Source organism: Nicotiana sylvestris, chromosome 11 (assembly GCF_000393655.2).
Source record: "Nicotiana sylvestris chromosome 11, ASM39365v2, whole genome shotgun sequence".
NCBI lineage: Eukaryota > Viridiplantae > Streptophyta > Magnoliopsida > Solanales > Solanaceae > Nicotiana > Nicotiana sylvestris.
The window spans coordinates 119,039,196-119,111,284 of record NC_091067.1 but is presented as its reverse complement, the minus strand read 5'-3'; the positions used below and the strand labels follow the sequence as shown (position 1 = coordinate 119,111,284).

The 72,089-nt window shown below is 38.8% G+C and overlaps 3 protein-coding genes across 3 annotated transcripts; 2 read left to right on the top strand and 1 right to left on the bottom strand.

Annotated features, from left to right (window-relative positions):
• The first annotated feature begins 38,003 nt into the window (after window positions 1-38,003).
• LOC104235797 (F-box protein At2g27310) lies at window positions 38,004-39,271 on the top strand. Its single transcript, XM_009789620.2, has one exon. It carries the CDS (start codon window positions 38,069-38,071, stop codon window positions 39,125-39,127), a length of 1,059 nt encoding a protein of 352 aa, XP_009787922.1. The 5' UTR covers window positions 38,004-38,068; the 3' UTR covers window positions 39,128-39,271.
• Window positions 39,272-40,886: 1,615 nt separating this feature from the next.
• LOC138881564 (uncharacterized) lies at window positions 40,887-52,693 on the top strand. Its single transcript, XM_070161798.1, has 5 exons — window positions 40,887-40,984; window positions 43,492-43,513; window positions 43,612-43,796; window positions 45,291-45,582; window positions 52,616-52,693. The coding sequence occupies exons 1-5, from the start codon at window positions 40,887-40,889 to the stop codon at window positions 52,691-52,693; spliced, it is 675 nt and encodes a 224-aa protein (XP_070017899.1).
• Window positions 52,694-62,720: 10,027 nt separating this feature from the next.
• On the bottom strand, window positions 62,721-63,206 carry LOC104235799 (uncharacterized). The gene has a single exon (XM_009789623.2). It carries the CDS (start codon window positions 63,204-63,206, stop codon window positions 62,721-62,723), a length of 486 nt encoding a protein of 161 aa, XP_009787925.2.
• Between the last annotated feature and the right edge of the window lie 8,883 nt (window positions 63,207-72,089).

Below are 72,089 nucleotides of genomic sequence, written 5' to 3'. Positions count from 1 at the left end.
GGTTCATTATTTCGCAGTTAGACAGTGTGTTTGGATCTGGGCATGAAGTCCGCAAGCATGTCATATTATTTAAAGCCACATTATTAGAGCTGAAAGAAAAAAGAGAAAAAAGAACAAAATAAGAAAGAATAAAGAAGGATGGACGATGAAATATGATTTCAGTTCTTTGAATTTGAAGATAACAGGGTTTACATTGGAAATTAAAAGACAAGAAACTAAAGAAAAATATTCGAGTTACACCTTGACATAACTCGCGATGCAGAAAAAGTGGCAGAACAAGTCTACCGGGGCTCCCGCCTGATTGGGAATGGCGTAGCCTTCCAATTCTGCAGCCTGGCATTGGGTCCCATATACAGCACCTCAGCGGTGCTTGAGCCCTCCCCTGGCTGGACCATGTGGGTTTCATATAGTATCTTCCTCATTGCCCCACAGATCTCTTCAATCTCTTCGGCAGTAAATGCCTCATCTTCTTCTTTCTTCTGGTATTTTGGCTTGACAAATGTTCTGTACAGATACGGAACCGGCTGAGGCAAGACCCAACCATCATTCTTTCTATCATCTACCCATCTTATATCAGCTGGAGTGGGTCAGAAGCCTACCCCAAAGAACTTTTCACTGGTGGGCAGGGTGATAAGTTCAACTATTCCTTGCAATGATTTCCCAAGTCCCTTCCCCAGTTTGAAGCCATGTCGGATCATTTCTTTGGCCACCATGATTGATGCATTAGAAAGGAAGGGTTGGGGGCAAGGGTTTCCTTCTTTGTACTGGTCTGCAACCACAATTTCAAAACCCTGATAAACTATGTGCTCACTCCCCTCTCTTGCTTCAAGACATGGGACTGATGGGTCCCGATAAATTTATTGCTCATATTCTCTGTGGACCATGATCTCTTGATCCTCATGCTCGAACTTCACCATCTGATGAAGAGTAGAGGGTACAGCCCCGCTGCATGAATCCATGGCCTCCCCAAAAGAAAGTTGTAGGATGTGTCCATGTCTAGAACCTGGAAGGTTACTTCAAAGTCTACTGGGCCGATGGTCAGAATTAGATCGATCTCTCCAATTGTGTCCCTTTTGATGCCATCGAAGGCACGTACGCAGACATTGTTGGGTGGGATTATTTCAGTCCCGATTTCCATGCGTTGTAGAGTTGAAAGTGGGCAAATGTCTACTCCAGATCCTCCGTCCAACATAACCCTTTTCATGTAGTGCCCTTTGTATTTGACTGTTAGGTGCAGGGCTTTGTTATGTGTGGCCCCTTCTGAGGGCAAATCATTTTTGCTGAAAGTGATCTGGTTGATAGCGAAAAATCTTTCTGCCATTCTCTCCAACTACTCTACAGAAGTGTCAACAGGCACATATGTTTCGTTAAGGGTCTTGATCAATACCTTCTGATGTTCGGCGGAGTTCATCAACAAAGCCAACAAGGAAACTTGTTCGGGAAATTTTCGAAGCTGGTCAATCACCTCATAATCTACCATTTTCATGTTTTGAAAGAAAGCCTCCGCTTCGTCGGCACTCATGGGCTTCTTAAGTGGGAAACACTTTCTAGTAGCGTTGTTCACCTCTTCCAAATTGGAATACTTTTCAACAGGGTTATTTTCTTGAACTTCTCCTGGGATTTCTTTGCCCTTATAGGTCACCACCGTTTTGTTGTAGTTCCAGGGCACAACAGTAGGATCTTTCATGGGCTTCTGTGGCGCGCGTCCAATAACCACGGGCTCATTCAGCCTCGATGGCTTAATTGGCCCCCGCATCACATAAGCCCCCTTGGGCACATACATCTGGGTTGTTTTGTTCAGCTCGAATCTCCTGGGAGGACTCAATGTCATCTGCCTTTCTTTACGGCCTTAAGGGACGTAGAGAACAACATCTTTGGGAGGCGTTGCCCCGATCTCAACTTCAATTTTCTTCTCTGACTTTAGAGGGGTGGTTTCTTTCTTTTTCTCCCTTTTATCTTGCTTCGGGGCAGCTTTTGGTTTCTTTTCTTCGTCAGCAATGGCAATAATGGCCTTCAATGCTGGGTCAAATTCCTTATTGTAAGCACGTGATTTTTTGCTTCACGGACAATTGCTCCAAAAGAAAATAAAAATAATGACAAATGACTTCACTGTACAATTTTTCGAATTTTCCGTGACATGTGTTGTTAGTCATTTGTGGGTCTGTCCATTTCGCATTTAATCATTATCAAACAAAATACAAAAAATATGTGTCATTAAAAGAAAATGCAAAAATATATATGTGCACCGTCCGTTCTAGGTTGTGATTAACTTACTTAAACATTTTAATTTGGTGTGATAATTATGTTGAAATGCTACATTGTTGTTTTAATTTCATTTGTTTTATTATTATTTTGTTATTTTTTTTTAAAAAAAATTAGAAAACAAAAAGAAAAGAGTTGAAAATCGGTTTGGGCCCAAAATGAAACAAAAAAAAAAGGGCCCAAACCAAGCACTCAAGTCCAGTCCAAATCAGGCCTGCCCAGGCTCATCCCCAAACGACGCCGTATAAAGGCGTTTGATCTGAGCCGTCCATCCAGGCCAATCCAACGGCCCAGGACCCCCTTCAGCAACCCGTTTCCAAACCCGACCCAGCTACCGGTTTAGCCCAACCCATCACTTAAACCAAACGACCCCGTTTTAATATCAAACGACCTCGTCTCACCCCTCACCATCAGATCCAAGCCGTTGAGATCATCTGATCTAACGGCTCAGATCCAATCCCCTACTCCGTATATAAGCTTTCCCTCACACCCCACGCCCCCTATCCGAACCCCACCCTTCACTCATCTCCTTCCCCAAGCCCTGAAACCCCCAAACCCTAGCAGCCGCCCTAGTTTCCCTTTCACCAGAACCCGGCGGCATGAACGCCGGTGACCACCCCCTTCACACCCTTGAAACATCCAACCACCATGAACACGAATCTACTAACCCTATACCTCGAATCACCTTCCATCGTCTCGAATCTGGATTTGAAGATTTGAGACGAAACTCGATCTATACCAAACTACCCCAGATTCCCACTAGACAGTCCCCAGACCTCCCGCGTGACCAAACCAAGCTTGGTTTGGTCCGAATCTACCCACAACTCCTAAAAACCCAAATCTGAGAATCTGAACCTTAGAACACAAGAGCCTGAGGAATCCGACCTGCTTCATAGAGGGTTTGAGGTCTAATAGACCTTAACCAAGGTGTTCTCGGTTGAGAACACCCTGGTTAGAGTTTGTTTGGCCTCAAATGGTCAAATCTAATTCGGAATGGGGTCGGCTTGCTTTGAACATTTTTTTTTTGTAAGTTTTACTTTTCTGTTTTTGTTTTATTTGAATGTGATTAGGTCTGTTAGCATGTTCTGTTGTGTTTGTTCGGTATTTTCTGATGCTTTTCTTAATTTCTTCCGTCCTTGTAAAGACCTTTTATTTGGTCGATTGTTTTCTGTGTATGTTTTGAACGTATTCTGTGATATACATGTTCGATTAGGATAGTCGTCGCATAAATAATTCATATAGGTTCCCAATAATTGCACAAAAGTTGTCCGAAGCCCTTTGGGTCCATGTACGTATTGTTTATATGAACGACTGATTGTTACCTGTTGTAATTAGTATAGTCGACTTGATAAATGTCGTCGATTAACTTCCTACGACTGAATGTTCAAATATGCTAATGCGTACAACCTCACATGACTGAACGAACCTGTATTGTGAATTGAATGTTGGACATTATCTGTGAATGCTAGTTTGTAACTGCATTGTAAACAATTAAAAGAATCAGGCTAGGGCAATTCTGAAATTGAACTTTCAGAAGTTCAAAATGCCCTGATGCTACGATGGGTTTAGGGCAGTAATAATCAGGGTTTAACAGGGGTAGTCTGGGGTTTGAAAAGAACAAATGATTAGTTTAAATGAGCTGACAAGTAGGGTACTAATTTGGGATTAAACTAATACCAATGGGGAACAAGACACAAGAGTATGGGGTTTAAAATGAATACTAAAATGAGCCCATAACTCTTGATTAAAGAATAAGCCAGGCGTGGGGAACAAATGGCTGGCATCAAAAGATGCTTAGGCATGGGTTTAAAGGGTATGGGCAGTCTGCAAATTGGCAGAATCCAGGCAGCTTGACTGCACTGGTTGTTTGGCTTATAAATAGGCCATTTCAGAACTTAAAAGGGGTTGGAAATTTTAGTCTTGAGAGAGGTCTTGTGAGTTGAAGAAACTGAAAAAATATAAGGAAATTTCCAGAAACACTATAACCAAACACTGTCTAAAAACTACAGAAGAATTCATATTGGTCAAGCTGTCTTGGCCAAGTTCTGTTGTTTGCCCTGATTGAGCTGCTTGTGATTGTTGAACTGCTGGTGTTGCTGCATTGAATACTCTGTTATTTCTGTTGGTTCATTACTCTGGTTCTGGGATTGCTTGTTTGGGGCTCGACCATCTGTTGGTTCTCTTGTTCTGGAAACTGTTGCTGTTTGTCTGTGGACTGTGGAGAACATTTGTGGTTGTTGGTTTGCTGCTGTGTTGTTGCTGTTTGGTTGTTGTTGCTGTTGCTTGTTGCATACTACTCAACTGATTACTCTCCTTCTTCCTTTCCTTTCCTTACCAGGTACACGATTAATACCACCAATGTAATTTGAAAGTTTGAGCATGAATGCAAAAGAGAAGACCTGCAGATTGTTTTTATATATACATGGACTGTTGTATTAAATGTCATGTAGTATATAATAGTTACATTTTCGTTTGGACAATAGAAGTAGCCTACATGCTTAGTATATCAATGTAGGTTAGTGAATGCTAGTTCATATATGTATGCTGTTAGATGAAAATATTCCCATTGCAATAAGTTGTATCTTAGACTTAGTTTGATGGTGTAGTATATTCTCTAATGTAGGCCAAGTATGAAAACTATCCACTATTAGTTAAGTTCTTTCCCTTCTGTTGAATTGTCGCATATAAATTGATAAACTCATTTTTAGAACAAAGAACCAGTTCAGGGCCTCAACCTCATGAAGGTCGAACCCAGATCGAAACAGACCAAGCAGGCCCGTATCGGATAAACAGTGGCCCAAGTCTGGCCCATCTCGCATGAGCTAGGTTTGGGCCCATAATGTTCGATTAGTTGTCCATGGGCGTAATCACGTTTTTTATTATTCTGTAAAAGCATTTTGAATCCTGTTATAAATAAGCCTGCAAGCATGTAATTAACTAGGACTATCTACCGTTTTCAATTGATAGAGACGAACACGACAAGAAACGTAGTTGCTATAGGATATCCTTTTAAAATAAGAACGAGATGAGCCTCGATGAAAATAAACAAAACACGCAGATGCGGGGCCCTTGTTAAATGTAAATTATTGAAGCATTTAGTTTCCAGGACGGGTTGTTTAGCAAATCTCACAACCCTCCTAAAATAACAACACGTTAGTCTCTTTAGGACACGCTTTAATAAACCTTACCTTCCTAAACTTGGGTGCACATTTATGTGACCCAAATCCAAATCTCGACGGATTCGAAATGTATTTCTAATCACGGGTACATTGATTGTGACGTGGTTCGAGATGCATGTCCATGACGTTGCAAATTCATGTTAAAAAATAAGAATGAGATGAGCCTCGACAAACAAAAAAAATGCACAAGCTGCGGGGCCCTCTAAATGTACATACTAAAATATTTAGAATTCGAGACAGGCCGTTTAGCGAATTTTACGGCCTTCCCCCAAAATAACAAGACGCTAGTCGCTTTAGGTGCGCCTTTAATAATTTATTTTCCTTAACGCGGGTGCACATTTATGTGACCCAAATTCAAATCTCAACCAAGTCGAGATATGTCAATAACCACGGGTGCATTGATGTAACGTGGTTCGAGATATATTTTCACGACGTTGCAATTCTCGTAAAAAATAATAATAAAAGCGGTAAGAGTTTAAAACTTGCACATAGGTTTAACATGTATAAAATCAGATAGTCAAGCCAAATATAACAGTTGAGCGACCGTGCTAGAACCACGGAACTCGGGAATGCCTAACACCTTCTCCCGGGTTAACAGAATTCCTTATCCGGATTTCTGGTACGCAGACTGTAATATAGAGTCATTCTTTTCCTCGATTCGGGATTAAAATTGGTGACTTGGGACACCCTAAATCTCCCAAGTGGCGACTCTGAAATAAATAAACCAATCCCATTTCGATTGTCCTTTAATTGGAAAAAACTCCCCTACCCCCTCGCTGGGCGGAAAAAAGAGGTGTGACAGCTCTGGCGACTCTGCTGGGGATCTTGCTCAGAACCACTGGTTCAGGGTTAAGAATTCGAGCTTAGAATAATTGTTATTATTTGGCTTTATTTATTATCTGATTATTACATGTTTTGAGCCTAATGTGCTAAATGCTGCTTTTACCGCTTTGATATTATTTGAACTGTATATAAACTGTGCCGAAACCTTTCTCTTCTTACCTCCGGGGATGTGCTTACTGGTTGAGACTCCCTATTCTGTTAGTGTCATACCCTAAATAAAAGAGGCTCGGAAAGTTTCTAAGCCGGCTGGCCTTTTGGTTCCCGGAAAGGAGCTCCTTCCTCAGCTCGAGTTGTCCGCTCGGGTACACTGTCTAGAACACCGACCCAGGTTTTTGAACCTAGTATAACAAAGCCACATGCCGGATCCCTAGTAGGAACGTTTATTTGCATCATGTTGCATTTGACTTAGGGGACTCAACACAGGGGTTGGGTCCGTCTAGGACTAGCGACCCGATATGAAAAGGCCATCCTGATGCATCCTATTTGTTTTCCGTGCATTTATTTGTCTCGTGCACGCATGCTGACTGGTGTTTTGAATAGTACGAATGTTGTGAAATTGGAAAAAAGGGAAATAGCGGTTAAGGATTTGATTTTTTATCTTTGAAAAAAAAAACCAATACCCAAATACTGTCAAAACTCTGCCAAAATTTTAAAAAAAAAAACGTCTTATTAGTTTGTTTTATTAAAGGTAAAGGAAAAAAAAAAAGAATCATTGTTCTGTTTTTTTCGGAAAATATAGAAATATATAGTTTGTCTTGTTATAAAAATAAAAATCAAAAAGAGTCTTATTTCTAAAATGGGTTTTATAATAATAATAATAATAAAAAAAAGAGTCTTTCATTATTTGTCACAAATATATACATGCATATATTATCCAAAAGTTTTTATTTCCAAAAATGAATATATACCTTTATCTATTGCAAGAACATTTGTCTTGCCAAAAGTTTTTAGAATCCCAATTTTCAAAACAAATAATCCAAAAATATTTTCCATTATCGACTTTTTTTTTAGAAAGTTTTCAGTTGTTTCTAAAATAAGAAAAATGAAAAATATAATAAAAAAAAAAAGGGAAAAGAAAAAAAAACATGTCAAAGATTTCTAATTTTGTCTTAAATAAGTCTAGTGATGTAACTTTCCCCTTTTACAAAAATAGCAAAAACGAATATGTCAAATTTTAAAGAGTCATAAACAAGTCCGGGTGATGCCGCTTATGTCAAAAATAGCCAAATGTTCCCGAAAGGAACTCCGGAAGGCTGCCTTGGTACAAACGGCCACCTCGTTTTTTTCTCACACAACCTTAAAAATCTTCGTTCATGAAGTGCTGAGAGGTCGTGTTCAGAAATCCTTTCGAGAAAAATTGCATATATTTTTGTTGTTATCAGAATAAGTTTCGCTTGTTAAAATCTTATTAATAAATGTGCAGAATGAGCACGACTCCAAATGAACCCTTTTCAATCATGAATAAAATCCCCCTCCAATTGCGGCTCTGGTGGAATGATTTAGGCAAAGAAGGGCATGACGAAATCAAGAAGTATCTGAAAGGCCTCACGAGTTTGTTGGATATCAGGCCACGAGGAGATATCATAAGGGCACTAGTCCCCCACTGGGATCCTGCGCACAATGTCTTCCATTTCTCGGACTTTGAACTTACCCCAACTTTAGAAGAAATAGCAGGGTATATCGGCAGCGCTGAGACTCCTTTGAGGCACAAATATCTGATTGCTCCAAGAGCTGTAGCAATACACCGGTTTCTGGACTCCTTAAAGATAGTCAGGAACAATTCATAACCCTGACTTGGCGAAAGGTTTTTGCAGCATGAGTTTCATATATCAAAGATATGGTCACATAGGAGGATTCGACAAGCCAGAAAACCAGTTATGCAGCAAAAGTAATCGTCAAAAGTGGGAAGAACATAGACGGATTGCTTTCATGATAACTTTCTTAGGGCTCTTAGTGTTCCCAAGAAAAGACGGGAATATTGACATAAAGATAGCAGGGGTCGTCAGTACGCTGCTCACACAGAGAGATAGTACGTTGGCGCCCATGATAGTATCTGATATGTTCCGGGCTCTCACGTCTTGCAAAGCCGGAGGAAGTTTTTTCGAAGGTTGCAATTTGTTGTTGCAAATGTGGATGACCGAACACCTGTGTCACCGAGCCCAGTTTCTGAACCATGGATCCGCTGAAAGGACCTGCATAGAGGAGTTCTATACCAGAGTGAATGAGACCTACCTACCTGAAGGAGTCACAACATGGACCTCATATTTCCGTACCCTCGACGCCAGTCAAATACAGTGGGCGCTAGGATGGTTACCAATCGACGAAGTCATATACATGCCAGCAGCCAGGCCCCATTTTCTCTTAATGGGACTTAAGAACATTCAACCATATGCGTCGCATCAGGTTTTAAGGCAACTTGGGAGGTGTCAGATAGTGCCGAAAGACGAGGATTTAAGCACCCAGGTGATTGAGATCAGTCCCAACGGCCAATTTCCTGAAGCGAGGGTTCGCCAAATTTGGAGCCAGTGTCAATACTTAGAAGCAAATACTTGTGTAATGAATCAGGCAAAAGGGGAGGTTTCGCCCGGGTATCAGGCCTGGTACAAAGGGGAGCCATCATCTGGAAGGCTGACCAAAAGACCTCACCTGCAAGAGTTTGCCAGATCTTCGCAAGAGCAGTGGGGCTGGTTGGCCAAAGAGCGGGAATATCTTGCCGAAACAGGCAAACTCAAACAGCAAGTTCAAGACATGAAGTTTGAATATCAATTACAGTCCGCCGCCCACAAAGGAGAGAAGAACAGATTAACCAAAGAATGTAAAGTCCTCAAAGCTCAGATCTGGAAGATGGGAAAGGAGGCCGACAACCAGCCAAGGAGTCGGGCGGATAAAAGACTAATAGCAGGGTTAAAGGATCAGGTTGCGGAATGCCAGGAAGATTTGGAAAGATCCGAGGCTAGCACAGCAAGACTGCGGACCAAGTGGGCAAAAGGTACAATGGCCCGGAGGAAGCGCCTACAGCAAGTCATGAGGGATTGTGAACTGAGCGTCAAAGCGGTAAAGGAAACGAATTCCGCTCTACAAGAGCGGATCTTCAAGCAAACACAAGATGCCCAAGCCGACAGAAGACGCTATTACCATGCAATGACCAGGATGGAAAGGCAAATGGAGATGTTCCAGGATCAGCTCGCCACCAATGCACAAACGCTAGGATTAAAGAGCCGACAGATAAGGCAGTTGTTCGCAGAAAGGGACGACATTTGAGGAAGGATCGACGAAATTGGGCATTACATCTACATGAAATGCCTGGCATGCGAGAAAATGCCTCGGAAGACCCTTCTTGCTTCCATCATGGGAGGCGTCCACCGGATCATGAATGAATTAAAAAGCTTGCAGAAAGACCTCACACCTAGAGCCGCGAAAAGGCCGAATGATGCCTCGTGGATCCCTAAGTTGGAAAATTAATCCGTGGTCGAAATCCTGTCACTTGGCTTTGTTGCATTCCCATATGTTGTTTTCTATTTTTCCTTTAATCAAATAGGGTCAAAGAACCATGGAGTCTGTATTGTTGCTATTCTTTGTTTGAAGTAATTTGTAATAGCAAATTTTTGAGAATGAATTCAATGATTTCACAAGAATTTTGTATGTCTTTACTTTGAGGCAGAACTACGCCTGGTCTGATTCGCGCGGGGACGTGATACGTAGGCAATCCCCATAAGATTCGACCGCTTTAATAAATAAAGAAAAGAAAAACAAAAATAACAATAAAAGGACAAATGAGCAAGCCGGGATGACGCATGTTGTTCGAAGCAAAGCATGTAGAAACGGTTAACTGCCTAGGAGCATTGCATCCTCTATGTGTTATGATCAAATCTGTTAAACTCTAACGCTAACAAAGTTTGTTGTTGTCTGAATCCAGACAAGTTAGTTGTTAAAGAACTCTGGCAACACACTCCTATCAAACCAGATCCAAAGGACCGATAGCAACAAGCATGACTACTTCAGAGAATAGTAATGAGGAAGAGAGGCCGATGAGCCAGTTGCTAAAAGAAGCGATGGAAAAGATTGAAAGGATGGGACTAGAGATGAATGCAATGCAGCTAGCCATAGCCAAAACACAAAAGAGCCCTGAAACACTGGGACACATGCCGGAATACCCTCACTCCGGCCCTTCCACAAGCCGCCCAAATCCCCTTTATCATCAAGAAAGAATCCCTCATGATTCCCAAGCTCCACCACCCCATCAACCTCTCCCAACACCCAATATTCCCATTTTTGTGGGACCAACATCAGCCCCTTTGCAAAGAACAACCAGTGAGCCATTGTTTCAGGCTCACGATACACAATACTATCCCCCCGAGCCTACGTTTCATGCCCCCGAACCACATGCTTACAATCCACATTTGGAAGTGTCGGCAGAGATTGAGAAGCCGGCTAAGGCCCCTGAACAGGATGAAGTATTGAGAAAGTTCAAAAGCCTGGAACAGTCCTTCAGGAACTTACACGGGCTGGGCAATCAAGTCAGCGTAGCATACAAAGATCTGTGCCCTTTCCCAGACGTCCAACTCCCGGCTGGGTTCAAGATGCCTAAGTTTGATTTATATGAAGGGCACGGTGATCCCATGGCACATTTGCGGGGATTCTGTAGCAAAATGAGAGGGGCAGGCGGCAAGGATGAGCTGCTGATAGCTTATTTCGGCCAAAGTCTGAGCGGATCTGCACTAGAATGGTATACCAGGCAGGATTCCAGCAGGTGGTACACGTGGGATGATCTGGCGCAGGCTTTTGCAGGTCATTTCCAGTACAATCTCGAGATAGTCCCTGACCGTCTCACATTATTGAGAACTGGGAAGAAACCCGGGGAAAGTTTTCGCGAGTTCGGGTTCCGCTGGAGAGAACAAGCAGCTAGAGTCGATCCTCCCATGAGAGAGGGAGAGATGGTGGACTATTTCTTGCAGACATTGGATCCAACCTACTTTGGTCACTTGGTGACAACGGTTGGAAAATCTTTCAACGAGGTGGTCAAGATAGGGGTCATGATAGAAGAGGGTCTGAGGTCTGACAAGATCTTGAACTATTCGGCACTCAAGGCCACAACCCAGGCTATTCAAAGCGGCACGGGAGGTGCGCTGAGAAGAAAGAAAGAAGAGGTTGCCACGATCGAGGCAGGCAGTTGGTCTAGGGCTGGCAGGCCGCACTACAACCAACCCAGACCTCACAGGTCAAACTACCCATACAACCCACCACAAAATTTCTATCCACCTCGAGAACCACACTGTTCCATACACCAGGCCCAAGCATACACTCAGCCTCCGGTTCGTCCACAATGGCGTGCGCCGGCTCCCCAGAACATATATGCACCACCACAAAACACCTACCCTCCACCGAGGGCGTATAGAAACCCTTCAGGGGCAGGCTTTTCGGGGAAATCCAGATGCTAGGAATGACAGGTTGCGGAAGCAGAGAACTTTCACGGAGTTGGGAGAAACCTACACCGCTTTGTTCCACAAGCTGAGGCAATTGGGTTTGGTTAGTCCTGTCCAGACTCGAGAACCAAATCCCCCACCTCAGAATTTGGATCGATCAATAAGTTGTGAATACTGCTCAGGGATGCTCGGGCATGACACCGAGAAGTGTTGGAAGTTAAGGCATGCCATACAGGATCTTATCGACACCAATAAGATCGAGGTCCAGACACCAGAAGCTCCTAACATCAACCAAAACCCACTGCCAGCGCACCACGAAACTCACATGATTGAGTTGGTGTGTGAGGGAGGAGAGTTGAGAAAACCCTCACAAACAGTGATGATGATCCAAGCCGCCCCGAAAGAAGCCTCAACCAGTGGAGGAACGAGTGTACAGTCGCAGGGAGAAGGCGTCAAGCCGGTAGTGATATTGGGAAAAAGCCCGTCCGCCATAACAAGCAAACCCGAGCCAAGCAAGTTGGTAGTATCAGGGATCCCGCCCACACAGGTAGTCGTGTTAAAAGGGGTATGTAGAGAACTGGTGACCATAAAGCCTGTAGTCCAGCTGTCGATGATCGACAGCAGGGCTGTGCCTTGGAAATATGAAAAGGCGGTGGTGATGTATAAAGGAAAACAGGTGGAAGAAGTTAGTTGTGAAGCGCAAGGGCTGACTCGATCAGGCCGATGTTTCGCTCCGGTGGAACTAAGGAAAACCAACCCAGCTGTAACCAAGAAACCTGTGTCCGAAGAAGAGGCTGAGGAGTTCCTAAGGAAGATGAAAGTACAGGACTATTCTGTGGTCGAACAACTGAGAAAAACACCGGCCCAGATCTCACTACTGTCATTACGGATCCATTCTGAGGAGCATCGGCGGGCCCTAATGAAGATATTGAACGAAGCTCATGTACCCAATGAGATTTCTGTAAACCACCTGGAAACCATTGCCAGCAAGATTTTCGAGGTGAACAGGGTAACATTCTCAGATGATGACCTGCCAATGGAAGGTACGGAGCATAATAAAGCTCTATACCTAGCTGTCAAATGTGAAGACTCGGTGGTAACTCGAGTATTGGTGGATAACGGTTCAAGTGCCAATATTTTCCCATTATCCACTCTGGACCAGTTAAAGATCGACCGCGGAAGGATCCACAAGAACAGTATCTGTGTCCGAGGGTTTGACGGAAACGGAACAGCTACTGTAGGGGATGTTGTACTTGAACTGACCGTTGGTCCGGTCCTGTTTACCATGGAATTCCAGGTGTTGGATGCCACAGTATCTTATAACCTGCTGTTGGGACGACCCTGGATTCATGCAGCCAAAGCGGTGCCCTCCACCCTACATCAGATGGTGAAGTTCGAGTGGGAAAGACAAGAGGTCGTGTTACACGGCGAGGATACAACGTGCACCATGGGCGGAACCATTGTACCTTTCATAGAGACCGCTGATGACAAAGGTCCTTGGGTCTACCAGATTTTCGATACAGGGTCGGCCAACAAAATTTCTGAAGGAGAAATCATCCCGCACCCTAGGGTAGCTGCCGCAACAGTCATGATGGTCTCAGAAATGCTGGGTAATGGATTTGTGCCAGGAAAAGGCCTGGGAGTCGAGCTTCAAGGGATTGTCCAACCTGTCTCCCTTCCTAAAAATCTGGAAACTTTCGGATTGGGGTTCAAACCAACCGCAGCAGATAGGAAGCAAGCGCGAAAAATGAAGAAGAGGGTCTGGTTTCTGCCTAAGCCGGTGCCCCGTCTCTCAAGGTCTTTTGTTAAAGCAAGTGTCAAGGGGTCACCGGTCCCAAAAATAGTTGATGTCAGTATGGTAGAAGCTGGAGAAGGTTCCAGCAGAACAGAGATACAGTTTGTGGGGCCTGAGGCCCAGACCAACAATTGGACAGTTACTCCTCTTCATGTCCGAGGGGAGTCTTGGTAGTAGGCTTTGATTTATGTTTTGTTTGTTTTGTTTTGTTCGGATTATTCCAGGGTGTAATCCAAATTTTACTTTTGTTTTGTAAAAGTGTGAACCCTTTTATCCCGCAAGTTTAATAAAGTTCTCTTCTTTTGTCCCATTTTAATTTTGTTTTGTTCTTTTTCTTTCTGAACAGTTCTCTTTTTACTGGTTCTAATGACATGGCATGCACAGCGGATCTTCGACCTAGTCTAATAAATCAATCTGAATCCGACTCAATGATGCAAGAGGTCGTTTGTGACGATGAATCTGAATGTGACGAAGGTGAAGCCTTCGAAGAGATAAACCGAGAACTGTGCCAATTTGAGGAAAAACCCAAACCCAACCTAAATGACACTGAGGCTGTGAATCTAGGAGACGCTGATAACGTCCAAGAAACCAAAATCAGCATCCACATTGAGCCGAATGTCCGGGAAGAATTGATCAAAACCCTCATGGAATTCAAAGATGTTTTTGCATGGTCATATGACGATATGCCTGGATTAAGCACCAATTTAGTGGTTCACAAATTGCCCACTGACCCGGCATACCCTCCGGTCAAGCAAAAACTAAGGAAATTTAAAACAGAAATGAGTGTAAAAATCAAAGAAGAGGTGATTAAGCAGTTGCAGGCAAAGGTCATTCGGGTCACTCGATATCCCGAGTGGTTGGCCAATGTGGTACCAGTCCCAAAGAAGGATGGAAAAATCAGGGTGTGCGTCGACTACCGCAACCTCAACAAAGCAAGTCCCAAGGACAATTTTCCGTTACCCAACATTCACATCCTGATCGATAATTGCGCTGGGCGCGAGATCGGATCCTTTGTGGATTGCTATGCGGGTTATCATCAGATCCTAATGGACGAGGAGGATGCGGAAAAGACAGCGTTTATTATGCCATGGGGAACTTACTGCTATCGGGTAATGCCGTTCGGATTGAAGAACACCGGGGCAACATATATGCGAGCAATGACTGCTGTGTTTCATGACATGATACACAAAGAAATCGAGGTGTATGTCGATGATGTGATCATCAAATCTTGGTGTCAGGAGGACCATGTAGCAGACCTAAGGAGATTTTTCCAAAGACTCCGAAGGTATGATATCAAGCTCAACCCGGCCAAATACGTATTCGGGGTTCCATCAGGAAAGCTGCTAGGATTCATCATCAGTCGACGGGGGATTGAGTTAGACCCATCCAAAATTGAATCCATCCGAGATTTTCCACCGCCAAGGAACAAAACAGAGGTAATGAGTTTGCTGGGTAGACTCAATTACATCAGCAGGTTCATCGCCCAACTCATAGCAACTTGTGAGCCCATATTTCGGTTGCTGAGAAAGGATGCTGCGGTAGGTTGGACGGCAAAGTGTCAGGAGGCCTTCGACCAAATCAAAGGGTATCTGTCTAATCCACCCGTATTGGTCCCGCCGAAGCCTGGGAAGCCCTTAATTCTTTACCTAACGGTCTTGGAAAATTCATTTGGTTGTGTATTGGGGCAACATGATGACACAGGAAGGAAGGAGCAGGCCATCTACTATCTTAGCAAGAAATTCACAGTACATGAGGTCAAGTACACTCAACTCGAGAAAACATGTTGCGCCCTAACTTGGGTAGCTCAGAAGTTGAAGCACTACCTGTCTTCATATACTACTTATCTCATATCCCGTTTGGACCCATTGAAGTATATCTTTCAGAAACCTATGCCTACGGGAAGATTAGCAAAATGGCAAATTCTGCTCACAGAGTTTGATATCATCTATGTGACGAGGACGACCATGAAAGCCCAGGCGCTGGCAGACCATTTGGCAGAGAATCCCGTTGATGAAAAATACGAGCCCTTAAGAACGTATTTTCCTGACGAAGAGGTAATGCATACAAATGAGTTGGAATTGCCTGAGGAACCGGGTTGGAAGCTTTTCTTCGATGGAGCTGCAAACGCGAAAGGGGTTGGAATAGGAGCAGTACTCATTTCTGAAACAGGACGGCATTATCCTGTTACGGCTCAACTACGCTTCTATTGCACCAACAATATGGCCGAGTATGAGGCTTGCATTCTGGGTCTGCGCTTGGCTGCTGACATGGATGTCCAAGACGTCTTGGTCTTGGGAGACTCGGACCTCTTGGTACATCAAATTCAGGGTGAATGGGAAACACGAGATCTAAAGCTCATACCATACCGACAATGCTTGCATGATCTGAGCAAGCAATTTCGATCGGTGAAGTTCAAACACATCCCGAGAGTTCACAATGAGGTTGCGGATGCCTTGGCCACCTTAGCATCAATGTTGCACCACCCTGACAAAATGTATGTTGATCCTCTGCACATCCAGGTCCATGATCAGCACGCTTATTGCAATGCCGTAGAAGAGGAACCAGATGGCGAACCCTGGTTTCATGATATCAAGGAATACCTCAGAAGGGGGATATATCCAGAACATGCCTCTGGAGACCAAAAAAGAGCCCTTCGGCGTTTGTCGAATGGTTTCTTCCTCAGTGGAGGAGTATTGTACAAAAGAACCCCGGATTTGGGATTGTTGAGATGCATAGATGCCAGTCAAGCAACGACGGTTATGGCAGAGGTACATGCTGGAGTTTGTGGGCCACACATGAGCGGATATGTATTGGCAAGAAAGATCCTTCGAACAGGGTGTTATTGGCTCACCATGGAACACGACTGTATCACTTTCGTGAGGAAATGCCATCAGTGCCAGATACATGGAGATTTGATTCATTCTCCGCCAACAGAGTTACATACGATGTCAGCACCCTGGCCGTTTGTGGCATGGGGCATGGATGTCATTGGGCCCATCGAGCCGGCAGCATCCAACGGTCATAGGTTCATTCTAGTGACCATTGATTACTTCACCAAATGGGTTGAGGCTAAAACCTTCAAGTCGGTAACCAAAAAGGCAGTGGTGGACTTTGTTCATTCCCATATCATCTGCAGATTTGGGATCCCAAAAGTAATCATCACGGATAACGGTGCGAATCTTAATAGCAGCCTGATGAGAGAGGTATGCCAACAATTCAAGATTACACACCGCAATTCCACCCCATATCGTCCCAAGGCGAATGGAGCGGTCGAAGCAGCCAATAAGAACATCAAGAAGATACTGCGAAAGATGGTGGAAGGATCCAGACAATGGCACGAGAGATTACCCTTTGCTTTGTTGGGTTACCGCACTACCGTCCGGACTTCTATAGGTACAACTCCTTATTTGTTGGTGTACGGAACTGAAGCCGTAATACCAGCAGAAGTCGAAATTCCGTCCCTCTGTATTATCGCTAAAGCCGAGATTGATGATAATGAATGGGTCAAAGCTCGATTAGAACAGTTGAGCTTGATAGATGAGAAAAGATTGGCAGCAGTGTGCCATGGTCAGCTATACCAGAAGAGAATGGCGAGAACATATAATAAGAAGGTGCGCCCCAGGAAGTTTGAAGTAGGGCAGCAGGTATTGAAGAAGATCCTCCCGCATCAGGTCGAGGCAAAAGGCAAATTCGCCCCAAATTGGCAAGGGCCTTATATCGTGACCAGAGTATTGTCCAACGGTGCTTTGTGTTTGACAGATATCGAGGGGAGATGTGTCGACATGGCTATCAATTCTGATGCAGTCAAGAGATATTATGCGTAATTTCTTTAATTATGGCAATTATTGGTTCGTTTGTTTGTATTTGGCATTTATTGGATAATGAGATGACGGAGGCAATTCTTTATTCTATCCAAACACTTTTAACCCTTGCTTCCCCTTTTGAGCCTTAAGTTATTCTTTCATACCCCTCTTTTGGAATCACTAATGGAAAAGACATGGAAAAAAAGAAGAAAAAGGAGAGAAAAGAAAAAAGAGAGAAAAAAAAATCTTTAAAGGAAAATGAAAAGAAGGAGAAAGAAAGAAAAAAAAACAACAACAACAAAGAAAAAAAGATAAAATCATAAGAAATACAAAACTGTTGGGAACTACGTTTGACCTGATTCCTCAAAGAGGATACGTAGGCGCCTCACGGCTCGGTCATAGTGTGCATCATAGTGTATATAGGATGCATAATGTACATAGTGTGCATAATAGGCATAGTGTGCATAACGCACATAGCTCAACATAAGTATAAAAAAAAAATCCCCAAGCAAGAAAACTGGGGCAGAGGCTATGTTTTAAGTTCCAACAAAGGTTTGATTCCAAAAGCTGTAGCAGATCACCCATCAAAATTATTTTCATTTTTGATAGCCTTTCTTTAGCCCCACACCAAAACCAACATCGACGTCCAAAAGACCTCCCGATCAATATCCAAGAGATGCCAAGTCAGGCAAATAAAGCCGAGAATAATACACCGATCCCCAGCAAAGAAGAGATCATAAGACTGGGACTGAATTGATGGTCAAAGGGATCTCCAGAAGAGAGGGTCGTATCGACAACACCCCGATTCTTCAATGAAGAAATAAAATGAGAGAGTCTTATCGGTGAAAACCTTCACAGGCACCGAGAGGCGACGTAAGATGAGAGATATAAAATGAGAGAGTCTTATCGGTGAAAACCTTCACAGGCACCATAAGGCGCCGGGAGATGAGAGAAAAGAGAGAGTCTCATTGGTGAAAACCCCTCGAAGGGCACTATGAGGCGACAAGACAGATCAACAAAAAGCGACCACATTCGCAACGAAATGGACAGTCATTTATCATCCCCAGCAAGTCAGACCATCGGGCAAATCGATTGATACAAATAGACTGGGTCGGGAATCTATGATGCACGTCATGATCACGGGGACCAGTCATGTCCTCTAGATAAGTTCTTTTGAGTTTCTTCTCCCACCAAATATTGGTTCAGAAAGATTTTCTCCTTTTTCTATCTTTTATTTCTCTTCCTAAAAGTTGTCTTGAAAAGGATTTTTCAAAGCTTACTACCAGAGACAGAAGGGGAATTCATCCAATGCAGGATAACACAAACAGTCTTAAAAGCCGGTCCCAGGCAATGCAATGATCGTGCCTGGCAGTTTTGGAGGAAGTAAGCTCCTAAAGGGAGTGGTTTCGGGAGTGAAAAACAGACTCCCACAGCATGTGCTTAAAGAGAAAGCAGGAAAGGGGATAAATTGAAAACCAGCCCCAGCAGGCTAGAAACCCCCAGCAAGCAATTTTGTCCACCGACCAATTATGGAGGCATAAAGCAAGAAAAGGGGAAGAGAGAAAAAATCATCCGCCAGAAAGACGCCTTCTACCACCACGATTGAAACTAACTGAATCCTTTTGTCTGCTGCAGGAAAACAAATGATTGATAATGGCATCAAAACGCAACGCCAGGGAAATCACCAAAAACCGGGGCAGGAAATTTTCTGCCGATTGTCAAAACTTTTCTCAAAAGAACGGGGAAACAATTTCAATACATTTAAGTTCTAGGTCGCCCACCAGTAAAATGCGGGAATACATTTGAGTTCTAGGTTGCCCACCAGTAAAATGCGGGAATACGTTTAAGTTCTAGGTCGCCCACCAGTATAATGCGGGAATACATTTAAGTTCTAGGTCGCCCACCAGTATAATGCGGGAATACATTTAAGTTCTAGGTCGCCCACCAGTAAAATGCGGGAATACAGTTAAGTTCTAGGTCGCCCACCAGTATAATGCGGGAATACATTTAAGTTCTAGGTCGCCCACCAGTATAATGCGGGAATACATTTAAGTTCTAGGTCGCCCACCAGTATAATGCGGGAATACATTTAAGTTCTAGGTCGCCCACCAGTAAAATGCGGGAATACTTTTAAGTTCTAGGTCGCCCACCAGTATAATGCGGGAATACATTTAAGTTCTAGGTCACCCACCAGTATAATGCGGGAATACATTTAAGTTCTAGGTCGCCCACCAGTAAAATGCGGGAATACGTTTAAGTTCTAGGTCGCCCACCAGTATAATGCGGGAATACATTTAAGTTCTAGGTCGCCCACCAGTATAATGCGGGAATACATTTAAGTTCTAGGTCGCCCACCAGTATAATGCGGGAATACATTTAAGTTCTAGGTAGCCCACCAGTAAAATGCGGGAATACATTTAAGTTCTAGGTCGCCCACCAGTATAATGCGGGAATACATTTAAGTTCTAGGTCGCCCACCAGTATAATGCGGGAATACATTTAAGTTCTAGGTCGCCCACCAGTAAAATGCGGGAATACATTTAAGTTCTAGGTCGCCCACCAGTAAAATGTGGGAATACATTTAAGTTCTAGGTTGCCCACCAGTATAATGCGGGAATACTTTTCAGCTCTAAATTTTGGAATCAGTAACCCCACCTGAAGGCGGAAGGTTACAACAGAGATCCCCAAGCAGGAAATAATAAAACCTCAGCACCAAGAAGCAGAAGGCTGCAAAGGCAAGCGCGCAATTCAAAAGGAAGAAGGAACGCGTCTCAAAAGAAGCAGTTTGGGAACGTTGTAGCATGCCCAATATAACAATTTTGATGAAGAAAGCCATACCACTAAAGAAACCATTGAAAGACTTGAAGAAGAGGGCCATGTTCCCAGCAGATCAAGCGAAGTGATGAAAACTGGCATTCAGAAAAGGCGAAGGACCAGTATCATCCCCCAAGTTCACAAAATAAAGGCATCAGAGGAAAGCGCTAGCCGACAAGAAAGCAAGGCAACGAGAACAAGTTGAAGATAGATGAGATCTCATATTCTAGCTTAGCTTCTTGTTTTTCCTTTCAAGAACAATGTAACAAGGAGATCAGTGAGCAGTAGCATCCTACAGCAGCATGCAACAGCGCACAACAGCAGCGAGCACTACAGTCACACGGTAGTCCCAGCTACCAAAATTTTCCCGAACTACATTGACCTGATTCCTGTTCAGCCCAGGATATGTAGGAAACCTTTGAAGCAAAGGTTCGGTCAAATCTTTTTCAAAAAATGCTTCACACGGAGTACTCGGACGAGCAAAAATCGCCCGCTTTATCTTTGCGCGAAAACCCTTCGTGTCTTCGTGCAAGAGGGGCAGTTGTAAGCACGTGATTTTTTGCTTCACGGACAATTGCTCCAAAAGAAAATAAAAATAGTGACAAATGACTTCACTGTACAATTTTTCGAGTTTTCCGTGACATGTGTTGTAAGTCATTTGTGGGTCTGTCCATTTCGCATTTAATCATTATCAAACAAAATACAAAAAATGTGTGTCATTAAAAGAAAATGCAAAAATATATATGTGCACCGTCCGTTCTAGGTTGTGATTTAACTTACTTAAACATTTTAATTTGGTGTGATAATTATGTTGAAGTGCTACATTGTTGTTTTAATTTCATTTGTTTTATTATTATTTTGTTATTTTTTTAAAAAAAAAAAAATAGAAAACAAAAAGAAAAGAGTTGAAAATCGGTTTGGGCCCAAAATGAAACAAAAAAAGGGCCCAAACCAAGCACTCAAGTCCAGTCCAAATCAGGCCTGCCCAGGCTCATCCCCAAACGGTGCCGTATAAAGGCGTTTGATCTGAGCCGTCCATCCAGGCCAATCCAACGGCCCAGGACCCCCTTCAGCAACCCGTTTCCAAACCCGACCCAGCTACCGGTTCAGCCCAACCCATCACTTAAACCAAACGACCCCGTTTTAATATCAAACGACCTCGTCTCACCCCTCACCATCAGATCCAAGCCGTTGAGATCATCTGATCTAACGGCTCAGATCCAATCCCCTACTCCGTATATAAGCTTTCCCTCACACCCCACGCCCCCTATCCGAACCCCACCCTTCACTCATCTCCTTCCCCAAGCCCTGAAACCCCCAAACCCTAGCAGCCGCCCTAGTTTCCCTTTCATCATAACCCGGCGGCATGAACGCCGGTGACCACCCCTTCACACCCCTAAAACATCCAACCACCCTGAACACGAATCTACTAACCCTGTACCTCGAATCACCTTCCATCATCTCGAATCTGTATTTGAAGATTCGAGACGAAACTCGATCTATACCAAACCACCCCAGATTCCCACTAGACAGTCCCCAGACCTCCCTCGTGACCAAACCAAGCTTGGTTTGGTCCGAATCTACCCACAACTCCTAAAAACTCAAATCTGAGAATCTGAACCTTAGAACACAAGAGCCTGAGGAATCCGACCTGCTTCATAGAGGGTTTGAGGTCTAATAGACCTTAACCAAGGTGTTCTCGGTTGAGAACACCCTGGTTAGAGTTTGTTTGGCCTCAAATGGTCAAATCTAATTCGGAATGGGGTCGGCTTGCTTTGAACATTTTTTTTTTGTAAGTTTTCCTTTTTTGTTTTTGTTTTATTTGAATGTGATTGGGTCTGTTAGCATGTTCTGTTGTGTTTGTTCGGTATTTTCTGATGCTTTTCTTAATTTCTTCCGTCCTTGTAAAGACTTTTTATTTGGTCGATTGTTTTCTGTGTATGTTTTGAACGTATTCTGTGATATACATGTTCGATTAGGATAGTCGTCGCATAAATAATTCATATAGGTTCCCAATAATTGCACAAAAGTTGTCCGAAGCCCTTTGGGTCCATGTACGTATTGTTTATATGAACGACTGATTGTTACCTGTTGTAATTAGTATAGTCGACTTGATAAATGTCGTCGATTAACTTCCTACGACTGAATGTTCAGATATGCTAATGCGTACAACCTCACATGACTGAACGAACCTGTATTGTGAATTGAATGTTGGACATTATCTGTGAATGCTAGTTTGTAACTGCATTGTAAACAATTAAAAGAATCAGGCTAGGGCAATTCTGAAATTGAACTTTCAGAAGTTCAAAATGCCCTGATGCTACGATGGGTTTAGGGCAGTAATAATCAGGGTTTAACAGGGGTAGTCTGGGGTTTGAAAAGAACAAATGATTAGTTTAAATGAGCTGACAAGTAGGGTACTAATTTGGGATTAAACTAATACCAATGGGGAACAAGACACAAGAGTATGGGGTTTAAAATGAATACTAAAATGAGCCCATAACTCTTGATTAAAGAATAAGCCAGGCGTGGGGAACAAATGGCTGGCATCAAAAGATGCTTAGGCATGGGTTTAAAGGGTATGGGCAGTCTGCAAATTGGCAGAATCCAGGCAGCTTGACTGCACTGGTTGTTTGGCTTATAAATAGGCCATTTCAGAACTTAAAAGGGGCTGGAAATTTTAGTCTTGAGAGAGGTCTTGTGAGTTGAAGAAAACTGAAAAAATATAAGGAAATTTCCAGAAACACTATAACCAAACACTGTCTAAAAACTACAGAAGAATTCATATTGGTCAAGCTGTCTTGGCCAAGTTCTGTTGTTTGCCCTGATTGAGCTGCTTGTGATTGTTGAACTGCTGGTGTTGCTGCATTGAATACTCTGTTATTTCTGTTGCTTCACTACTCTTTTCTGGTATTGCTTGTTTGGGGCTCGACCATCTGTTGGTTCTCTTGTTCTGGAAACTGTTGCTGTTTGTCTGTGGACTGTGGAGAACATTTGTGGTTGTTGGTTTGCTGCTGTGTTGTTGCTGTTTGGTTGTTGTTGTTGTTGCTTGTTGCGTACTACTCAACTGATTACTCTCCTTCTTCCTTTCCTTTCCTTACCAGGTACACGATTAATGCCACCAATGTAATTTGAAAGTTTGAGCATGAATGCAAAAGAGAAGACCTGCAGATTGTTTTTATATATACATGGACTGTTGTATTAAATGTCATGTAGTATATAATAGTTACATTTTCGTTTGGACAATAGAAGTAGCCTACATGCTTAGTATATCAATGTAGGTTAGTGAATGCTAGTTCATATATGTATGCTGTTAGATGAAAATATTCCCATTGCAATAAGTTGTATCTTAGACTTAGTTTGATGGTGTAGTATATTCTCTAATGTAGGCCAAGTATGAAAACTATCCACTATTAGTTAAGTTCTTTCCCTTCTGTCGAATTGTCGCATATAAATTGATAAACTCATTTTTAGAACAAAGAACCAGTTCAGGGCCTCAACCTCATGAAGGTCGAGCCCAGATCGAAACAGACCAAGCAGGCCCGTATCGGATAAACAGTGGCCCAAGTCTGGCCCATTTCGCATTAGCTAGGTTTGGGCCCATAATGTTCGATTAGTTGTCCATGGGCGTAATCACGTTTTTTATTATTCTGTAAAAGCATTTTGAATCCTGTTATAAATAAGCCTGCAAGCATGTAATTAACTAGGGCTATTTACTGCTTTCAATTAGTAGAGACAAACGCGACAAGAAACGTAGTTGCTATAGGATATCCTTTTAAAATAAGGACGAGATGAGCCTCGACAACAAATAAAGAAAAAATGCACAAGTTGTGGGGCCCTCGTTAAATGTATATATTGAAGCATTCAGTCCCTAAGGTGGGTCGTTTAGCAAATCTCACGACCTCCCGGAATAATAACGCGATAGCCTCTTTAAGCGCGTATTTAATAATTCTACCTTCTTAAATTCGGGTGTGCATTTATGTGACCCAAATCCAAATCTCGACGGATTCGAAATGTGTTTCTAATAATGGGTACATTGATTGTGACGTGGTTCGAGATGCATGTCCATGACGTTGCAAATTCCTTTTTTTAATAATGAATGAGACGAGCCTCGACAAACAAAAAAAATGCACAACATGCGGGGCCCTCTAAATGTACATACTAAAATATTTAGAATTCGAGACAGGTCGTTTAGCGAATTTTACGGCCTTCCCCCAAAATAACAAGACGCTAGTCGCTTTAGGCGCGCCTTTAATAATTTATTTTCCTTAACGCGGGTGCACATTTATGTGACCCAAATTCAAATCTCAACCAAGTCGAGATATGTCAATAACCACAGGTGCATTGATGTAACGTGGTTCGAGATATATTTTCACGACGTTGCAATTCTCGTAAAAAATAATAATAAAAGCGGTTAAGAGTTTAAAAGTTGCACATAGGTTTAACATGTATAAAATCAGATAGTCAAGCCAAATATAACAGTTGAGCGACCGTGCTAGAACCACGGAACTCGGGAATGCCTAACACCTTCTCCCGGGTTAACAGAATTCCTTATCCGGATTTCTGGTACGCAGACTGTAATATAGAGTCATTCTTTTCCTCGATTCGGGATTAAAATTGGTGACTTGGGACACCCTAAATCTCCCAAGTGGCGACTCTGAAATAATTAAACCAATCCCGTTTCGACTGTCCTTTAATTGGAAAAAACTCCCTACGCACCTCGCGGTGCCGGAAAAAGGAGGTGTGACAGCTCTGGCGACTCTGCTGGGGACTTAACCCAGAACCAGTGGTTCAGGGTTAGAAATTCGAGCTCATATAAATTGTTATATTTGGTTTTATCTGATTTTTACATGTTTGAGCCTAATGTGCTAAATGCTGCTTTTACCGCTTTGATATTACGTGAACTGTGTATAAACTGTGCCGAAACCCATCTCCTCTCTGAGTCTTCTAAATCATGAAGAAGGGTGTACTTCGTACGACTTCTTTTCTGTATAGTGTCAAATCCCAATTTAGAACGAGGTTCGGACAAGTTGCTAAGCCGGTGAAGCTTCTGTATTCCCGGTACGCTGCCCCCCCTCGGCTCGAGCTGTGGCCGAACATAAGGCTGAGCATTCATGACCGAGTATGGCTGAGGAGTATAGGCCAAGTCTTGGTGAGGTTAATAGTGTTGCGCGGTCCTTTCTGAGAAAAGGGATCTGGGAGTACAGTTTCTCCTTGCACCCGACACTGCCATGGATGTTTCTACCTTTTTCTTTACCTTTGCTATTCCTCCAGACCCACCCTGAATGGCTTGGGAGGTAGCTCTGATAGCGGATTGGCTTAGAATTCGACCCGTTTTCTGCCCATTTTCAACCATTTCGCCAATCTTGATAGCTTCAGCGAACGGTTTACCCATTGCGGACATCATATTTTGGAAGTAGTCAGCTTCCTGAGCTTGAAGGAAACTGTGACCATTTCAACCTTATCCATCAGAGGCTTTACCCTGGATGTCTGCTCACGCCATTTAACTGCGTACTCTCGGAAGCTTTCTGAGGATTTCTTTTTCAAGTTTGTCAACGAGTTCCTATCTGGAGCAATATCAATGTTATACTGGAACTGCCTGTCGAAATCTCTAGAAAGATCATCCTAGATGTACCAGCGGGATATATCCTGGTCCATGTACCACTCAGATGCGATGCCAACCAGACTTTCTCCGAAATAGGCCATGAGTAGTTCTTCCTTTCCACCGGCTCCTCGCAGCTGATTGCAATATCTCTTGAGATGAGCAATAGGATCACCATGCCTATCGTACTTCTCAAATTTTAGGGTTTTGAATCCTAATGGTAGGTTCACATGAGGGAACATGCATAAGTCGGCATAGGATACACTTTTCTGTCCACTCAAGCCTTGTATGCTTTTGAGACTCTGTTCCATACTCCTCATCTTCCTCACAATCTCTTCTTGCTCAGGAGTTTTGATGGTCTTTTCTTGCCTTGCAGTGAACTCAAATTGGGGTGGTTGAGGATAAGTATAAGTAGGAAACTGAGGAGGTTCCACTAGGAAAGATGGTGCTAGAAATGTGAAGGAAGATGAATCAAAGTTAGGCCTGGGTAAAGCAGGTTGTGTCGTAGCTGAACAAGGTGGCGCGGTGAATATGTTTGAAGCCGCACTTGAAGCTAACACCTGGGGGCGAGACTCAGAAGGTGTTCCAACAAAGTGGGCTGAAATAGTAGGATATCCCAGTGGGGTATTTGGATAACTTGTGGGAATGTTGGAGGTCCCACTTGCCCTGGGAAAAATCTCAGGGAATCCAGGGATCGCACTTGGCGGTTCTTTTCCATTGGCCCAGGCATCCCACATTTCCATCATGCGGAGATGCAGAATTTTATTTTCCTCAGCCGTTGCTGACTCAGAAGTTGGGATGGCCGAGATCGGACTATCCTATGGAATAGGAACTGTTGGCAGAGGAATTTCCGAAGACATTTCAACGCTTCCTTTTGACCTTGTGAAGTATGAATGTGAAGCCAGACTACCACAAAACCAACCACTTTACTATAGAACCTTTACAATAGTAGACAACAAACCAGTTAGTTTGAAGCAATTAACACATAGGAAATCGCACGTTGGGGTGTGATGCACCTATACAGTTAAATGTGTTTCTACATGTTTTGCAACGGCTGCATGTTTCATCCCGGCTCTGCTTATTTCCCCAATTTTCTTTTTCTTTCCACTTTTGGCTTTTCTACTTCTCCTCTTATTCCCATTTTCCACTCTTTTCTTTCCTCTCTTTACTTGCCCTTTTTTCGTTTTTCTTTTGGTTTTTCTTTGGCTCTCTTTTTCACATCCTTCTCTTATTTGAGTTATTTACAAAAATCGTGACCGGATCCGATGAGGATTGCCTACGTATTACGACGCCGCGTGAATCAGATCATTACGTAGTTCAAGAAAAACAAGTGCGAAAAATAAAGAAACAATTTTTTGGGAATTTTCAAATTTTCATTAATAAAACTCCTAAACTTTCTATTACAAAAGACTTCAAACTACTCATTTTCTTGGAATTTTAAAACTACCAACAGACTAAAAAATAATTTCCAAAATACAGACTCAATAAGTGAAAAATCATGAATACATCAATGCTTCGACTCCTGGGGCCCGTGGGACATCATTCGGTCTCACAGGCCTACGTGCGAGATCCCCTTGAAGCCGCTCCAAATCACTCATTATCTGGCGGACAAATGTCATTACAACAGCGAAGAAAGTGGTCTGAGTCATATCCTCACATGCGTGGCATTTCATGACAATGTAGTCGGCAATGTCTCTAACCCTCTCTCGGACAATACCCTTTTCCTGAAGTAAACGCCCGATTTTCTGATTTCGGGCTTCCAACACTTGAGTGTCATGATGATTTTGATTCCGCAATTGTTGCATATCTTCGTCCATTTGGGCCATCAAAGCATAACAATGTTCCCTATCGGCTTTAAAATTCCTGTCCTGTTTGTCCGCCTCATTTTCAAGGGTGATTAGCTTTCTCTTTAAATTGGCGATTGTCCCCTCATATTTTCTTTTCATTTGTCGCACAAACTCTGCCCGCCCTTCTGCATTCTCTGCCAATTGTGCTCGGACTTTTGCTAGACTAGCCTCAGATTTTTCTAGGTCATCTTGACACTCAAGTACTTTCTTTCTCAGACTGCTTATAAGCCTTTCATCTGCCTGACTTCTTTCCGGGTTTCTAGCAGCTATTCTCATTTTATGGATTTGAGCTTTGAGAGCTTCGTTTTCCTGAGTTAGCTTTTTCTTTTCCCCTTCATCTGCGGCAGCTTGGATACTGTGGCCAAATTTGAGGTCTCTGATTTGTCCCTCTAATTTACTTATCTTAGCCCTATAGCTTTCTTCTTTTGCCAACCAGCCCCACTGCTCTTGCGAGTTGTTAGTGAATTGTTGGACATGAGGTCTCTTAGCATGTCTCTCGGGATCTCGAGGAATTTGAAATCTTTTGCCAAACCAAACCATATAATTGGGGTCCACCTCACCCCTAGCTAGATCCCGCACCATAGTCTTGGGTTCAAGAAATCTGCACTCATTCCAAACTTGGCGAACTCTTCCTTCTGGAAATACAGCCTTTGGGCCCAATTCGATGACATGTACACTCAAATCTTCGTCATGGGGGACGGTTTGAAATCTTCCTAGTTGGCGCAAAACCCTGTGAGGAGTATATGGCTGGATGCTCCGGATGCCCATTAGGAGAAAGTAACACACTTTAGCTGACATGTATATGACTTCGGTGGCAGGGAGCCATCCGAACGTCCACTCAATTTTATCCGAAGTTAAAGAACTCAAGTGGGCAAACCAAGCTTTGGTACCCTCTGGAAATTCAACCCCCACCACTCGGCTTTCAAATTCTTCGATGCAATCCAAACCGGTCATGCCGTAGTTCATATACCCGACACGGTGGCAGAGATGTTCCAGTATCCACAATTGTATTAGTAAGTTGCAGCCTTGGAAGAATTTCCCCCTTCTCGACAGATGGACAAAGCTCGGTAAATCTCAGATAAGATCAGGGAAACTAATGTGCCATTAGCTTTCTTGATTGCGACATCAACCATTCCCACGAGGCCCAATTCTATGTTGTCGTCTTTTCGCTGACATATTATAACACCCAAGAATGCTACTATAAAAACCAAACCCTGCCTGAGGCCATTTATCTTTATTTCCGGCATGGGTCAGACCAGTATTCAGTGCTTCAAAACCTTGGGGATTGCCATAGCATTGGTACAGGAACTGGAAAGTGCAAAACCCTCCAGATAAATTCCCATCCTGAATATCCCGGCTAATACTCAACATATCCAGAAACTTGTGAGGAGATACTGGTCTCGGTGACACCGGGTACCGACTTCTAAGGTTTCCGCTAAGGCCGGTGTAACCCATAATTTCCTCTACCGTGGGTGTGAGCTCAAAATCAGAAAAGCGAAACACATTGCGAGTCGGATCCCAAAAAGGTATCAAGGCTTCAATCACGTCCAATCTTGGCTTGATGTTAAAAAGTCCGACAAGACCACCCAAAACTTTTATCACAGTTCCTCGGCTACCTTTTCCTAGGTCATTCCACCACATGTGGAGCTGTAAGGGGATCTCTTCAAGAGTTGCGAAGGGTTCGTTTTCATCTGTGCTCATCCTGCACATTTATTAGGGTGATTAAATTTAAAAAGGTTATGACTCATTTTGACTCAAGAAAAGGTTATCACTATTTTTTTTTAAAAAAAATTCATAAAAAATCCGGCTTTGCAAATAGGGCTTTTCAGCACTTCAGGGAAGAAGATTTTAAGGCTGTGTTTGCTAAACGGCCAAAACCTTTAAAAACTACTAAAGGTGGTTGTTCTTGCAAAAACGGCCTTCTGGCGCCCTTTTGGGGACATTCAACTATTTTAGATAAGAATAACATCACCTTCTTATTTACAATCAAAACAAAAAATTTTGTTCTTTTTGGGCTATTTTTACAAAAATGAAGTTGGACCCGATGGGGGTTGCCTACGTATCCCACATCCGGTGAGAATCAAACTAGCGTAGTTCGGAAAGACCAAAAATAAAGTAAATAAACTAACTCTTTTTTTTGGAATATTTTAATTTCCGCAAGAAAGACTTATAAAGAAGAAAGAAAATATTTTTGATTTCAATATTTTTTTGGGAATTTCGAAAGAAGAAAGATTTTTTTTAATTTAGACTTTTACTTTTTTTTTCTGGAATTTTGATAGAAAAAAAAACTTCTAAAGAAGAAAGAAAAATATTTTTAGAATTTTATTTTGAATTTATGAAAGAAATGCTTCTAAAAATGAAATATTTTTGAATTTTGAATTTCTTTTCAATTTTGAAAGAAGAATGAAAATATTTTTGGATTTTTGGAAGAAATTAAAAGAAAATATTTTTGTATATATATATATTTTTTAAAAACAATTAGGGTCTAAAGAAGCAGTAAAAGAAAATATTTTTTTATATATATATTTTTTTTAAAAAACAATTAGTTTCTAAAGAAGCAAGTAATGGAAAATATGTTTTTTTTTGGATTTTTTGAAAATTGGGGTTTAAAAAAAAAGACTTTTCTAGAGAGAAAGTAAAGGAAAATATTTTTGGATTTTTTTTTTTGAAAATTATGGGCCGGAACCGATGAGGTTTGCGTACGTATCTCACATCCGGTGAGAATCAGACCCGCGTAGTTCGCCAGTTTTGACAGAACATGGCAGTTGAAAACTTTGGCTCATTTGGAGATGAATTTTTTTTTTCCGGAATTTCGGCAGAGTTTCAGAATTTTCTAAATATCTAGCTCTCACTCCTATATTATTATTATTATTATTTTTTTTTTTGATTTTTTTTTTTTGATTTTCTTCCTTTGTTCTAGAAGCCGGTCAACATGCAAGCCGAAACAAACAGATGTGCAAGTGGCACGTAAGATGCATCAGGATGGTCTTTTTCATTTGGGTATACCTGTCCTAGACAGACTCAACCCCTGTGTTGAGTCTCCAAGGTCAAATGCACATGATGCAAACAAACGTTCCTACTAGGGATCCGGCATGAGGCTTGTTATACTAGGTTTAAAAACCTGGGTTTATTGTTCTAGACCTGGCTTACCCGAGCGGACAGCTCGAGCCGAGGGGGGGCAGCGTACGAGGAATACAGAAGCTTCACCGGCTTTGCAACTTGTCCGGACCTCGTTCTAAAATTGGGATAAGACTCTAACAGAAAAGAAGTCACACGAAGTGCACACTTCCCAGATGATTTAGAAGACTTAGACAGAGGAAGGTTTCGTAGAAATTTATATACAGTCCAAACAATATCAAAGCGGTAAAAGCGACATTTAGCACATTAGGCTCAACATGTAAAAATCAGATAAAACAAGCCAACTATAACAGTTATTCTAAGCTCGAATTCTTGAACCCTGAACCGAAGTTCTGGGTTTGGATCCCCAGCAGAGTCGCCAGAGCTATCACACCTCTTTTTTACACACCCGAAGGTATATAAGGGAGTTTTTCCAATTTAAGTGACATTATTCGAAATGGGATTAATTATTCAATTCAGAGTCGCCACTTGGGATAGTTTATTTGGTGTCCCAAGTCACCGATTTATTTTAAATCCCAAATCGAGGAAATTTCGACTTTCCTTTTGAAGTCTGCGAACCAGAAATTCTGAGTAGGGAATTCTGTTAACCCGGGAGAAGGTGTTAGGCATTCCCGGATTCCGTGGTTCTAGCATCGCTTAAACTATTACAATTGGCCTATTATCTGAATTTTAAAACATGTTTCAACCTATGGTATATTTTTAACTTATTAGCCGCTTTTAATTAATTTTTTTTTTGAAACAATTCAACGTCATATAAAACACGTATTGAACCACGTCACATGAAATGCACCCGCGGTCCACGACACATTTTATCTAACGTTGTTGAGATTTGAATTTGGGTCACATAAAATGCACACCCGAGTTTAGGAAATTATTTTTAAAAAAAAAAAATAGCGCGCCTAAAGCAACTACGCACTTTCAAGTTTGCGAGGACCATGGAAAATTCAACTAAATGGCACACCTCGATTTCTAAGGATTAAAATTAATTAAATGAGGGCCATGAGTTTTGAGATTTTATTTGGCATGGCGCGCCTCGATTATTCTAAAAGGATTGTATTCAATTTAAAGCAAACTACAAATATTCATGATTATGTTTCTTCCTAAAACTACTTTGAGATTATTGCAAGGTCATGATTTATGAATATGGAATTATTATTGAAGAAATATATGATTTGAGTTATTATGGACCTAATCACCCATGTCGGTATCAAATTTGCTATTGACTTAACATCCTTTAATTTGGATCCAAGCTATTACATCGTTCTCTCTCCATTTTGAATACATTTTCCTATCTTTCCCTATGAACTACAATCTCATTGAAGAAACTCATTCTGTCTTTCACGAATTCTATTTCTTGATGCTCTTCCTTCATTTTTTTTGTTCATATCTTTCAAGTTGGTAGATAACCAAAATATAATATACAAATCAAAAGGAAATACGGTGAAAGAAAAATAATGGAAACATTGGTTAAGAAAAGAATGAACCTTTTATAGATGAAGATCTTATTCAATACATATGGAGCAAACAACCATCAAATTTAATGTGCAAATGAACCACAATCAGAGGCAACGAGCGGAAACCTTTCGAACCGAACTCGACTTCGACCTCTTCGGGCTAGTATTTTGGGCTATCTTTTAAATTGAGTTTGAAGCTTTTGGATTTGATTTTTGGTGTGATTTAGCTCCTGTTTTTGAGGTATTGTTTTTAAACAAGGTAATGAATGACTATATGTTTTTTTGTTGTTGAAAGAAATAGGTAGAAAGAATAAAACTAGTAGAAATTCTCTTTAGCATAGAAGAAAAAATTTGTTTTCTCTCAATATTCTTCCCTCTTCTCTTCTCTTTTTTTCTTCAAATATTTCTCTTCTATTTATAGGAGAATTTTCAAAAACTTTCAGATTTTTTTTAAAATTTTTTAAATTTTTTATTTAAAAGAAATCCCACTTACATTTTGCTTTTCTTTTTTTATAAAAAGAATTACCACATTACTTTACTTTTATTTTTTAAATTCCAACTTTAATTACTTTTATCTTATTTAAAATCCCACTTTTTTTACTTTTTTAAAAGAGAATTCCACTTATTTTACTTTTTTAAAAGAGAATTCCACTTATTTTCTTTTCTTAAAAAAACAATCCACTTTCTTTTACTTTTCTTTAAAAAATTCTACTTTATTTTAATTTAAATTTTTTTAAATTTTCAGCTACCTTTATATTATTTTTTAATTCCAACTTTCTTTTACTTTTTATTTTTAAAAAATTCCACAAAACTTTACTTTTATTGTTTTAATTTTTCACTTTCTTTTACTTTTTTAAAAGAGAATTCCACCTACTTTTATTTATTTTTTTAATTCCATACTTCCCTCTTTCTTATTTTTTAAATCTCTCCCGAAAATTTTAAAAAAAATAATATTTTTCGGATTTTTTATTATTATTTAAAAATAAGAATAAAAATAAAATAATATTAATAGTAATAATTCACCTTCTAAAATTTTGTATTTTTAACCTATAATAAAAAGTATAACAAAGCTAAAAATTTGTATGTTAAAACCCCCTAAAATATTTACATAGAAGAAGTGACAAAAAAATTAAATATTGTCAAAAATTTGGTGCTCATAGGGTCGTTACAACCTTGCACTATTTTAGCCCAATTACAAGTTTGCAAATGTGTAGCCAAATATCAATAAGATCTTTTCTTTTCCCATTTCCTCTAATTATAACAATCTTACTTATTCCTACCTACCCTTATTGTAGCTCTCTCCTCATTTTTCACCATTAATATTTAATTTAATTAATGAAAAAGAATCATATGCAAACAAAACTGGAAAAAAAAATTAGTTCCCCATTCAGTCAACACTCATTCGTGCCTTCTTCCATAACCAATACTTCTCTGTTTTTTTAAAATTTTTTGTGTATCTTCAGGTTTATACATACCTATCACAACTGCAAAACGCAAAAACAAACGCGAGAAACCTAAAATCTCATCTACTTTAATGCTAATCTTGTTAAATTTCGATATTTTGTGAGCAATTTGGAGTGTGTATTGTTTGAACTTATTAGAAATAGTCTAAGTATGTTGTATACAATGTTTGAAGTTATTTGCTGGAGATCTGGACTAGTTTTATACAAGAATTGCAAGTGCAAATCGTACAAAAATTTTGTCAGCGATGCTTATACACTTTTATACAATGTTATAACTTTTATACAAAGAGGTACAATATGTATATAGTTGTATAAAAGTGTATAAAGATGTATAATGACAGAGTGAAAATATTCTTGATACACTATGTATATAGGTGTATAAAAAGAATGAGAAGAAGAAGAAGAAAATGCGAGAAATTCACCAAATACCTGTAAATAATGTATCAACCTTGGATATAATAGTGTATAAGTTATGTTTATATACTATTATGTACTATTTATATAATATTATACATTATTATACAAATGAATCCTATCAATGGAGCTTCACGTGTTCTTCTTCCTTGGGCATCCTCTAAAATTTAACTCAAATATAGCCTAAAGCTACTCCAAATTAGTTGAAATTTAAGTTTTGAACTCATCTTGATGATTCCAATCAATTGAGACAACACCCATTCCAAACAACTAACAAATCGAAAAACTCAATTTCTGAAATTTAACTCAAATATAACCTAAATCTACTCCAAATCACTTGAAATTTAAGTTTTTAATTCATCGTGATGATTCCAGTCAATTGAGACAACACTCATTCTAAACAACGAACAAATCGGAAAACTCAATTTCTGAAATCGAATCTTCGAACCACGTGTAATGGTAACTTTCATTTTTCAAATCCTTAATTAACCATTGAAATCTGAAAAAGAATTGAAGGAGAATAACAATAGTAGAGAAATTTTGTGGTGCAAAGGCTGACATGGGAATGAGAAGAAGAACCAAGAAAAAAGAGGAACGAAGAAAAAAAGGGAACGAAGAAATAAGTGGTGGGCTAACTGGTGAAAATTAATTTTCAGATTATGTACAACTTGGGCTATACTGTGTAAGAGCTTCAAACATGGGCTATCTTCTGATGGGTTGTTGGGCCATGTGACAAGGGATGTAATTCTCCCAATTAAGTACTCCAGTAACAACTCTAATAGAATATTGTAAAAATAGCACGGTATAGCCAGTTTTCGAACTGGTCATTCAAAAATAGCCAGCGTTTACGAAGTCAATGAAAAATAGCCACTATTTTGCGGCCGGTCCAGCATAATATACTGGAGTTCGGTGCACATGTGTATGAACTCCAGCATATTATGCTGGACCGGTATACTTTGCTGACTCTAGTATAATATACTGGAGACTGGAGCACCGGTGCTCCAAACTCCAGTATATTATACTGGACAATTATACTTGCTGAACTCCAGTATATTATATATGCTGGAGTTCTAGTGTACTTATGCTGGAACTCTATCATATTATGCTGGAGTTCCAGCATACTTATCCTGGAACTCCAGTATAATATGCTGGAGTTCAAGCATACTTATGCTGGAACTCCAGTATAATATACTGGCGTATTTTTCGGGTTTTGAACAGTATTTTCGCTCAGATTTATCTTTACATGAAAAGTGGCTAAAATTCGATTACTTTAAAACTGGGCTATTTTTGAACGACCAGTTGTAAATCTGGCTATTTTTGAATTTCTTACTAGAATATTCAGTTGTACCCTACAATAATATGTTAGGTTCATACATTTAACGTAACTTAAACTAATTATCGAAATTATTTTTATTTTCTGCTTAATTTGTTTTAGTATTTTCACACATTTAATATATGTAAGTTATTTGATCACTTAATAGTCAGAATCTTAAATCTATTTGTGTCAACATTTTGTCTAGATAATTAATTATAGAATTCTAAAATAACATGTGGAACTTTTTGTGACAAGATTGCTAGCCATCTTTATACGTGTACCATTTTGAATTGCATGATATAGATAAGGTCAGTTAAGAGATTGACATTATAAAAGCTTATGTAAGATTTAGCTGCCCCCATATATATATATATATATATATATATATATATATATATATATATATGCTGCCCCCATATTTGACTCCTCATAGCTTTCTAGAATTCAGCTCCCTTACTACTACACTTTTTTCCTTCTAATTTTGCAATTTGTATCTAACTAATTTGATAAGGACAGCCTTTGCGGCTTCTAAGTGATTTCCTCATTTTGTTTTTCAAAGAAATTAGCAAATTGTCGAATAAATATCTAGGAATTAAGTAGATTTTACACAAACATCCCTTTCTAATATTTTAGTTAATATGAGATGATACAATAACAGCAAGGGCGGAGACATAACTCGACCTACGAGTTTGATCGAACTCAATAAATTTTGCTCAAGTGTATTTGATGTTTAAAATTTATTAGATACGTATAAATATTAAATTTAAAATCCGATTATTAATACCTGAAATCGTGTTTTGAAATTCAGAACTTATAAGATTAAATCCTGGTTCCTTCTCTGAATAACAAAGCTTCAGTACACAAATAAGTTAGGGTATGAGTAAATGATAACTTAAATACTTTTACATTCTTAGTGTACTTTGATCGTTTCCAATAGATTTTGTATCTCTTTTATTTATGTTAGTGATTGAAGCTCACTAGAAATAACTACTTGTATTCGGCATTTAAATAATTTGGTGACGTAAACGTTTTTTATATTGATAAAAAAATACAAATTGCTGTAAAATTTTCAAAAATGTAGAAGTCAATTACATATTTAGAGAGATATGATTCTCAAATTGTTCTAAAATCCTATCTTCAGCTTGACTTGAATATTCAAAAAGCTTTTGTGGACCAAAAAGCCGTCCTCAACTTGTTGTAAGTGGCCCTTCGTGCAAACAATTTGATCTTCTCATTGATGAAAGGATACCCTAAAAAAGGGATGAGTTGGGTCATTGGAAAAGTATTATGTTTGCTCCCAGATATTTCGACACAACAAATATATATTATATTTATTATTTGCAGTTATACTTTCAGAAAATTACCATTAGTAGTTATAATATATTTTAATGTTATAGCACATTCATATTTAATATTGAAACAAGACATCAATTGTTTTGAACTTAAAGAAAAGAGCAACAAGCTATTATAGCTTAGTTGGTTAGAGCATCCGCTTAAGTCTCAATAAATTATAACAAATATCTAAATTCTAAATAGAAAAATCAAAAATAATAGACTAAGATTCTAAATAAAGGATAATAAATAAACGGGATCTTCTTTTATTCGAAAAGTCTCGTGATCTTCAACCAATTATGCGCTTCAATATAATTATCGGGAGTAAGCGCTATAGCCTATTTCCAATACTCAACGGCTTGATCGAACCAAGCCTCTGCAATTTCAGAATCTCCCTGTTGAATGGCATGTTCTCCCCGGCCGGAATAGGTAGTTCAATTTGACTCGACATCATTCTATTTTTTTATATTTTTGTATTTTGCCTTGGTTATATTTATTGTGCGAATGAATATACACACTCATGTAGCGCGAACGAATATACACATCCTGATATTTCGCTTTGGTTGCATTCATTGCGTACACATACTATATTCGTTGAACGTCTTAATACAAGCTGGTAACAATTGAACAGTAGGTACGAATGTATAGTAATTAGGCATACTATAGTTATGTATAATAATTAGCCATTAAATTGTAGTGCTTTATGAAATTCCTCATATTTATCCAACAATAATATATAATACACTTCTTCCTTTCAAATATAAGTGTTACTTTTAATTATAAACCTAATTAAGTTTTTGTTTGCTACTATTTCAATTTTGAGACTAGAAAATAAAGAATTTTTCATTACCGCTTAGCGAGCCAACTTAGCACAAATTCGGCTGTGTCAGCCAATTAAATGGACTTCAAATACCAACTACTAATCCAAAGAAATAGCCTACAGTTATAGTTCTAGTAAATAGTAGTAATAATAATAGTAATAATTTTGAAGCAACATTTACCCCATTGTTTTTTAAGAATCTAACAAAATTAGAAGATCCTTTACAGAGAAATTCAGATTTTATAGAAAAGACAAAATGATTATTCTTGCACATTGTTGGCCGTTGGATAATTATTGCGCGTTTAAAATATTTTTAATAATTTCCATATGCCAAATAGTTCACACGTAGATATTTATAATACTTTTGTGGGAAATAAATGGATAAAGACCTTTAAGATGCCGGTTTTGACTACTCATTTTCTTTTTTCTTCTTTTATTAAATACACGTACGATTAAACCCTTGCCATAACCCCTATATAAAACCTCCATTCAAACTCCAAAATCTTGCATTATTTTTCACTACACCAAAAAATATTATATTATACAGTTAGTTAACATATTCTCATGTCATCTTGTTCCACCACCACCACCACGTCTGACGACGGCGGAAGGACGGCGATCACCGCCGTCCATCCCGACATCATACAAATCCTAATCTTAACCAAACTCGACGGCCCAACTCTTATTTCCACCAGTTCCGCTTCTTCACAACTTAAAAATCTCTGTTCCGATGATATTCTCTGGCAAAAAATTTGCAACTCTTATTGGCCATCTTCCTCTAATCCTCTAGTCCAAAACGCCATCTCCACCTTCCCTTCCGGTCACCGGTCATTCTTCTCCGACTCCTTTCCCGCCATCCTCCACCATAATAATACTAATATATGTCGTACCGAATACCGAAATTTCTTAACATCGGAGTTGATATCAGCTGTTGATATTCACTTTGAGGAAAATTTATTATACTCAAAAGTAGTGAAAACTGAGACGAAAAGCGGGTGGTTCATGACTTCGCCGTTTAGAGTTGACCTTTTGGGTCATAAAGAGACGGTAACGACGCCGGTGAAATTCGACGGCGATGACGGAATATGCAAATCACGTTTAAAGGAGAATATGAAATTGAGCTGGATTTTAATTGATCCAAAGAAAAATCGAGCTGTGAATATGTCGAGTTTGAAGCCGGTATCCGTCCGGCGACATTGGTTAACCGGAGAATTGAAGGTCCGGTATTCGACGGTGATGGCTTCTGGCGCCGACGCCGGCGACGGAGGAGGGTTGGTGCAGTGCGGAATAGTAGTCACGTGCGAAGGGAAGGAAGGAGGTGAATTGCACGTGAGGGAAGTGAGCATGCAAATGGAGGACATGGATGGGAAAGTTTTATGTGGGAAGGATAGTTTGGTAATTTTACAAGAGGCTATGGAAGGAGGAAGGAAGAAGAGAAAAGAAGGAGAAGAAAAAGAAAGGTATGAGAAATTCTTGGAATTAAGGAAATTATGGAGGGAAAGGAAACAAAGGAGAGAAAAAAGATTAGATATGGTGTGTATATTGAGTGGGATTACAATTTTTATTTCTTTTTGGACTCTCATTGTGTTAGGTTCAAGAAGTAGTGGTAGTTATTTTAGTTAGAAATAGGAAAACAAAACTAAGAATTTAAAGTTATTATATTAATTTTTTCTCAATAAAGAGCGAAAATTACAATCTTATTGTAACATTTGTTTTTTCTTTATTCATTGATACATAATGAAACATTGCATAAAAATCTTCTATTAAGGCATAATTAATTCAATATTGTTAGTAATCCTTAATTAATAACCAGATAGAGATGTTATTTTTTATATATGGTGATCATGACTCATTGCACCTACCATTTTTGGGATTTTTACATTCATATGTCATATAGTAAACTATATTACCCTCCATGCTTAACTTTTAATATAATTACCTTTTATATATCTAATTACCATTTATGTATATTTTAGGAGTTTTAATGGTATTAATTAGTCTCCTAATTTAACTCTACCGTATATTCTCACTCTCCCCAAGTTTCTCTCCCCAAATCTCACCCCCTCACACACGTATCAAACCACACCCCACGATTTCCTCTTCAATCACAAAAGCTTTGAAGCTTTAAATTCGAATTTGGGTTTTCAAAAGACATTGTTTAGATTGGATGTTGTTGCAAAAAAATTGAGATTTCTCTCTACGTCTCTCTCTATCTCTCAATCCTAAATTTTAGTAATATAAAGCAAAGGAAAAGAGAGCAACAATTCCACCATTGACAGCCATTAAAAAGCTTTGAAATTCGAATTTGGGTTTTAAAAAATCATTATTTGTTTGGATTGGGTGTTGTTGCAAATAATTGGGAATATGGTTTGAAGTTTATATCTCAATTTTGAGGGGTTTTGGTGAAGATTAGACTTGGTTTTGGCTGAATTTCAGATTGAAACTCGTCGAAGAAGAAGAAGAAGAAGAAGAAGAAGAAGAAGAAGAAGAAGAAGAAGAAGAAGAAGAAGAAGAAGAAGACATGACATACATATATTGCAGAAATTGTAGAAAAATTGCATTCTTTGTTTATTTATTTTTTTATTCATTTAACTATTGTATGAAAGTTGCACAACATTGTATAAAAATTATATTTAAGTGGTATTATATTGTAGTTTTTTATAACTGAGTAGAAATAATGTACGAAAATTGTAGATAAGTTGTATAATATATAATTAATTGTATGAAATTTGTTTTTACTATGTATAAATCAGATACAAAATATACAAAAGACATATTGTATAAAATTTATATTTAAGTTGTATGTTATTGTAGTTGTATTTAACTGAGTAGAAATAATGTGTGAAAGTTGTAGATAAGTTGTATAATATATAATTAGTGGTATGAAATTTATTTTTACTATGTATAAATCAGAAACAAAATATACAAAAGACATATTGTATAAAAATTATGTTTAAGTTGTATGATGTTGTAGTTGTATATAACTGAGTATAAATATTGTATGTAAGTTGTAGATAAGTTGTAGATAATTTAATTTCTTATCTCCAGCTAGATATTAGTCATCCTCGGCAAGTCTTGGTTTAGCAGAGTTATTTTGGAGGTTCAATTTGTTGTAAACACCAAGAGCAACCCTAATTATCTTCACAGCTCGAAATTTATAAAAATTGAACATAAGTTAGAATCTGCACAAGAATTTTTACCCGTATATTGTTCTCGTGATTGGATATCTCCTTATATTCCTTTTTGTGAAGCATAATTTGCAATCAGATCACTAATTTTAATTTTATTTCTATCCTCTACTTGATGCTTAATGTTCTTTTTTCTTTTTCTTTTCTAGTTGTTGATTTTTGTAAATCGAGGATGAAGAACGACGGATAATATCATGAATTCAAGTGGAAACAGTTTTCAGGCGAAGCAAGAATCTGGTGGAACCAACAACAGTAAATTGACCTCAAAGGCTACCACATCAACAAGTTCAAGGTAGTGGGGAGGCTTTAAAAATCCAAGAATTGTACGTGTTTCGCGTACTTTTGGTAAAAAAGATAGACACAATAAAGTCTGCACAATAAGGGGTCTTAGAGATAGAAGAATTAGACTTTCAGTGCCTACTGCAATTCAATTCAATAAGGGGTCGAAAGTTGTTAGTTTTATGTTCGATTTAAGAGGAAAGAGAAGAGGAGGAAAAAAAAAGGAAAATGGTGTAACTAAATCCTTTAATTGAAGGCACTAATAATAGATTGAAAGCCTTTTAAGGTGAAATGTATATATTTTGTAAACAAAACTTGTATAGGTAGAGTAATTTACTAAATATGAACATTTAGGAAAATATAGTTTACTATATGGCATATGAATGTAAAAATCCTTTTTTTTATGTGTTTATTGGGTTTGAACTCTGATATTTTATGATTTTTATATCATTTTTATTGACGACTAAATTACATTTTTTTTTGTTCATTGAAACTTTGCATTTTATTCATAATATAAGCAAACCAAAGAAATCTCAGGTTTCAGTTAAAAACCAATTGGAAACTGAGGTGGAGGGAGAGTAGAACCTATTGTTCGGTCGAACTAATGGTTTTTGTCAAAACCATATATTTGTTTTAAGAAATTTATTGAATAAGTACAAATTATTAATTTTAAACATAATAACTTAAAAAATTTAAATTCCGAACCCTTAAATTTTAAATCATAGTTCCGTCTCTGATTGGGAATATCACAATCCCTAGAAACCTCATTACCTAATGTTTTGAAAAAAGAGATTTTTCAATCATTAAATTTTGATTAGGAGACAAACCTAATTCTCTTTAGCATGATAAATAAGTGCAAGGAATAACACAATGATGCATCAATTCGTGATTAAGCTATACAACAATTAATTTTAATGTGATACTTCAGTATGTTTGTGTATCTTTACCAACTATTGCATTATTTTGTACTAAGCCTTCCTTATTTGGTGAGCCTGGTTGGCACCATAACCCAATCAAAAGTCCTTTTGAAAAAGACAATATGTTACCTAACGTTATTTGACTTCTTTATATATTTGATGGCTTATTTTGATTTGGTAAGTGCCTTGATATTTTGTTTTGATAATTTGAGTATAAATATGACTCTGATTGTTTAATTTTTAAATATTAATCACTTTTATTTGAACATTTCGAGTTTAACTTAGATACTGATAATTAATCTGATGTGATAAACATAATAGGAAAATAAGTTGAAACTTTTTCCTTTCTATACCATATATGAAACCTTATTACAAAAAATGTGCATAATTTCATATTTACCTGTCATGTTCACAGTTTTTCTACAATTATTATAGCATTCATTAAATACTAATTATTAGGAGCTAATTCCTTCCTAATTAGATGCGCTACAAATTAGGAACAAAATATTCTAATTGATTTAGTGACCTTCAGATCAAATTTGAAACGCAAATCCTATATCTTCAATTTAAAATCAAATTACATAGACTCTTTTCTGCAAAAACTCTGTTCTTCGATATTTTTCTTTAAGCCACAAATAAAAAAAAAAGACAAAATCGTCAACAAATTCGAATCAAATTGTAGAAATCAGTTCTGCAAAAGCTCAGTTCGTCGACATTCTCTCTACATCTCTCTCTATTTCTCAATCGCAAATTTCAGTAATACAAAGCAAATGAAAAGAAAGCAGCAATTCCACCATTGACATCCATTAAAAAGCTTGAAAGCTTTGAATTCAAATTTGGGTTTTCAAAAATCATTATTTGTTTGGATTGGGTGTTGTTGAAAATAATCGGGAATATGGTTTGGAGTTTATATCTCAATTTTGAGGGGTTTTGGTGAAGATTAGACTTGGTTTTGACTGAATTTCAGATTGAAACTCAAAGAAAAAGAAGAAGACATATTGCAGAAATTGTAAATAAATTGTAGATTATTTGTATTCTGATTGTAGATACTTTATTTTCTGTTTTCACAAATGAAAAATGGCTAAAACTTCTACAAATCTTCTGAAAAAACACAATTATGTCAAAAATCCCAATTATGCTACAATTGAATAGGAATTGGGATATAAAAATTCAATGTATCCAATTTGTAGATATTTTGTAGATAAATTGTAGATTATTTGTATTCTGATTGTAGATGCATTGTTTTCTGTTTTCACAAATTCAAAACGACTAAAACTTCTATAAAATCTTCTACAAATAACGCAATTATGTCGAAAATACCAATTAAGCTACAATTGAATGGGAATTGAGATATTAAAATTCAATGTACCCAGTTTGTAGATATTTTCTAGATAAATTGTAGATTATTTGTATTCTGATTGTAGATGCATTATTTTCTGTTTTCACAAATCCAAAACGACTAAAACTTCTACAAAATCTTCTACAAAAAACGCAATTATGTCGAAAATACCAATTAAGCTACAATTGAATGAGAATTGGGATATTAAAATTCAATGTACCCAGTTTGTAGATATTTTGTAGATTATTTGTATTCTGATTGTAGATGCTCTGTTTTCACGGCGCATGTAGTATGTTTACCTTTTACTCTTAACTTATCCATGATCCGACAGTTACTTGTTTATTCCCTTTATCTAATCTAATGTATGCTACTTGCTTTCATTAGCGTGCAAAGATGAAAGAGTTAGTCGGGCAGCGTGCCTTACATGAGCTACAGAAAGAAGAGGAAGAACGAAGTAAACAACAGAAAGCCAAAGCTCTTGCTAAATTGGAGGAATTGAATCGTCGTATGCAAGCAGGTGATGCTTTGTCTCAGAAGGCTATAAATGATTCATCACCTGATATTATGAGGCAAGATCTGGAAGGCTCCTCACCCCCTGAACCAGGGGTGCCTAGTATCAGTACATAAACGTGGGTGAGGGTGAGGTTTTGGGAGAGAGAAACGTGGGAGGGGTGAGATATACGGTACCTTGAATTAAGGAGGGATATATGCTGCATTAATTATGCCCTTAAAATACACTATGGTATAAAATTGGTAATTTGGTATATTAAATGTAATTAAATCAGACTTTAAACATTGAGGGTAATAAAGTTTCTTATGTGTCATAGGAATGTAAAAATTCCAAATAATTTTATTGTCGATCTTAAACCAACAAAACAAAACTATGCAAACAAAACAGGCCCCAAATATTAGTCGATATATTTGTCATGTCTTGCCATTTCTCAAAGTTTCAAAAGTAAGAGTAATATCCAATGAGATTTAAACTCTAGCCATAACTTAAAAGGCCAGTTTCTCCAATTGTCAGTAGCGAAATTAAGATTTCTGACAAGGATATTAAAAAAAATAAAAGAAGGTTACACTTAAGGTTTGAATCTATATTTTTTTATAAGTTAAGGGAATTAAAAGTTCTATATATGTATAAATATTTTTGCTTAATTCTAGTGAGGAGAAATAACTTTCTAAACGAAGGGAATTCAATTGAATCCCCTTAGTTCATTGCATGTGCTTAATTGCTGCCTTCTCACATTAGTTTTTTATTTTATTTTTATTCTTAAAACAGGGTACTTGTACCTTTATTTTTCAGAAATAAAAATGGATTTCTTGAGGGATTAGTGGTGAAGAAATAAGAGGCGGGGAAAGAGAAGAATCAATATTAACATGCTACAACAAAATTGAGGTTGTTTTTGCTTAATTCCGAGAGAAAATTATACAGTATAACTGCTTCTAAAAATAATAACCGATAAAATATATATTTATTAAATATTAATATATAATATATATATTTTTTGAATATTAGCTAGCAAATGTAATTATTTTTAGCCGACTGAACAAATATTTAACTTCCCCAAATTCCTTTCGTAAAGGATTGAGATGTCCACCAAACTTTTTCTTTCCCAAAAGTTTTGTAGCACAACTTTAGCCATTTGGTAAGGCAGAAATATTAGAAAGCTGTTCTTAATAGCCTAATTACTTAAATAGTAAATACTAATAGATGGGAACAGAACGATATATCTAACCTATGGTTCAATTTAATTAACTAGAGCTCTACCAGCATAGGACCTCTCTATGGCAAAAGATGATACATATTTATAGTCCACAATTTTTTCTCTTGGATTTACTGTTTATTTTTTAAACGGTGTTCATAGACTATACATTAATATTACACGATTATACACACATACACACACACACACACACACATATATATATATATATATATATATATATTGATTATTTTTATTTAAACAATTGGAAGAACAACTATTTAGATTATCGGCAATGGCGGCTTGGAGAAGTAGTGGGGACGCAAACACTATGTGATTGACGACGGCTGATTGTATAAGGAAGGCGGCGAGAGAGGTGTTAGGGATATCTTCGGGCCGCAACGGTGGCCACAAAGGAGACTGGTGGTGGAATGCAGTTGTCCAAGATAAAGTGGAAGCGAAGAAGGCGGCGTACCTGCGGTTCGTAGGGAGCTCTGGAGAGAAGGAGAGGAGAGCGAACAGTGAGAGATATAAAGTAGCTAGGAGGGAGGCGAAGATGGCAGTAATGGAGGCTAAGATGACAACTTTTGCTCGTCTGTATGAGGAACTAGGGAATAAAGGAGGGGAGAAGAAGTTATTCCGACTAGCTAAGGTGAGAGAGAGGACGGCTCGGGATCTGGACCAAGTGAGGTGCATAAAAGATGATGACGACAAAGTTTTGATGGGGGATGACCAGATTAAGAGGAGATGACAGACCTACTTTCATAAACTTCTAAATGAAGAAGGAGATCAGGATATTGTGCTAAGTGAATTGAGGAATGTCAACAGCCCACATGAACTAAGTTATTGTGGGGACATTGAGGTCGATGAGGTCATGGAGGCAATGCGTAAGATGAGGAGGGGCAGAGCTACCGGGCTAGACGAAATTCAGGTTGAACTTTAGAGGTGTATGGGTAGAGCAGGCTTGGAATGACTTACTGGGTTGTTTAATATTATATTCAAGACTAATAAGATGCCTGAAGAGTGGAAGTGGAGTACAATGGTTCCGTTGTATAAGAACAAAGGCGATGTTCAGAGTTGTAACAACTATAGGGGTATCAAATTACTGAGTCACACCATGAAAGTCTGGGAGAGAGTGGTAGAAATGAGAGTGCGAAGGACGGTGTCCATTTCAGATAACCAGTTCGGGTTCATGCCGGGGCGATCTACCACAGAAGCTATCCACCTTATTAGAAGGATGATGGAACAATACAGGGATAAGAAAAAGGATCTCCACATGGTGTTTATTGATCTAGAGAAAGCGTACGACAGGGTTCCTAGGGAGGTCCTATGGAGATGCCTAGAGGTTAAAGGGGTCCCGGTTGACTACATTAGGGTAATTAAAGACATGTATGATGGATCTAAGACTCGAATTAGGACAGTAGTAGGCGACTCCGACCATTTTCCGGTTGTTACGGGGTTGCATCAAGGGTCTGCGTTCAGCCCTTTCCTATTTGCCTTGGTGATGGATGCTATAACGCATCATATTCAAGGGGAGGTGCCATGGTGCATGTTATTTGCTGATGACATAGTCCTAATTGACGAGACACGATGCGGCGTCAACGAGAGGCTAGAGGTTTGGAGACATGCCCTTGAGTCTAAAGGTTTCAGGCTGAGCAGGACGAAGACGGAATACTTCGAGTGCAACTTTGGGGCCGAGCCGATGGAAGCAGGAGTGGAAGTGAGGCTCGACTCACAAGTCATCCCTAAGAGGGGTAGTTTCAAGTACCTTGGGTCAGTTATTCAGGGGACCGGGGAGATCGACGAGGATGTCACACATTGTATAGGGGTAGGGTGGATAAAGTGGAGGTTAGCAACGGGAGTCTTGTATAGCAACGGGAGTCTTGTATGACAAGAAAGTGTCACAATTACTAAAAGGTAAGTTTTACAGAGCAGTGGTTAGGCCTGCTATGTTGTATGGGACCAAGTATTGGCCGGTTAAAAATTCACACATCCAGAAGATGAAAGTAGAAGAGATGAGGATGCTGAGGTGGATGTGCGGGCATACAAGGATGGACAAGATTATGAATAAAGTTATTCGAGATAAGGTGGGCGTGGCCCCCATGGAGGACAAGATGCGGGAAGCAAGACTCAGATGGTTCGGACACATTCAGAGGAGGAGCACTGATGCGCCAGTGAGGAGGTGTGAGCGACTGGCTGTGGTGGACATGAGGAGAGGTAGAGGGAGACCTAAGAAGTATTGGGGGGAGGTGATTAGGCAGGACCTAGCACGACTTAGGATTTTTGAGGACATGGCCCTTGACAGGGAATTGTGGAGGTCGAGCATTAAGGTGGTAGATTAGGGAGAAGTCTGTGAGTATTACTACAGTGCACTGGAGTAACACTAGCCATTTAGGAGTTAGTCTTAGGATGCCACTGATCGGTAACGGATGCAGGGCTGTGTAGGTTGGATATTAGTATACCTCACACCCTTTTCTCCATCCTTTTCGTATTTCCTATATTTCTTATATTGTTGTTATTCTGGTATTTTATATTATGTATTTTATGTTATTTATTATGACTCTATTGATAGTACTAATATATTGTCTTTTGTTGCTCTCTTGAACCGAGGGTCTCCTGGAAACAGCCTCTCTGCCCCTCGGGGTAGGGGTAAGGTCTGCGTACATACTACCCTCCCCAGACCCCACTGGTGAAATTATACTGGGTTGTTGTTGTTGTTGTTGCTTCTTTTCTCTTTTAAATCCTTCAAGTTGGCTGGCTAATGTACTAGACTTTTCCGAATGCCCAAACGGAGCTCACACATTGTAGAAACGGATTCTTAAAAATCATATAGGTAATTTCGAAAATTACTACTCTCCGTTTCATTTTATCTACCATTTTGACGAAACACGAAATTTAAAAAACACAGAAAATATTATTGCATAGTAAAAGTACTTTTGATATTGTGTTTTGAAACATGTTGTGAAACTTTTTCATGATATAAAAAGGTGATTTTGGTCGGTAAATTAATTTTCACAAATGACCCAAAAAGAAAAAATTTGTCGAAAAAATCGACAGAAGTCGGTCGGTATTTTTAATTATGCAATTAAAAAATATACTGTCTGGGACTTGAGCCTGGGTTTATACTGTGGCATGATACTATTCTACCACTAGACTATTGGTACATTTTGGTTTAAGACATTCTTTTAATTTATTTGTACTCCTTAATTTCATTTTCGCGCGAAAATAACCGACCGATTTCGATCGATTTTATTAAAAATATAAAATTACCGGTCGAAGTCGGTCGGATTTTTAAAATGACTGACTGAAATAACTGACCAATTTCGGTCGGTTTTTTGAATATTAGTTTTAATTATTTTATATGAAAAACTGACCGATTTCGGTCCGTTTCTTAGAAAATAAATTTCGCGGGATTCTAAAATAGTTTCTCGTATTTTTGAGCCAAAAAGAAACCGACCGAGGAAAAAAATTAAAAATTAAAATATTTTGAAAAATCAACCGACTTCGGCTGGTTTTTCGATCGATTGACCGCCGTCGATTTTGACCGAATTTCTAGTAGTTAAAATATCTTTACAATGTTGTTTTTTAAAAAGAAAAATACTTCCTTCAAAAGAATACCCAATAAAACATAATGATACAAATAAAATCTCCACTAACCATTTGCCAAGACAAGAAGGGCAACAAATACAGCTGAGGAAAGAGTTTTCCCTTGATTATACCTGTCAAATGAAGGCACACAACGATAATAATTCAGTAAAATTTTATCATTGGGGATCAAATGAAGGCACACATATAACTTAAATCCTACCATTAATGGTTTATTAGCCGCACACTATTAGGAAGCATTACCAAACTAAATTGATCAAAGTCATCGAACTCGTTAGACTCTTTTTCAAAATAAATGTTGTTATTAAACTGACAAATTAGTCAAACTGATCATAATAATTATAGACCTCTGAGTAAGGCGGAGCTACAATATTAGGTATGGGTTCAAAAGAATTTAGTGATTTTTACTTGGACATGTATCTGCATTAAAAAAATCGTTAAAATATAAATATTCATAAATATTTAATTAGGAGAGATCTCCTCAATTCCTTAAACTTTAATTAATGCTTCCTGCTTAATTAGTTTGGCCGAAGAAAAGACAACGAAGAAAATTTAGATCGCGTTTGAAGTATTGAGCCTAGAAAGTTGACGAAGAAGAGTCAATTTTGGAGGGGCGTTGTTTCAAAGTATTTTATGATCGATTTAGTTGCGTTTGGCCAAACATAACACGTACTTTTTTTTTTCCAAAGTTAAATATTTGGTCAAGCTTTTAAAAGGAAAATTATATTTTTGAGTAGACGTAGAAGTAGTTTTTAAAGAAAGTATTTATTTAATTAACTAATCAAATATATAAAAAATACTTTTAAGAAAATAAGTTAGTTTTAGAAACTTGGCCAAAAAGTCTATAAGATGTCCTTTAATTGGTTTTTGAGTCCAGGTTTGGAGTAGAGTGTTCTTCTTAATGCCATTACGCTTTCCAACTTTGGCCTCATGTACGTTTTACAAATGTGAGAACCACTTTTAATCCCAACATTGGGAAAATTAATTTTAGCATGCGTGATATTTAATCAATCACGTCTAATCTTTTGTTAGTGTTATACATTGGTTAAGTAAATAGGTGTTATCTTCTTATATAATTTTGAAAACACCAGTTATTTTTAAATATTTGCTTTTTCAATATTAATGGAGTTTTTTTTTTCAAAAAGGTAACCGCTTAGAACGACAGCCACTTAGAATGATGAAATCAAAATATTAAAAAAATAAATAAAACCAACACACCCACACCCACACCCACCCCTACCCCCACCCCCACCCCCACAAGGGATTGTTGGCTTTTATTTGAAGTCCAGTCTAACACTAATTTTTTTTCCCACTTCCATAATAAGTAGGTATTTTACTATAATATATTGGCTTAAAATTTCTTTGGAAACGAATGTATGCACAAAATTGGCTTATTTTCCCTTTTCTCTTTTTTCCTCAAAGCTGGCATCGAACTTTTCCAAACTGTTTTTGCTTTTTGTTTCAATCAAACTGTTTGCACTCATGCTTCCTATACCTATATATCATAATAAGAAACTAAATTACCAGTATTACAGAAGTTCTCATTTAATTACCTAACATAAATATATTAATTGCTTCACATATTCCTCGTTCCTCCTCTTCTCAACACTTGCTTCTGATTTCAGTATTTCAAGTTCAAGACTAGTGTAAAGAGGCTTCTGTCTCATTTCATCCATTATCTCGGGTAACAGTAGCGAAACTAGAAATTTCCCTAAAGGTGTTCCAACTTGAAAGAAGTCGAAAAATTTCTCCATTAAAAAGTGTTCAATATACGTTGTATACATCAAACATAATATTCTACCTGTATATACAGTTTAATTTTTTCACAAAGGATAGTCAATTGACCACCCTTAGGGTAATGTGGCTTCGCCCCTGCTCGGTAACTCCATGAAGAATTGATTTAGAAGACTGGGCATTCGATTTGAACAAAAATAATTTTTTTATGTGAAGCTTAGTATAATCGAACTCCTATAGTTAATTCTGAGAAATATTTATCTAATTTTTAAATGGTTGTATTATAAAGCTTTAAACTCAATTAAAAGCTCTATTAACGGTTATTAAAAACTATTGAAGCTTTGAATTCGAAAGTCAGAATTTGAAAAGTTATTAGATTAAATGTTGTTGCATACACTTGTAAATATTCTTTAAAGTTTATATCGCAATATTAAAGGATTTATTACTGAAAATACGAGTTGATTTTAGTTGAAAATTCAGGTTGAAACTTGAAGAGAAAGATATAAATAAATTGTATGTATTTTGTATGTCGGACGTACAAATGACATATAAATACATACAACTAACATAATTGTATGCAAGTTGCAAGTAAATTGTATGCCTTTTGACCATATTAAGTACAACACCACCACCACCAACAACAACGGCTCAGTAGATCATATTAAGTACACCAAAAACTTATATACAAATTGTATATTAGTTGTATATTTGGACCGGATTTTGTACACAAAAATTGTATACAAGTAATATATAAATTGCATATTTTGATTGAATTTATATATATTTTGTTAAAAAAAATCTAGCTATTGTTGTAAGTTGGAAAACCTAGCTAAAGTAGATAATTATTGTCCTAGTTTTGTATATATAAGAAATCCCTAAAATTAGAGCCAGCAAAACCTTTTCTGGAAAAGACTATGATGAAAGCAAAATCAGAAAATACTAGGGGTTTTGATACAGTTACCCTCGAAAATAAAATTATTTATCCTTATCTATCCATTTATTTTTCTACCTATAAACTAATTACATTTCCTACCCATAGTAGTTTTGTGGGGAATTTTTTCTTTATTCTCCAATTCTTTTTTATTTCTATGCTTCTTTTCTTTCTTTCTTTTTTTCTTTTCTCCTTTTCTTTTTTCTCATTTTCTTCTTATTAATTGTACCAATTAAATGGAGTTAATACAACCAAAAAATATTAACTAACATATGATATCAGTATAGTATATAGCTATACCAACAGGGTATACAATTGTACGCAAAGAGTTAATTTTTTTAATTCAATTATTAAACTGAAATAATATCAGTTGTCAATAAAATTTTCAAGCAAATGTGCATTCCCCCCTTTTTCTTGACAGAATAACCCCCCCCTTTCTTTTTTCTTTTGATATCTCTGGACTGATTAAACCAATTTTTCGAAATTGGTCAGGTAAAGAAGGAGAATTCAAGATTCTAGAGTCTAGAGAAGAACAAACAAAAAGAGAAGAGAAAAAGGAAAAGGACAAAAAAGGGGAGTTAACCTCTCAGCCTCAAGGTGAAAAAATATAGCAACTGACAAGGAGTAGCTGTATAGGTACCAGTTAGGGTGCCAATCTAGTATAGCACTGCTAACAGGACGGTCAGTCGATAGCGAAAGCAAAACTTCTCACATCTCTATGACTCTTTGTTCTCATGACCTCAAAGTGATTGACTACATTCAATATAAAGGAGAAAAAAGGATTTATCCCCCTATTCAACTACCCATCCAAGAGCATTTGGCTTCAGAATACTTTATTCTATCACCCCGGTTGGGGAGAAAAGCTTTTTTGTTGTCGGAAAATCCCTCTCTGCTTTATTAAACTCTTCTCTTAGGCGAGAGCTCACTCAATTCCTTTTATGCAAGTGGTGGATGTGAAGAAGTAGACCATTATCTCGGTAATAATGAGCCAAGCTAGTATTTGCGGTGAATCCCCCCGTTAAGTAGTCATGCATTACGATCGGAACGCCCAATTCTCTAGCAAATACAGCTTTTTTGATCATTTCTTCGCATGTACCTGCAGTAGCATTCAAGTAATGCCCTTTGATTTCACCTGTTTCAGCCTGTGCTTTATAAAGTGCTTCGGCATAAAATAAGAAACGATGTCTCCAACGCATAAATGGTTGTGAGTTCACGTTCTCATCATCTTTGGTAAAATCAAGTCCAACCAAGACTCTTCTTCAGACTTAGGTTCTCTAGCTTCTATTCTCGGGGTACGTAGATCCACCCGTCTTCGTTTTCCTATTCATAGGTTTGTATCAACTAAGTCTCTGTCTACTTCCCACGAGTCTTTTTTGCAATTTCATCCATCTTTTTTAACCTGATACCTTTGCAGAGGCCATATCTCAACCCTGCTGGCAGCTCTATGCAGAAAGAGATCGTAGCACTAGAATGGTTTGCTACTTGGGATTGAGTCTCTCTTCCTCTAGGGAAATCAATAGTGGGCTACAAGTGGGTCTATAAAGTCAACAAAAAGCTGATGGAGCTGTTGAGGGGTTGAAGGCTAGATTGGTGGCCAAAGGATACACACAAGGTGCCTTTTCTCTAAAATGGAACCTTCTTGAACCCTGTCCGAACGAAGAGCTTCCTCTATCTTAAGCTCAATTTGTAATTGGGTCTCAATTATTGCCTCAGAAATATCTTCGGGCAAGGGACGCTCTAGTAATATATATGAATAGAAAGATAGATCCATCTATCTATCCTATCCGATTTATATTTTTATATCTAAAAAAGAATCGATTTCATTCAACGTTTGATTCAAAGAACTGCGCTTAGCCCCCCCGCTCATGAAACGGCTCTGCTGCAATGGATGGCAGAGGGTCCGTAGTACCCGAAGCACTGGAGTGATCCAGTAGCCGGGAAGGGGCCTAGAAGTGCCTACTACTACACCACACTACACTTGGCTCTACACATTTACAGAGCTAACCCCTGTCCAGTGCCTGGCAGAGCTAAGGGGGCTTCAATCCTTACTCTTTATCCCCATCTTCGCCCAGGCTAACGGGGCCTTACTTATTCAGGGGGGAGCCTCGAAAAGCACTGTTGAGAGGAAGATCCTTGGCCCCTCTTCATTCTCTACAGGGTTCCAAACCTTTCTTCAACATAGGTGACAACGAGCCAGGCAGAGATGGAAGAGATCAAACACGGGAATAAGAAGCAAGCTCACCTTCCTTTTTGATCATTTTGACAGAGGGGGATGAAGAAAGTGGACAAAACAGACTCGCATTTCTCATCGAACAAAATATACATTTTTTTTGGGACGGAGGCACGCGTGCTAAAAAAAACATCAACTTGGAAACGCCATACATCATATAATAAAGAAAAAGAAAACATTCTAAAAGGATCTAATTGTAAGAGTATACCATTACATTATATAGCATACTATAATATTTTTTTTTTGCATTTTCAATTTGCCCCTCACGCTGGGTAAAAGCTTAAAGCAAATTAAAAGGGAAAAAGCAAGTGAATTTACGGATAATAAGTATACTATTATAGTATATTGTATACTATTACAACATACTGTTACAATATATTATATATTATTACAGTATACTATAACAATATATTGTATACTATACTGGTATACTATTGCAGTATAACTATATACTCTCATAGTATATTGTATACTGTAGCAGTATACTGTTAGTTAACTGTGTTCTTCTTTGATTATTACAATATACCGTTGTAGCATATTGTAAACTATAATAGTTTACTATTGCAGTATAATTATATACTCCTACAACATATTGTATACTGTTGCAGTATACTATTGGGTAGCTGTGTTCTTTTTCGATTTTCAGCTGAAATTTCCAACTCAATCAACTCCAAATGCTATCAAATTTCAGTATGAACTTCTGGAAGGTATTATAAGCAATATTTAACAACACCCACTTTGAATCAAATAAGAAATCTATAAAATAAAAATTTTAAGCCAAGGCAAGAGCAAGAGCTAGGGAAAGAACAATCAAGAAAAAGTAGAGCAGAATTGAAACTAGAGCTCAACTTATGAGATAATCAGATCTAATTTCTTTTTGAAGAAGGATATAAGGAAAATGGAAGAACAATTTTGTAAGAACAAATTACAAGTAAGTCAAGAAATAGCAAACAAGAAAATAATTCAAGGATCTGGAGTTACTAAAATTAAGACCAAACCTTCTTTAATCTTGGGTCTTCACCCAAATTTCTCTGCTCCTATAGAGTCATCGATTACCTACTAGGGGTAACTTAAAGTTGTGCCTTCGTCTGAATTCTCAGTGTAGAAAGGTTATATAGCTTCTCATGCGGCCTTGGCTGGTGATACGAATCTCATTTGCATCACTAAGTGTTTCTACTCTTGGCTTTTCCATCTTCTGGTACCGATCCATCTATTATTAATAACAACAAATCAAGTCAAAATCCAAAGAAGAAATTACTACTAATTCAGAAGAAAGAAGACAAATTTGGATTTGTTAGGAGTGTAAAATGGAAGCTAGGGTTTGAGAGATGGGATTTGGAACCTAAAGTTGTGCCCTCGTCCAAATTCTCAGTGTAGAAAGAAGAGCTATTTTAATAGAATAAAGAATAAGCGGGTAAATAGTTTGAGCTACATGGGTAGAAGTAGTAAATAGTTTCGGCCGCATGGGTAGGAGTAGTAAATAGTTTGGAATTAATAGGTATAAAGTGAAATTTTCTCAAAATACTACTATACAAGCCCATTTGGGTTGTTACTTGGTGCCCCTGGGCCCGAGTAGGGCCATGATTTATAGTTTGTTTGGCCAAGCTTCTTCAACCAAAAATATATATATTTTTTAAAAAAGTATTTTTTTTCAAAGTTGAAGTTTTTGGCCAAACATTTACAGGAAAAAAAAAATATTTTTGAGTAGAAGCAGAAGCCGTTTTGGAGAAGCAGAAAAAATTGCTTCTCTCCAAAAGTATTTTTTCGAAAAGCATTTTTTTTAGAAAAATATACACTTAGAAGCGGTTTTTAAAAGTTTGGTCAAACACTAATTGTTGTGCATAAGTGCTTTTCAAATAAATTGGTCAAACATAAAATATTTCTCACCAAAAGTACTTTTGAAAAAAATACTTTTAAAAAGATATATCTCTTAAAATAACCTGATTTTTGCAGTTTGGGCAAACAGGAGATTACTCGGGTTTGCTTTGCTAGCAGATTGTCAGACCCGTTTTATGTAGACAAGTTTTTCAAAAGCTAAAATTGAAGAGGTTTGGTCTTAAAAAATAGTGTGTAGTTTTAGAAAATCACATCAATGTTATATATATATATATATATATATATATATATATATATTATATTATATTATATTATATTATATTGAATGTTCATTTAGTACTCCATTATGAATAAGTTTTCTGAAGAAGCTTATCGATATGAGACTCCGCTGTAATATATTTATTTATTTAGTACTCTATTATTGATCATAAGCCTCCTGAAGAAGCTTATCATTTCGGTACTCCGTTATGGATAAATATTATCCCCGGTAGAAGATTATTAATATCTAGTACAGTAGAAGCTTACAAGCAGCTTACACAGCAGTAGCAAGTTACAAGCAACTTACAAGCAGCTTACACAGCAACTTGCAGTAACAGTTACAAGCAGCTTCCTTTCTTCTATAAATAAAGGAGATTTCAGTTCATTACGTACATCAGTTTGAAATTAAATAATACATTAGTTTCTCTCTATACTTGTCTTTACTTTATGGTCTTTATTTTGTAACAATCAAAATATTTTTTCCGAAATTTAGAAATAACCTAAAGGTCGGTTTTCACCAACATAAATACAAATATATTTCAGAAACCATTTACAGAATAAGAAAAACATTTACCATATAAACGTAGAACCCCCCCCCCCCCCCCCAAATAAAAAATAAAAGAAACCAAAACTCTAAACAAAAACAATTCTAAGCTCATCTAACTGTAAATTTACTTCAAATTGACGGCCTTCAACTCTAAATACGATAAAGCATTGAAAATGGACATTCTAGCTGTGCAGTTTATTGCCATAAGTGCAATTTCCAGCGAAGGATTTACCAACTAATTAGGCAACCCTGGGCTGAACAAACAAGTTAAAGATTTGGCCAGTCGACTAAAAGTAATTACATTAGCTAGCAAAATATACAAAAAAAAATGCATAAAATATATATTATTTTTTATTATATAATAATATATAAAAAACATATATTTTTTCTGCTATCATATGTGGGAGTGGCTATACTGTATAGTTATCCGAGCGAAGTGCAGTAATAGCCACTTTTAAATTCACAATGATTTAAAGATTAGCTAATTCACTCAAACTTTAGGATTAAGTATCCTGGATTTGGAATTTCAGGACTTAGTGTCTTAAATTTTATAAGCTGCTAATTTGAAATTCATGACTAAGTGTCCTGAATTTCTAAACTACTAATTTAAAATTCAAGACATAAGATTCGAACTTCTAGACACAATTTTCGAACTTTAGAACACGATGTAATGAAGTTTGAATTTTCAGGTTTAAACTCTTGAACTCCAGGACTAAGAATCCTGAATTTTTGAGCTTCTAATTTGAAATTCAGGACTAAGTATCCTGAATTTTTGAGCTTCTAATTTGAAATTCAGGACTAAGTGTCCTGAATTTCTGAACTATTAATTTAAAATTCAGGACATAAGATTCAAACTTCTGGACATAATTTTCGAACTTTAGGACACAATATCCTGGAGTTTGAATTTTGAGGTTTAAAAGTTTGAGTGAAATTGGTTAATCTTTAAATACATTGTAAACTATGGATATATTTAAACAACATGCTTAAAAGTGACTACCTTGTGTCATTTCCACTAGTTATCTCAACAAAGAAGCCCAATTACGAATCACTCTTTTTTGGGCCTTTTGTTATGAGCCCAATTAGCTATGGAACTACTTCAGCTTTGAAGAATTAACCTAAATAGCCACTTCAAGACTAGGACAAAATAAAATGTCCACAGAATGTACAAGTAATTACAAAATCCTAGACTTAAAACCTTCAAGACTCCTACTAGGTTGGAGTTTCAAAAAGTATTGGAACTTCACAACATGGAAATTTGGGAAGTTTTGGAACTTTAGGGAAATGGAAACTTTAGATACATTCATGTCCAACAGGAAATGTTGAGTGCTTATTTTTATGCCAAAATTCATAACAAAGTTTGGTTTAGAAATGCAAACGACATACATCGACAAGGTTGTGAGTCAAATTGAATCTATTGCTTCTATCTCGAACTAGTCAATTGTAATTAGAAATAAATTTAAATATATACATATAATAAGATCATATTCATATATCAGCATATTAGTTTGTGAAACACATAACAAAAATATTACTGCAAATCTCGTTTGTCACAAAATATTCTAATTAACTTAAAATGTTGAGTGGGATGTTTCATTTTAGTGCATGTACTCGATATTAGTGAAAAAGAAACGGGAATGAAACCTAGAGTCTTGATACATTGTAGTATTGTACTCGAGAAGAATGACTTTTGGGGAAAAAACATTGAGTTTAAATTTTGTGTAGTAATAATATACAATATTTTAGTACTATAATTGGTTATAACAAATACGATGTAATAGCACGAAAAATGGAGTAGATAATTTACTATAACATATGAAAGTGCACTAATATTGTAATTTTTTTAAATTATTAGTATTGTATAACTTAAACCCCTATTTTTTCCTCTGTCTTAGTTTTGGGCAAATTTGATTCAAGAAAATGACCGCGGATTACTCTTAAATTCGAAGGTTCACTCCTAAAAATTTGTGTATAACTTATAAAATAATACTTCAACTTCAAATTTAAAAAGTAAATTTATTTCCAATTTTTGATACATTAGCAATTAGATACAGTAAAACTTCAATTCTCGTTTGATTAGTGGTATTCAAATGATTAAGATGGAGAAAGCATTGTAGCTCTGTTTGCCTGGTATGTAAGAAAGACCTTATTCGAATTTGTGCATGCATATATATGATAAACGGCTAAAAACATATATTTTTCGGTGTACTTTCATCTCTTAACTTGTATGATTATAAGAGATTACATGAGTTTTTGTACTGAATTAAGCTCACTACGTGCATTCTTATGTGTAGGAGCAAGTTGGACGAAAAGTAAACAAAGAAGTTAATTCGGGACCAAAAGACAAAAGAAGAACTTTGCTCGTTCACTCTCGTGTGCACACGTGATAGTGAACGAGCTAGCTGAGGAAAGCTTGTGAAAAAAAACAGTGAACTAAGCTAAAAAGGCGTGGAAGTGCACAAGAGATTTTGGAGGAAAAGAAAAAGAGAACTGCTTCGCTCGTTCACTCTCGCGTGCGCACGAGAGAGTAAACTAACTTACTTGAAAAGTCTGTTCCAAAATTGGCTTGTATTATTTCACCCCATGCTAACCATATCCCATATAAATAGTCTTTAAACTCACTTTTGAAGGGGGATTCGACCTAAGCATGCAACAACACACAAGGTGTCACGACCCAATTTCCCTTATAGGCCGTGATGGCGCCCAACGTCGATGCTAGGCAAGCCAACGATGAACTAGCCATGCATTTATTCTTTTTAATAATTTCAAAGTAGTTGATTTGTATTTATTGAGTAAATGAGAAGTGAGAATTTAATAAAGTAAGCGTAAATAAAGGAGCAAGTATGGTGATACAAATACTCAAAAACCATCAAGTATCTACTAGTATGTTTTCAAGCCCCGGTGTCACAAGTGTATGACAACTAGTAGAATATACAAAACCCCTATGCTTTGAAACGAGATAGACAGAAAGTAAATACAAAAGATAGAGACTGCGGGTGATGCAGAACAGACTCAAAGAGCAGCTCACCATTATGCCTCAGGATAACGGGGGTGCGCACCTGAATGAATACCAGATGCACCTGACTCAAACCCTGCATGATTAGTGCAGAAGTGTAGCGTGAGTACATAAACAACATGTACCCAATAAGTATCCAGTCTAACCTCGAAAAAATAGTGACGGGGAGTCGACATCGACACTTACTACGGACCAGTAATAAAAATACAGAAATTCTAAATAGGATGGAATACATGAATAATAATAATAATAACACAATATCCAAAAATAAATAAATGGTTCTTTAACTGATATTAAATTTAAGAGTATCCAGTTGACACATGCTAACTTCAACAATTTCAAGACATTAAATAAATTATAACCTCTAAAATCATAAAAATAATATCAAATGTATTCGGCTCCAAGCATTATCACGCACGATTCATGCCGAGGTCGTATGACCCGATCCGGAATAATATGTACACTGCCGGGGGTCGAGCGGCACGAACCATAGTTGCATCTATTATACTGCCGAGGCGTTCGACCCGCTCCACAAGAAGAGAGAATACTCTATGAACATCCGATTTAAAAGTTATCACAAGACTAAACACAAGGAAGCACAATTTCTATTAACGGCCAAGTAACCCGCCAAAACTCAAACTAAGTGAAATTCGATCCTTACGAGTCCTTTATCAAGTTTCAATATAATTTAGGCACTTAACTTAACAAGTAGAGTACAAACAATACAAGTGTTTTATGATTTGGGTCCTAAAACTACCTGGACTTAAGCAAGATTAGCAGCTACGTACGGACTCTCGTCACCTCGTGCGTGCGTAGCCTCCACAATTAGAAGCAAATATAATTTAAAACAGTTATGGGGTAAATTTCCTCTTACAAGATTAGGCAAGAGACTTACCTCGTCTTAAAGCTCATTTTCCGGCTCACAATTTTGCTCTAAAGCCTCAGCTTGGCACCGAACAATCCGAAGCTAGCCAAATATTATACAAATTAATCAATATACACTCACAAGTTCATAATTTAGCTATTAGAGTAATTACCCAACCCAAATTGGAAGATTCTTGAAATTCATCCCCGGCCCACGTACCCGAATTCCGAAAATTTTCAAAGATAAATGTTATCCATAACCTCAACAAACTCAAATATATAATTTTTACCCAATTTCATAATCATTTTCGTGGTTAAATCCCATTTTGATCTAAACCTAGATTTTTCAACTAAATCCACAATTTCTACAATTTATGTGTTAAGAATCTACCCAAAATGCATGTATTAAACTCATCTTGTATAGAAATTACTTACCTCAAAGTACTACGTGATAATCCTTCTTCAAAGAGCTCTAAAATTGTCGAAGAAGTGAAAGAAATGAATCAAAATAGCCTAAGTCCCGATATTAAATGAACCTCACTGCCCCAACAATTTTCGCTTCTGCAGATCCTGAGGCGCACCTGCGACGCCGCACGAGCGAAAAATCCATTGCAGGTGCGGTCCTAGCTCATGCTGCTTCCCTTCACTTCTGCGGATGGGCTTTCACTTCTGCGAACCTGCTTTTGCGGAAGGCCTGTCGCACCTGTGACCCATGCCTGATTGGCCTTGCTTCGCACCTGCGGCTCCATTGCAGAAGCGAGCTCGCTTTTGTGGAACTTCTCCGCTTCTGCGGACCACTGGCCACTCAACCCCAGGTTGCTTCTGCTATCACAAGCTCGCTTCTTCAAGCTCGCACCTATGGAAAAAATAACGTAGGTGCGGACGCACCAGAACTTGAGCACCAGTAGTCCCTCATGCAAATTTTCCGAGTCCAAGTCCAATCCGTTTTGCATACGGGGCTCCCGGGACCCCATCAAATCACACTCACACATCCAACAACATAATACAGACCTGCTTGCACGATCGAAACACCAAAATAATAGCTAGAAATATGAATCGGACGCCAAAATGCATGAATCGAATTATGAAACTCAAAAACTTCTAGCAGCACTTTCGCGCGTCCGATTCCTACCAAATCAACTCGGAACGATGCTAAATTTTGCGTGCAAGTCACAAATCATCACACAAAATTATTCCCAGGATCGGAATCCCAATCAGACTTCGATAACACCAAATCCTGCTTCAAACCAAATTTGAAGAAATTGAAAACCTTCAATTCGCCAACTTTCAATATTAAGCATCAAAATGCTCTCGGTTCATCCAAAACCCGATACGAACATACGCCCAAGTCCAGAATCATTATAAGAACCTACCGGGACCGTCAAATTCCGGTTCCAAGGTCGTTTACTCAAAATGTTGACTCAAGTCAAACTTAACCATTTTAAGCAAATATTAAGGAACTAAATATTTTGATTTCAACCCGAACACTTCCAAACCCGAACCAACCATCCCCGCAAGTCATAAAATAGTAAAAGCACATACGGGTAGTCTTAATTCGGGGGAAAGGGGATCCAGAAAGCAAAACGACCTGTCGGGGTCGTTACATTCTCCACATCATAAACGAATGTTCCTCCTCAAACGGGTCTAGAATCGTACCTGGAGTGCCGAATAATATTTGCTCCGCATGTCCTCCTCGGTCTCCCAAGTCGCCTCCTTGACTGGTTTGCGCTTCCGCTAAACCTTTACTGTAGAAATTTTCTTGGACCTCAACTGGTGAACCTTCCTGTCAACAATGACAACTGGCTCCTTCTCATAACCCAGGCTCTCATCTAGCTGAACCGTGCTGTAGTCTAACACATGCGACCTGTCAGCATGGTACTTCTGGAGCATAGACACATGGAAAATTGGATGAGCTCCCGATAGACTGGGAGGCAAAGCAAGCTCATAAGCAACCTCCCCAACTCGCCTCAATACCTCGAATGGGCCTATAAACCTTGGGCTCAACTTGATTTTCTTCCCGAACCTCATGATTCCTTTTATCGGCGAGACTTTCAAGAGATCCTTCTCGCCTACCACAAATTATAAATCACGCACCTTCTGATCCGCATAGCTCTTCTATCTGGACTATGCTATGTGTAGTCGCTCTTGAATCAACTTCACCTTCTCCAAAGCATCCTTCACTAAATCAATACCATATAACCTTGCCTCGCTGGGCTCAAACCATCCGATGGGCAAACGACATCGCCGACCATACAAAGCCTCAAATAGAGCCATCTCGATGTTGGACTCATAATTGTTGTTATAAGCAAACTCGACCGAAGGCAAGAATCGATCCCACTGCTCTCCAAAGTCAATCACACATGCTATGAGCATATCCTCCAAGATCTGAACCGTACGCTCGGTTTTCCGTCAGTTTGCGGATGAAAGGTTGTGCTGAGCTCTACCCGAGGTCCCCAAATCACTCTGTACTGTCCTCTAGAAATGCGAAGTAAATTGAGGATCTCAATCTGATATGATGGAAACATACACACCATGCAACCAAACAATCTCCTTAATGTAGATCTGGACAATCTCTCGGAAGAATACGTAGTCACAACCGGAATGAAGTGTGCTGACTTGGTCAACCAGTCGACAATGACCCAAATTGCATCAAACTTCCTCAAGGTCCGTGGAAACCCAACTACAAAGTCCATAATGATGCGCTCCCATTTCCACTCAGGTATAACCATCTGTTGGAGCAGGCCACCTGGCCTCTAATGCTCATACTTAACCTACTGGCAATTCAGGCACCTCGCTACGTACTCAACTATATCCTTCTTCTTCCGCCGCCACCAATAATTTTGCCTCAGGTCGCGATACATTTTTGTAGATCCTGAATGAATAGAATACCGAGAACTATGTGCCTCCTCTAGAATCTTTTCCCTCAATCCATCAATATTAGGAACACATAGATGACCTTGGAGTAGAAGAAAACTATCCTTACTGATTGTAACCTCCTTGGCATCACCCTGTAGTACCGTCTCTCTGAGAACCAACAAGTGCGGATCGTCGTATTGATGAACCTTAATCTGCTCGAATAATGAAGACTGAGCGATGATGCATGCAAGAACTCGGATGGGCTCTAAGATATCCAACCTCGCAAGTCTATTAGCCAAGGATTGAATATACAAAGCTAATGGCCTCTCCTCTACTGAAATGAATTCCAAAATACCCATACTCTCCGCCTTTCTGCTAAAGGCATCCGCAACCACATTCATCTTTCCTGGATGATAAAGGATGGTAATATCATAATCCTTTAGTAACTCAAGTCACCTGCGCTACCTCAAGTTGAGATCCCTCTACTTGAACAAATGCTGCAAGCTGTGATGACCAGTGTAAACCTCACAGGACATCCCATAAAGATAATGTCTCCAGTTCTTAAGAGCATGAACTATCCCAGCCAACTCCAAATCTTGCATGAGATAATTCTTCTCATGGGGCTTCAGTTGACTTGAAGCATATGCAATAACTCGCCCATCCTGTATTAATACACAACCCAGGACAACTCATGAAGCATCGCAATACACAATATACATCCCTGAACTGGAAGACAACACTAACACCGGTGCTGAAGTCAAGGCGGTCTTGAGCTTCTGAAAGTTCGCCTCGCAATCATCAGACTACCGGAATGGAGCACCCTTCTAGGTCAATCTAGTCAAAGGTGCTGCAATAGATGAGAAGCCCTCCACAAACCGCCGATAATAACTTGCTAACCCCAAGAAGCTCTTGATTTCGGTCGCTGTGGTAGGACGAGGCCAACTCTGAACTGCCTTGATCTTCCTAGGATCTACCTTAATACCCTTGCCTGATACAACATGCCCCAAGAATGCCACAGAATCTAACCAGAACTTACACTTGGAGATCTTAGCATATGACTTCTGTTCCCGCAAGGTTTAAAGCACCACTATCAAATGCTGCTCGTGCTCCTCCATGCTATAGGAGTAGATCAATATGTCATCAATGAAGACAATGACAAACGAGTCAATATATGTCCTGAATACCCGGTTTATCAAATTCATAAACGCCGCCAGGGCATTAGTCAAGCCGAAGGACATCACTAGAAACTCATAGTGGCCATATCTAGTCCGAAAAGCCGTCTTCGGAACATCCGAATCATAAATCTTCAACTGATGATACCCCGATCTCAAGTCGATCTTAGAGAACACCCTGGCACCTTGTAACTGGTCAAACAAATCATTAATATGCGGCAATGGGTACTTGTTCTTAATGGTAACTTTGTTCAACTGGCTGTAATCAATGCACATCCGCGTAGTCCCATCTTTATTCTTCACGAACAACACCGGTACACCTCAATGCAACACACTCGGTTTGACGAACCCCTTTGCTAGCAACTCCTCAAGATGTTCTTTCAACTCCTTCAACTCTTTCGGAGCCATGCGGTACGGTGTAATAGAGATAGGCTGGGTACTTAGAGCCAAATAAATACAAATCAATATCACGATCTGGTGGCATGCCTGGTAGATCAGAAGGAAACATATCGGAGAACTCCCGGACCACAGGCATCGTTGAAGTCTCTATATTCGTATCCCGAACATAAGCTAGATAAATCAAACAACCCTTCTCGACCATGTGTCAAGCCTTCAAAATAGAGATAACCCGACTAGATACACTGATAGATGAACCCTTCCACTCCAATCTAGGCAACTTCGGCATCGCCAAGGTAACAATCTTGGCATGGCAATCAAGGATGGCATGATATGGAGACAAACAGTCTAGGACGACCTTAAAGTCAGTCATATCAAGCAATAGAAGATCCACTCTAGTCTCATATCAATAGAAAATCACGATACAATATCGGTAGATTTGATCCACAGTAACAGAATCACCCACTCCCACTAGCATGGACACATATACAGGAGTACCCAAGGACTCACGAGGAACACCCAGAAAATGAGCAAACAAAGATGAAGCATATGAATACGTAGACCCTAGATGAAATATTATAGAAGCTTCCCTAAAGCAGATAGAAATAATACCTATGATCACAACATATGAGGCTACTGCATCTAGCCTGGCTGGAAAAGTATAGAACATAGCTGGAGCACCACCTGACTAGCCTCCACCTCTAGGATGAACCCTACCCACCTTCCCTCTGCCTCTAGGTAGTCGGACATCTAGTGTGGCAGCTGGTGCTGTAAGTATAGGTTGATGACCCTGCTGTACTGTCTTTCCCTAAAGCCTGGGCCAGAACCTCCTCACATGACCAAGATCCCCGCACTCAAAATAACTTCTCAGTACGGTAGACTGTTGACCTGAAGTCTTACCCCGATGGCCTGAATACCCACTAGAGGAACTCTTGAATAGCTGGTGGACGGTAGAAGGAATGGCACTGAAATAGGACCGCACTGGAGCACCCCGAGGAGGTGGCAGTTCTGGATACGTGGGCCTGCTAGATTGATCCCTCACAAGCTGACCACTGCCTCTAGATGGAGCACCACTAAACCCTCTAGAATATCAAAACCACTTATCCCTCGGCTTATGCTCTTGGCCCTGCCGACGAACACCCTCGATCCTCCGAGCTATCTCCATAACTAGCTCGTAAGAAGTCCCCATCTCAACCTCTCGGGCCATAGTGGCCTGGATACCAGAATGCAAATCTGCAACAAACCTCCGCACTCTCTCCGTATTGGTGGAAAGTATCATATGTGCATGGCAAGATAACTCAGAGAATCTCGCCTCATAGCTGATCACTGATATTTAACCCTGCTGGAGCTACTCGAACTAAAATCACAACTCTTCACTCTGAGAGGGTAGAATATATATATATATACAAAAAGAGGCGTGTGAACTGATCCCAAGTCAAGAGAGGAGAACCTTCTGGCATGCCAAGAAGATAGGACTGCCACCATCTACGGGCCCTGCCCTCCAGCTGAAATATGGTAATGTCTACCCCATAGGACTCTAATATACTCATGTTATGCAGTCTGTCCCTGCAATGATCAATAAAGTCCTGGGGGTCCTCATGTCGCTCACCTCCAAAGGCAGGAGGATGTAGCCAGGTCCATCTATCCAATAGCTTCTGCGCTCCACCTATGGGTAGTGCGCTCGAGGTATGATATACGATAGTTACCCGCCTAGAGCCTGAGTGGTAGGGGTCTGTGCTCCCCTTCCCGCCTGAGATGTGGTTGGGTTTGCTGGAAATAAACTATCCTGAGTCATAGAATCCAAGAACCGCATCATGCGACCCATGACCTCCTGGAATCCTGGTACGGACATGAAATCTACTGGGGCTGGCTCCGCTGCCGGTACCTCGCCCTGCTCCTCAATAATAGGATCCTCCACAGGAGCCACTGGTGGTACAACTGGAGTAACTCTAGGATGCCCTCATCCTCTGCCACGAGCTGGAGTCCTCCCTCGGCTTCTAGCAACAGATGGAGTAGCTCCTCTATGGTTGGGTACATCTGTCGCGCGCGTTCTCACCATTCGTGAGATAATAAGAGAAAGATACTTAGTACAACATCAACTGCACAATAAAGATGAAGAAAGAGTAGTTTCCTAACACCCTATAGCCTCTCGAAGATAAGTACGGACATCTCTGCAAGACTCTACTAGTCCTGCTTATGACTTGTGAGACCTACGTGAAGCTAGTGCTATAATACCATGTTGTTACGACCTATTTTCCTTTATAGGCCGTGATGGCATCCAACGTTGCTGTTAGGAAAGCCAACAGTGAACTAGCCATGTATTTATTATTTTTAATAATTTCAAAGTAGTTGACTTGTATTTATTGAGTAAATGGGAAATGAACAATTTAATAAAGTAAGCGTAAACTAATTAAGGAGCAAGTACAGAGATACAAATACTCAAAAACCATCAAGTGTGTAATAGCATGTTTTCGAGACCCGGGTGCTGAGCAACTAGTAGAATATACAAAACACCTAGTGTATGAACAACTAGTAGAATATACAAAACACCTATGCTACTATCTGAAATAAGATACATAGAAAGTAAATACAAAAGAGAGAGACTGCAGGTGCTGTAGAACGGACTCAAAGAGCGGCTCACCACTATGCCTCAGGATAACGGGGGTGCGCGCCTGAATGAACACCAGATGCACCTGCCTCAGACCCTGCACGATTAGTGCAGAAAGTGTAGCGTGAGCAACATAAACAATATGTACCTAGTAAGTATCCAGTCTAACCTCGAAGAAGTAGTGACGAGTGGTCGACATCGATACTTATTACTGGCCAATAATAAAAAACAAAAATTCTAAATAGGCATGGAATTAATGAATAATAATAATAACAACATAATATCCAGAAATGAATATATGGTCCTTTAACTAATATTAAATTTAAGAGTCTCCGGTTGACACATGCTAACTTCAACAATTTCAAGCCATTAAATAAATTATAACCTCTCAAATCATAAAAATTATATCAAATGTATTTGGCTCCAAGCATTATCACGCACGAATTACACCGAGGCCATAGGGCCCGATCTAGAATAATGTATACACTGCCGAGAGTCGAGCGACACGAACCATAGTGGAATGACCCGACCGGTCATTTTGAGCATTGCACTTTGCTCGGTAGTTTGGGGGTACGAGTAGATCCATATGATATATTAGGACTTGTGTGCAAAATTTGGGTTCATTCCAAGTTGATTTGATATGTTTCGACGTAAGTTTTTGGAAGTCGAAAATTCATTAAGTTTGATTTGAGGTGCATTTTGTCATTTTCGGATAGGTTTGGGTTGTGCTGTGCTCGTTTTCCTTATGTTTTGATGTCATTTTTTCAAGCATAAATGGTACCACATTGAACAAATGAGTTCTGATTTTTGTTTTTATTGAAGCATTAGATCTGTATCGTAATTATGGAGCCATAGCAAAAAGAATCGTCAAATTTGGACATCGTATGAGGGTTTTATGGTCATTTTACTAAGAATTGGGTTGCCAGATTTTTCAGATTAATTACGAAATTGCCACTGCTGCGTATTTAAAAATCTGCACTATTTCCAAATATTGAAACCAACATATCTCCTTCAATATAAGGTCAAATTGAGTGATTCAAGAGCCTAACTTGATTATAATGTTACAAGAAATCTATTGGAGGTATCAAAAGTGAGTTTCAAGATCTTTTGGCACAAGAAACGAGGCAGAAATATGTTAAAACGAGGGTTTTATGCATTTAATATATTTTGAGCCGGGGAGCTCGGAATTGGCAATTTTTCGCTTTTCAGCATATGAATTGGGGTAAGTGTTCTCTACTCGGTTTTGGTTATATTTCATGAATCTGTCTTCAATTTTAGCTTTTGGTTGATGAATTTTAAAGAAGATATTGGGGTTTTTGGCCTAAAGTTTCATAATATGAATTTTTGAGTTTCGAATACCGATTCGGAGTCGGATTTGAGTGAAACTAGTATGGTTGAACTCATAATTGAATGGGTTGACAGATTTTTTGAGTTTTGTTGGGTTCCGAGGTGCGGGCCCGGGTTAGGCATTTTGGCCAATTTTGGGCTTTTGATTAAAGATTCGACCTTTTTCGATTGGGATTGGTTCCTTTAGCATAGTTTAATGCATTTGAGTTGTTTTTGATTAGTTTCGAGCCATTCTTAGGTGGGAACACGTGTGATGGGATTTTTGGAGCATCGCTTGGCTTGCTTGGTGTCGGAATTGGCTTATTTAAGATAAGTAACTCTTCTAAGCTTAGTGTTGAGGGTATGAAACTCCGAACTACATGTTATGTGATTGGTATTGAGCTGATACACATGCTAGGTGATGAGCGTGTGGGCATGCACCCTGTGAAATGGGACTCTGTTGTTCCCATGGCCCTATATAGTGGCCCTATTTTGTTGATATTTATGTTTTCATCATGTGATAAAGTAATTGAGCTGTCAATCATGCCAAATATCATGTTTAGGCTTTATGCTGATATTGTTTGTACCCATAGTGGTTATTTTTGCTGTCATCTCACTGATTTCCATTTATATTTTGTACTCAGTCATATTCATACATTTATATCGTATCTCAGTCTCAGCTGTTGTTGTTGATGCATTATATCATTGTTGTTGGGCTAGTTTCATGTCATTTTGAGCCTTTGAACGAGACTAGAGAGAGTGATGACTGAGTGAGGCCGAGGACCTGATTGTGAGGATATAAATATTTGTATGGATCGGGCTGTACGCCGCAACAAAATATAAATATATGGATCGGGCTGCATGCCGCAGCAATATTGGGTCGGGATGCACGCCGCAACGATATAGTGCTTGGGCTGTAGGAGCCCCTCCGGAGTCTCTACACCCCAGTGAGCACAGTCGACTATATATATATGGATCGGGCTGCACGCCGCAACAGTTATTATATAGCGCTGAGTGATTTAGTGTGCTGAGTATTGAGCTTAGTAAGAGAGGGTGCAAGGTAATAAGATTGAGTACTCTGAAAGTGTGAGTACATGTTTCATCTCCGAGATACATGGCATTCACATGCATACATGACATACAGTCATAAAGATGCATTATACCTCATGCTATATAGTATCACATCATTCATGACTTATTATATACATTGATATGTAAGTATGGAGAGACACTTTATACTTGTTATTTGGAATTTTATTTATTGTGGAAAGGATTTTTGGGAAATTACAGTTTTTCAAACTTACTCGTACTTTTGCCATTTTTGGTAAGAGATCTGGGATTTTCTTTCATTGAGATATTTGAAAAGCATGACCTTTTTCTGGAACTATGAACGAGCTGAGTATTATACTTTTGAGATATCTCTTTTATACTTGCATTTATGCTGTTATGAACTGTTGTGGAAATATTGGCTTTGGACGACCACGACTACTGACGAGTGCGGTGAGAGGTGAGGCCCTCATGATGCATCATTCCTTGATCGTTGTAGAGGGTGATGACTGGCAACGGTTAGTAAACGCAAAACATTTGTAGTAGTGTAGGCGCAACAGGGGACAACGGGAATATGCTCTTCGAATATTCTTTATGTTGTATTTTAGGGTTCAAGAGGGGATTGTCCCTTATAAATAGAGGGAGAAGACTTTGTAAAGAAAAAAGAGGAAAGTGAATACAAAAAAGGACAACTTTTACTTATCACAGTTCTGAGATCCATATATCATATTTACCTTTGGCTAAGAGCATCCATTGCAATATCTTTCTACATTCAAAGTTATCATATTTACGCTTAATCATTCGGTTTGAAGATATTAAGAAACATTATTCACCTTGTTCATCCCTTGCATCTTTCAATCTATAGTTTATTATATTTGGCTGAGATTTACCTCTTCATCCTCTTTAATTGATTTAATCAGAAAGGTTTCAACATCTTTTGGGTCAAACAATTTGGCGCCATCTATGGAGATTTCTTTACCTAAGATTTTAGTTTCATCTAGACTCCTGAAAGGGATAATCACCTTTTCTTAGCTTTGTACAAACCAACAATGGCAGGTAATAGAGATGCAAGGCAAAAAGCAATCGTAGGCATCACAACCAACCTCCTAAACACATCAACGAAGATAGCAAAGAGGATAACGAAAATGAAACACCAAACACCACACCTGAGGGAGACGCTTCACCTACCCCCGCACAACAGCGTGACTGCTTCGTGCGAGAGGGAAGCCTCCATATCTGCAACATGAGAGGCACCACCGGCAGTAAGAAGACTTCTGGAAGAATGGATAACAAGTACTCTGAACACCGTACTTGATAAACCTGCCCAAGGGGATAACATGAATTTTGCACATGCGGATATCACGATAAATACTGATGAGCAAGACGCCCTCCATATAGGTAACACTTATGTTTCTAATGACGCAGGTAATGATACGCTTGCAGCCGTTTTAAAGAAAATGGAGGAGATGGAAAATGAGAATAAGGCACTCTATGACCAAATGAAGGAACACCAAGAGAGGGTTGACAAAATACCAGGCGCCCCAAAGTTGTTTCCAAAACACAACATTGGTCGATTCATCGAGCAACCATACAGTAAAGAAGCGACCCCCTACGCCATTCCAAAGACCTTCAAAATGCCTCCCTACTTAAAGATAAAGATATATGATAGTACTATCAATCTAGAAGATCATATCATCCACTACGTTACAACCGTAAAAGGTAACGATCTCTCAAAAGAACAGGTACCATCGGTGCAATTGAAAAAGTTCGGCGAAACCTTAATAGAGGGAGCCTTGACATGGTACTCTCAACTACCGACATTCTCAATAGCAACGTTCGAGGAAATGGCAGACAAATTCATCACCGCCCATACAAGAGCCAAAAAGGCAGAAGCTAGGGTAAATGATATATTTGCCGTAAGACAGATGCATGTCGAGGGACTCAGGGACTTCTTAGCTCGATTCAACAGGGTGAGAATGAGCTTGCCGAATGTGTCAGAAGGAATGGCAGTAGCAGCCTTCCAGAATGGATTAAACCGAAACGGGTCGAGAGCGACCAAAAAATTGCTAAGCAGGCTCATGAAATACCTTCTAACTACTTGGGAAGAAATCCATAATGCCTACTACGCCGAGGTACGAGCCAATGAGGACGACCTCAATGGTCCGACCTAACGGTTGATGTCACTTCAAACTGAAGCAAGGAAAGATCGTCGCAACAACGGTCAAAGAGATCAGTTGGGGCCTTGCCTCGACCGGGAAAGGCATCAGCCTTATGTCAGGACGTCTGCCCCGCCTCCACCGCGGCACACAAATGCTCCTCCTCGACATACAACACCATATCGACATGAGAAAGGTATGCCTCCACTCCTATCAGCTGACAATTTTTGTGTTTCTCCTTCAAAAATAGTGTACGCACTAGAGAAACTCGGTTCAAAGGTGCAATGGCCGCAAAAGATGAGGTCAGACCACAACACTAGCAAGTTGAGCACTTTCTGCGAATTTTACCAAGAAAGGGGTCACAAAATCGAAGATTACATAAGACTGCGACAGGAGATAGTACGAATGCTAAGCTAGGGACACTTGAAAGAGTTGTTGAGTGATCGAGGATGGGCTAACTTCACCCGCAGATGGGAACAACCCTAGGGACCTCCAAAATTACCTTCTCCCGCTCGCACTATACAAATGATCATCGGCGGGGGCGATGGCACAACAGTAAATCATGTCAAGTTCACCACC

Coding starts and splice junctions, on each gene's coding strand:
- LOC104235797 (XM_009789620.2), top strand. CDS start 38,069: ATGTCATCTTGTTCCACCACCACCACCACGTCTGACGACGGCGGAAGG.
- LOC138881564 (XM_070161798.1), top strand. CDS start 40,887: ATGAATTCAAGTGGAAACAGTTTTCAGGCGAAGCAAGAATCTGGTGGA. Junction 40,985..43,491: donor ACCACATCAACAAGTTCAAG/GTAGTGGGGAGG, acceptor TTCTGATTGTAG/ATGCTCTGTTTTCACGGCGC. Junction 43,797..45,290: donor TCATCACCTGATATTATGAG/GCAAGATCTGGA, acceptor TGATTGTATAAG/GAAGGCGGCGAGAGAGGTGT.
- LOC104235799 (XM_009789623.2), bottom strand. CDS start 63,206: ATGAATGTGGTTGCGGATGCCTTTAGCAGAAAGGCGGAGAGTATGGGT.